At 38.8% G+C, this 72,089-nt stretch overlaps 1 long non-coding RNA gene across 1 annotated transcript; it reads left to right on the top strand.

The window, feature by feature from the left end:
* Positions 1 to 22,998: 22,998 nt before the first annotated feature.
* Positions 22,999 to 57,969, top strand: LOC123383869. Its single transcript, XR_006594177.1, has 4 exons — positions 22,999 to 23,213; positions 49,204 to 49,253; positions 49,341 to 49,427; positions 50,630 to 57,969. It is a non-coding gene; the product is annotated as an uncharacterized LOC123383869 (long non-coding RNA).
* The last annotated feature ends 14,120 nt before the right edge of the window (positions 57,970 to 72,089 follow it).

Below are 72,089 nucleotides of genomic sequence, written 5' to 3'. Positions count from 1 at the left end.
CTGGCTTCTCTACCACTGCCAAGAAAAATAACCCCAAATCTGATTAACCAAATGTTGTTTGTCTATATTTTATGTTAGGCCTTCTACCTAACATAATCTCCATACGTTGTATATAGTCAGTAGCTCTTGAATATTAGTGTTCATAAAGAGTCATTTAGGGGTGTTGGTTAAAAATTCAGATCTCTGGTTTCTAACAGAGAGATTCCTAAGGATGGAGTCTGAGAATCTGCATCTTTAAAAAAAAACTTCTCTCTATTCTGATGTAAGGAAGAGTGGTTTGCACCTGAGTAAATGTTCATTTCATTGTCCCTATTCCCATTGTTTTCGGAAGATGTTGTTGTGATGTGTACTTCACAAGCACTGGGAAGCAAATTTATGGGGTGTTACTTTTCTTCCCCCCTCACAGGTCCAGAGCTATCCTTAACAAGGAGTAGGCCAGCTACCTGTGCCCTGTGATTTTTAGGGTCAAACTCTTTTTTTCCCCAAGAAGTTACTCTTCTTCTCTTTGTTGATGTACTTTATATGCAAAAGGTAAAGCCTCCAGTGTGTATCAGACTAATAGGCTTCAATTAGAAATATCCAAGAGACAGATGCATCTATTGAAATTCACAGGGAGGTGTAAGTGAATGGGATCTTTCCTGGAGAAAGAAATGCAGTGGAAACAGGAATGTAAGGGCTCTAAGAAGGAATCTGGAAGAGGGTGGGGCTCTGCAGGGACGGGAAAAATGGCTCGGCAGCAAAGTCCATGAACACTGAAGAAACCAAATCTCTAACACCTTTGCTCTGTTTTGGTTTAGCATTCTGTACCTACCTGTAAGTTCCTAAGGTCAGTGTCTCTCTCATTTGAAATTTTCTAAACCTTTTTTTGTGTGTGTGTTTGACACCTGCAAGGAAGAAAACCAGTAGATTTTAAATGATAAAATCTCTCTCTGGCACTTGAAACTTACTTCTCTCCCTGTGACTCCACCTTGAGTCCCACACCTTGTCCTGTTGTCCTGCCTCCTAATGATTTCACCATTGACATCCTCCTGCCATTTTCTTGCTGGGCACTCTACTCCTATCCTGCCTTTCTCCCTGAGGTTTTTTTGTTTGTTTTTTTTTTTCTATTCAAATTTGTCTTTCTATCAAAAGCAAAGTTACTCTCCATTGCCTACAATATAGCATCCTCTGAACTATGTTCCTGGGGACACTTATTTCCAGAAAAAGGAAATTCCATTTGAATTTTCCTATTTAAATAAGTCTGAAGAGTAATTTCTTTCTGATTGCTTAGAGCCTTTAGAGACACTGTACTCTCCAAGGAGATGTGCTGTTTAGCACTTCCCAAGCTTATTTGACCAGCAGTATATTTTTGTGAGCATTTCTTGGTCCCTGAGGAGAACCATATATTTCTTACTATGGCACTCAGCTCTTTCAAGACCTTCTCCAGTAACTATGTGTCTGTGTTCTTTTTCACCACTTTCTTTCACACATGCCACACGTAGCATTACTGAGCTGTTCATCTCCTTTCTTTAAAATTTTTTTTAAAGTTTATTTACTTTTGAGAAGAGAGAGAGAGGGAGTGAGAGAGGGAGAATGGTGTGAGCAGGGGAGGGGGAGGGGCAGAGAGAGGAAGACACAGAATCCGAAGCAGGTTCCAGGCTCCCAGCTGTCTGTACAGAGCCTGATGTGGGGCTTGAACTCACAGACTGCAAGATCATGACCTGAACTGAAGTTGGACGCTTAACCACCTAAGCCACCCTGGAGCCCCTGAGCTGTTAATTTCCAACACTCAGGTGCCTTTTTGTGATTTTGCAGAGCCTGATTGCTCTGCCTGGGATGTCACCTGCATTTACTTATCATTCCAACCTTTACTCTTTTAATTTTTTTTTTAATTTTTTAAAATTTAACATCTTTTATTTATTTTTGAGAGACAGAGAGAGACAGAACTTAAGCAGGGGAGGAGCGGAGACAGAGGCAGACATAGAATCCAAAGCAGGCTCCAGGCTCTGAGCTGTCAGCGCAGAACCCAATTCAGGGCTCGAACCCATAGACCTTGAGATCATGACCTGAGCCGAAGTCAGATGCTTAACCGACTGAGCCCTCCAGGCACCCCCAACCTTTACTCTTTTTAACATGTCTTTATGTTTTTACTTCTTTTGAGAAAACTGTTTTCTCATCCACATCATCTTCCTCTTTTCCCTACATTACTATTACATCTGTGATATGGCTTCTTTAGAGCACACACCATAGTCTGTTTTTACATGAGTCCTTGTTCTTTCTCTAGAGTAAGCTTCCTAAAGCCAGGAACTATTCATCGTGGTCCCCCAGGAAATTTGGTCCTCAATATATGCCACATGAATGAGCGAATGTACAAGTAGATTGTCATTTCAGCCGATAATTGTTTACTGGCCCCAAATGCTGAATTAAAGTAGTTTGTTGCCTTTACACAACCTCCAAATTCTACTCGCATCCCAATTAATATGATTAGAACATAGTAGGCTTGCTTCCATATTGTTCACACTGTCCATTCAAATATCTGCTTGTTTCAGCCAGTGTTGTCTCCTGAGCAGTCCTGGAGTGCTCACTGTGTTTCTTCTGAATGTAGACACTCTTGGAAGAGTGTGATGTATTTGAGAAAAGATGAGTTTTTTTTTTAGGACTCAGAGGTGGAACGCTTATGATTATCAAGCAGCTCTCCTTTCTCTTTTATGGTTTTGTTTCCTTTTAAATTTCTATCTCAGAGAGCTGTATAAATAAAAGAGAGCTCACTCTTTTATTCTTATTTATCAAATAGTACGATACATACTAGGTACCAGATTCTAGGCGACTTAGAAGTATTAGCTCGTGTCACCTTTATAAAAATTCTACCAGGCAGATACCCTTGTTGCCCATATTTCACAGATGAGGAAACACAGCCATGAGAGGTGAAGCAAATTGCCAGGGTGCTGCTATTCAAAGTAAGAATAGAATTTGATTCCCAGCAGTCTCGCTCCCAAGGTTGGCACTCGTAAGCAGCCAGCCACGCCGCTGTGTTCTAAGTTTGCAATATTTTCCAACTTTGTGCTAAAGAATTACTGAGCATTGCTTAGGAGCACATGTCACTTTATTGAAATCATTTAAACGCTCTGTGAAAAAGCGTATTTTTTTTTTCCATTTTAGCTAGTTGGTAAAAAGGATATAAATCCTTAAAGAAACTTAAGGGCTATTTATAGGAATGGATTTATGTTTCTAAATGTAATCATATAGACTTCTGATGTCAAGAAAGTAAGCAGATTTTAAAATGAGGGCAAGTACTTCAAGTCAGTTAGAATATTTATTTAAAAAATTAAAATATAATGGGTTTGGTTATATCGGTAGGTTTTACCTGAGACGTGTGATCTTAAAGAGAGGAAGCAACGCCAGAAGCTCTTACACAAGGAAGATGGACGTGTCTGTCAGCTGGAGACAGTTTCTGTGCCCAATAAACAAAATAATCAAGGCAATGTGACTTCACAAATATGGCAAGCAAGGCGATGAGGAAGGATGGCAGAAAGTAAAACCACAGAAGGAAGGAAGAGAAATTATAAGCCTTAAGAGGGCTGAGGTCATCTGTTCCTTTACCTATTGTCTACATAGTAGTAGTAGTCTATGTCAGAGAAAAGAGTAGGAGTTCCATACATATTTCTTGAAAGAATGCTTAAAGATGGGAGAAAATGGGATAAAGGGATATAACACCAAGAAGAGAAAAGGAGAACTGAAGGGGAGAGTGTAAACTAAGTAGATACAAAAAAGGGATAATGAAAGCAGCTACGATTTCAGAGCACTAAGTATCAATGACGAGGTTTAAATTATCATCTCATTTAATTACTATCACAGTCTCTGGCGTAGATGGTGTTATCACCATGCTATTACTTATAAGAGTCAATGAGTCACCCACAAATGTCGGGCTTCAGAGTTAGTGCCCTGAAATACCGTGCTATGTATCACCTCCACGCAAGAGAAGGCAGACAACCCCACGGAGGGTAGCAATCAAATAACGGCATCTTTCTTGGATCTCATGATTGCAGTAGTTACGAATTGCTGCATTAGCACCAAATATTCATTACGTCGCAGTTGCCGTGGAATCTAGGTGTGCCTTAACTGGGCACTTCCGGTTCCGGATGTCACCTGAGGTTGCACACCAGCTGCGGGTCGGGACTGAAACCCGCCGGGGGCTCCCCTGGGCTGTAGAATCCCCTTCCCAGCTCACTCCCGTTGCGACCACAGGCCTCCTCAGAAGCCCCTTTCCCAGCTCACTCACTTGGGCCCTGGCAGCCTATAGCACCAATGTGACCATGGGGGCTCCTGCATAGGCTGCCTGAGTGTCTCCACGACTGGTGACTCAAAAAGGAGATAGAAGTACAGTGGGCCCAAGAGGAAAGCCACTGTCTTTTTGGAAGTGGGTATTCATCGCTTTTGTGTATTTTTACTGTGAGACTGAAGTCCCACGACTGGGCGAGGGGATGACCTAAGAGCCAGAATACCAAGAGGTAGGGATCGTTGGGCCTCTTTATCGTTGGCCTACTGAAATTCTGATGGGTTCGTTAGATGTTGTTCATTTTACCCAAACCATGTTTCCAATGCCTTCAGGATTCTAACAGAGCATGCCTGGAGTTAAAAGAGTTAGTGTTTATTAAAGCTAACTTAATTAATATTAAAACTTGAGTGTCAGAGACGTATTCAGTCTCGTTTTCTCCACGGTGTCTTTTTTAAGCTTTGTCACCACAGAAGAATGTAAGACCTGTCAGGTACCTCAAGGTTAAAAATAGGATAAGAAGAGTACAAAAACCTGCATGTATTTTGCATGAGGTTGATGAGTTAAAAAAAAAAAAAAAAAAAGGTTGTGTCTGTCTTTTGGTTAGTACAAAGAGGCATCGTGCACCAAATAATTTACTGCGTCATTTTTGTAAGGGAAATTTAGCATAAAATTAAAGCTGGAAACATAGTCATTTTTCATGGCGGGTTGTGAAAAAAATGGAATGGAATGAAATAATTACGGTTTCTTTCTGACAGATAAAATAATGGTTAATACCCGAATTTCATGTCGGATGAGTCCTACAGTTTGGGATTTGGGTAAAGTGTAGTAAATATCATTCCTCTCAGGGGGTCATTGATCAGTAATCATTTTTTGAGCCCCTTCTGTGTGGAAGTCACGGTGGAAATGTAAATAAGATCCCGAAGCCTCATGGTTTAGAATTCCTTCGTTCACAAATGAATTCATCAAGATGCCAGTAGAGAGAGAGACTCTGCTACGTGCATGGTATTGCCCGCTGGAGTAATAGCAGGGCAAGAAAAAGATTTTTAAAAAACCGTTCAATCTGGTTCTAGCATTGCAGGATCTCCAGCTCTTGGATTTCAGTCTGAGTCATCTTTTATATTTTAGTTTTTCAACCACAGCACGTTGCTCCTAGTGGCCATGGAGTAGACCCCTGCTGAATTATCTGTTAAGCTTCTTTCAGTTCATCAGTGCGCTGTCTTCTGAGCAGTTTCCACCATCCTTCTCCTGGAAGATGATAGCTTATTTTCAGTTCTTAGTTGAGACATGATTTCCTCTGGGAAGTCTTCTCTGACGACTTTAAGGTGGTTTCTTACTCTTCTTTTGTGCTTTTCTCTCCGGCTGGACTATTCTTGTGCCCATTTTCTTTTTAAACCCGTGAATCCCTTTCAAAGGTCAGCTGTACGAAGCAAGAAGGCATGCGTATCTTATTATTGCATCCTTACCTGTTCAGCGATATTGATTTAGTGTCTATTATATGCCAAGCACATCAGTAGGCACTGGCTATATAGCAGTGAACAAAACATAACAGCCAGTCTGGAAAACAGTATGGAGGTGCCTCAAAAAGTTAAAAATAGAACTACCCTACAATACTGACATTGCATTACAAGGTATTTACCCAAAGGATAAAAAAAAATAGTAATTCAAAGGGATCCGTGCACCCCAAGGTTTATAGCAGCATTAGCTACAGTAGCCAAATTATGGAAATAGCCCAAGTGTCCATTGACTGATGAGTAGGTAAAGAAGTGGTATATATATACAATAGAATATTCCTCAGCCATAAAAAAGAACAAAGATTTGCCATTTGCAATGGTGTGGGTGGGGCTACAGAGTATTATGCTAAGTGAAATAAGTCAGAGATGAGACACATACCATCTGATTTCATTCATAAGTGGAATTTAAGACACAAAACCAATGAGCAAAGGGAATAAAAAAGAGAGGGAGGCAAACTAAGAAACGGTCTCTTAACTCTAGAGAACAAACTGATTGTTACCAAAAGGGAGCTGGGTGGGGGAGGGGTCCAGTATGTGGTGGAGAGTAAGGAGTGCCCTTGTGATGAGCACCGGGTGTTGTATGGAAGGTGTTCAGCCACTGTTTTGTACCCCTGAAACTAACAGCACACTGTATGTTAACCAAACGGACTTTAAAAAAACCAGAAGAAAAGAAACCATAGACTCTATTGCACGGGGCTTATGTTCCGTAGAATGAGACAGATAATAAATAAATAAATGTGTAGCAAGTCAAGTAGTACCAAGTGCTGTGAAGACATATAGAGAGGGATCAGGGGATAAAGTAAGTGACTGAGGGAAGGCAGGGCTCTCTTAGATAAAGAGGTCAGGAAGGTGTCTTTGAAATGATGCTACTTGAGGTGATGTAGAGGAAGGGAGGGACGAAGCCACGGGGACAGAGTGTGCCTGGAAGAGGGACAGTGAGTGCGAAGGTCCTGAGCTGAGAGTGCATTTGATGTGCTGAAGGAGCAACAGGGAGGCTTTTGTGCTTGGAACAGGGTGACTGTGCGCAGGTGGCCGAGAGCATTGAGATGCGAGGTCAGAAAGATCTACAGGGTCACATCACCTAGGACTTGGCAGGCCAGAGTACGCCTAGCACTTAGCACGCACGATAGGTGTTTAAGGAGCACGAAGCTGATACTGTTTGACGGAGGCTGGGAGTATAAGAGCAGTGTTATCTAATCATCTATTAGTATATTATCATTAAAGTACTTGGAGTAGTGAGTTAAAAACTTGGCCGCACGAATCGCCAAGGGATCTTTTCAAAAGGCTGATTGTGGGTCCTGTGGCTGATGCGTGACATCAGGATCTCCGTGGGGGGCATCCGGATTTTTAAGGCTCCTGAGGTGAGTGCAGACAAGTATGAGAATCATCAACTTAGATCACTGGTTCTCAAAGTGTGCCCACCACCCAGCAGCATGGCAGATAATCAGAAATACAAATTCTCTGGCCCCACCTCTTACCTATTGAATCGGAAACTCTGGGGGTGAGACTAAGCAGTCTGTGTTTTAAGAAGTCCTCCAGGTGCTTCAGATGTGTGCTAATTTTGGTGGATCAGAGCCTCAAAGGAATGGGCCACATGCGGGCAGAACAGATGCTAGTTTTGTGGTTTTAATTGTGGAGGGCTGTGTTTCTGTGCTATGGGTGCACTGACCAGAATACCTAACATTTTGCCGTTCGAAAACTGTTTCTTGGGATTACACTTTCTCTCTCTCGTAGCCCTTTGTTTAAATAAGACATTCCTCGGGGTAACACATCAAGCCGTTGTTACTCATTTACTGTAAATGAGCTTATGAGAATGATTTAGCTGACAGAATGGGTCTTTTTGAATACAAGAAGGGCTGAAGTTAGAAAAGGTTTCTAGCAAAAGATGCGGATGAGACAGTGGCGCAATCTTCCTATAGTCTTAAAAATATCATTAGTAGGTTGGTAGATTTAAGAAGATTTTAACACAGTCTAAATATAATTTCCCAGCATTTCTCTAAGAATATTTGAGAAATCTTTTATTTTTTATGTTAATATGTTTATTCGTGCACCTGATTCTGTATTACCTGTGTCTGGAAACAATGATTTAGACAGTCACAAACTTGAAGTAACACGAGTATTTGTGATCAGTTAAAAGTGGAAAACTTGTTCAGATTGTTCTTTAAGGAAATCAGGCCTTGCCATTTTTCTCTGGTATCACTTTTCAGGAAATTTCCATATGGAAAATACCCTCTTTCATCCTCCTATGGAATGCTACATTTTCTTTCACACAACTCCAATATTAATATGTACATTAGAGTTTCTTTTTCCTTTCCTCTTATCTGAGAATAATGATGAGTGAGGGAAAGTGAATTATATAGCTCAGGGCCACTGCGGAGAGGCCGAATTTGAACACTATGCTAATTCTGGATTTAGTGTTCTTATCAATCCAGCAGGTTCATTCAGATTTAAGAATGCAGTATGAAAGTCTTTTGTTGTCCTGCGACACAAGTTTTCTTTTCTAGAGAAAAATCAGCTTTTTCGTAAAGGCTTAACCAGAGGCGATACCTGGTATTGTCTGCCAAGTGCAAGCAATAGATCTTTGAAGCACTGGAATAAAATTAGTACCTTGGCTGAGAACAGGAGAAAAAAATAAGCTCGAAAAATAAAGATAATACAGTTCACAAAGAGAGACTTCACATGGCGGAGGGTTTCATTCAGCTTGGGTCAGAGGACTCCAGCCCTAAGTAGCACTTGAAACGGAGCAAATGTAGATGTGGAAAGTAGGTCCTGGTGCGTCCCGTTAGTGTCCTCCTGCATCCCGCGTGTGGGTGGCTGACTAAAGCAGGGTGAGACCTGCAGACACACATCAGGGCTGTCTGGGGGATTTTTACTTTACTTTACTTTACTAATTTTATTATTTTACTTTTATTTAGTTTTGTTTTATTTTATTTTATTTTATTTTTATTTTATTACTTTATTTTATTTTATTATTTTATTTTATTTCTATTATTTTATTTTATTATTTTACTTTTATTTACTTTTATTTTATTAATTTAATTTAATTTAAATTTTATTTTATTATTTTATTTTATTTTATTATTTTATTTCTATTATTTTATTTTATTATTTTACTTTTATTTAGTTTAATTTTATTTTATTAATTTAATTTAATTTAATTTTTATTTTATTACTTTATTTTATTTTATGTTATTTTATTTTATTTTATTTCTATTATTTTATTTTATTATTTTACTTTTATTTACTTTTATTTTATTAATTTAATTTAATTTAAATTTTATTTTATTATTTTATTTTATTTTATTATTTTATTTCTATTATTTTATTTTATTATTTTACTTTTATTTAGTTTAATTTTATTTTATTAATTTAATTTAATTTAATTTTTATTTTATTACTTTATTTTATTTTATGTTATTTTATTTTATTTTATTTCTATTATTTTATTTTATTATTTTACTTTTATTTAGTTTAATTTTATTTTATTAATTTAATTTAAATTTTATTATTTTATTTTATTTTTTATTTCATTATTTTATGTTCATTTATTTGAGAGAGAGAGAGAGAGCACGTCGTCAAGGGAGAGGCAAGAAAAGAGGGAGAGAGAGAGAATCCCAAGAAGGCTCTGCACTAACAGTGCAGAGGCCTGTGCGGGGCTTGAATTCAGATGGTGAGATCATGACCTGAGGTGAAATTAAGAGTCAGCCTCTTCACCAACTAAGCCAGCAAGGCACAGCACTCTCTGTGGGTTTTTTTTTTTTTTTAATTTTTTTTTTTAATGTTTATTTATTTTTGAGACAGAGAGAGACAGAGCATGAACGGGGGAGGGGCAGAGAGAGAGGGAGACACAGAATCCGAAACAGGCTCCAGGCTCCGAGCCATCAGCCCAGAGCCTGACGCGGGGCTCGAACTCACGGACCGCGAGATCGTGACCTGGCTGAAGTCGGACGCTTAACCGACTGCGCCACCCAGGCGCCCCTCTGTGGGGTTTTTAAATGAATACATTTCTCTCCATATCATTCAACCAAGCAGTATTTTTATTTTCTTTATTTTTTTTTAATTTCAAACTAAATTTCATTTTATTTATTTATTTGTTTATTTATTTATTTATTTTTAAATGTTTGTTTATTTTTGAGACAGACAGAGACAGAATGCGAGTGGCTTAGGGGCAGAGAGAGAGGAAGACACAGAATCCGAAGCGGGCTCTAGGCTCCGAGCTGTCAGCACAGAGCCCGATGCAGGGCTCAAACCCATGAGCTGTTAGATCATGACCTGAGCTGAAGGCGGACGCTCAACCGACTGAGCCACCCAGGCACCCCTAACTAAATTTTATTTAATTATTTTATTTTATGTATTTAATTTTTCCTCGCACTATTTTTTTTCAAGAGAAATCCACACCCTTGCTGGGGAGGTGAACAATAACCTTTGCAATGTTATATTGCTCTCCTGAGAATCCTTCTGACAAAACAGTGTTTCCTTAAATGCCAAATTCCTCTCGTCTATTCCTTTTGCAGTGGAAACCAACGTTAGCCAAACTGGAAAGTCTTTTTCTTCTTCTCATCTTGTTTTCCAAGCCACCTAAAGCAGTGTCGTTTAGTGGCACACTAAACAGTTTGATGTCTTAAATCTGAACTCTACAGCTCTAAGTAGCTATCAGATGTCTTTTCTCCTTTGCATATTTGGAGGCCTTGTTAGTATATTTTAGCACTGCTAGGCATTTATTAGAAACCATCAGTGGCCTAGCATTTTTTTGTTGTTGGATCACGATGGGCACGTACAAATGTATTCATGTAACTGTCCCCAAAGCTACTGTATGGTATGCCCCAAAACCAATATAAACATAATTTTTATTTAATAAAAAATAAAATCATTGTACAACTGATTGGAACTCCAGAGTTAATAAAATGGGGGAAACTACGGTATTAATTCATATTTCAAAAGTATGTATCTGTGTTTGCTCTGAGAGATCAACCCACACATTCTCACACTTACAGAATGCACAGAATACATGTATATCTACATGCAGACCAACACATTTTTCCCACTTTTTCTTTCTTGTACATTGTGGATGAAATGCATCAGGTTTTAATGTCTGTCTCGTAGTATGCAGATATTTACTTATCAGTTTTTGATTTAACACGTATTGATTGGAGGCAGTGTTGTAGTTGCTGTGGATACAAATAAGGTCTATGCATATGGAAAAGGTCTGTGTGTCAGGGGGCCTATTTTCTAGTGGGTGAGGCAGAAAATTACCAAGTCAACAAATAAATGAGATAAGAAGAGTGGTAGGTAGAGAAACAGGATAATCCAACAGAGACTGCAAGGGAGATTGTAGAAAATGGCAGGATAGTGTCATAAGATGTTAAACAGGTTGATAGATACATGTAGGTCTACTAAATGGCAGGACTTGGGAGGTGAGCTATAAATGATGGGAAAGAACCAGTCAGGAGAAAGCTTGGTAGAAGAGGAAAGAAGTAAAGTCTGTAGGTGGGGAAGAGCTGGGCGTGTTCAAGGAAAAGAAAGAAGGTTACTTTGGAGCGTAGTGAACAAGGTGGAGAAGCCTTTGTGATACTGGTGAAGGAGGAGCCAGACTCTGAAAGGCTAGGCGGGTCAAACAGGATTGTGGGTTTTATTCTATCAGCAGCAGTGAAGGGATCTCTGTAAGGTTCTCTGTGATGGAAGATAAAGACTTGGACAAGAACGTTGAGGAGAGACATACCAAAGATGTATTTTAAAGATAGAACAAGATTAACTATTCACAGTACCCATATTGATTTACTATTCTCCTCAGATATGCTTTTCTTAAAAGTTTTTTTAATGTTTATTTATTTTTGAAAGAGAGAGCGAGTACGAGTAGGGGACGGACACAGAGAGAGGAGACACAGAATCCGAAGCAGGCTCCAGGCTCTGAACTGTCAGCACCAAGCCCGACATGGGGCTTGAACCCACGGACTGCAAGATCATGACCTGGGTTGAAGTCAGTCACCTAACTGACCGAGCTGCCCAGGCATCCCTCTCATCACATATTCTAAACATAGCCCAAAGAATGTTCCTTTTGAATGTCTACAATATTACCTTGGAACAAAGATTACTTAACCATCAAGGAAATCTTGATAAAATCAGTTATTTAATAAAGATAGTGACAAATGGACAGAAAAGTTTAAATTTGAGACCAGATATTTCAATATATGCATATTAAGTTTAGTTTCCTGTATCATGGTAGAGCTGAAATATTGCAGCAGGAAAGATAGAATTTCACACACACACACACACACCTGTGTTTTATATCCATCACATCTTAAGAAATGAAAGCATCACCACGTGGCACTTAAGCAATTTCAGGAAGTGCTGTGTTCACCTCTCCCACCTAAATTCATGTTGAAATCCTAACTCCCAAGGTGATGGTATTAGGAAATGAGATTTTTGGAAGGTGATGAGTACCCCAATAAAGAGGCTCAAGGCAGATCCCTCACCATTGAAGGCACTCGAGTCTACTGTCAGAGTATGACCATTAAACATCAGCAAATTAGACAATGTAGTTTCAATGTGTGACAGCCATTGAAAACAGCACATGTCTAACTCAGAAATGTGAGAAAAACCATACATACCTACCTTCTTTTGGGCATTGGCATCATCATCCAAAAGCTACAGTTAGGCTTATAATACAGGCTGACAATCCCTTGGGAACATTAGTTCCGACGGACAATCCAGGAAGAACTATGTGATGCCTAAATGGAGGGAACACAGCCAGATGTATTAATTTGATAGATAAAAATATGATTAAAAGAAAGAAGGAAGCATGTGCAGTGGATAAGAGTATTGGCTTTGGGCACAAACAAACCTGAGTTTTATTCATGGCTCCACAAACTAGGTCCTGTACGATTTTAAACAGGTTGCTTTACCTCTTGGAGCCTCAGTTACTTCTGTATACTGTAGGTAATAATACCCATAGGCTGTAAGGAGAAAAGGAATGAATCAACACACAGAAGGTGCTTAGTAAAGGTCAGATGAAAGGTCTCCCTGATGACCTTATTAAAATTATAATTCCTTCACCTTTCCCAGTGTTCTGGATTCTCCCATACCTTGCTCTACTTTTTCTTTTGTTATGTAACACTTTATCACCTTTTAAAGTACAATGACATTAATTCTGCTTATTGTATTGTTTGCTGTGTCTCTCCTGGCTAACATAAGCTTCTCAATAGAAGAGACCTTTGTTTGCCTTTGTTCACTGTGTATTCCAAGACTGCAGAACAATGCCTGACACATAAACACAAATGGATATATTCAAGGAACATCATGAAGTTCAGCTAATAATGAAGTAATAATCAGTGTTGACTCTTAATTCTGCTTTCCTGGATTCTCACATTCCTCTCAAGAGACAAGGCAGCTCCCTGGATAATAGAAAGAGAGCAAGGGGAAAAGTCTGAACCAGTGGTTCTTGGTCTTCACTGAACATGAGAATTGCCTAGGGGGCTTTTTAAAAATTCAGATTACCAGGCTACAGCCTTCAACAAGAGCCAGAATCGGATGAGGCCAGGATCAGGCTCTAGTATTTAATTTTTTTTTTTGTTTGGGGGCTCCTGGGTGGCTCAGTCGGTTGAGTGTCCGACTTCGGCTCAGGTCATGATCTCACGGTCTGTGGGTTCGAGCCCCGCATCGGGCTCTGTGCTGATGGCTCAGAGCCTGGACCCTGCTTTGGATTCTGTGTCTCCGTCTCTCTCTGCCCCTCCCCTGTTCATGCTCTGTCTCTCTCTGTCTCAAAATAAATAAAAACTTTAAGAAAAATAAATACAAAAATTTTTTTTGTTTGTTTTAAATTTCAGTGTGTAGACAAGTTTGAGATCCACTGATCTAAAGCCATGGCTGCTACAGTTGCTACAATTCCCAACCAAATTATGCTGGTCATTGACACTTATTATTTCCTAGTCCAGTTCCTTCTTCCTGGCAGCAAAGATTGGCAGTGATGATAAGACAATGTGAGCATGCAAAACCCCTTGACATTTTTGTAGTAATTTTTAAGCATATTGATAGAAGAAACAATAAATGCGTTCAAGATCTGCAAGATGAAAACATATAAACTCAAAATCAATCATTTTTTGAATTGAGATAAATTGGCGTATAACATCATATTAGTTGCAGGTGTGCAACATTATAATTGAGTCTTTCTATACACTGGGAAGTGATCATCATGATAAGTCTAGTTACCATACATCACCATAAACCAACCCCCCTTACCCATTTTGCCTACCCTTCAACACTTTCCCCCCGATAGCCATCAGTCAGTACCTGTGTACCCAGTCTCTGTACCTATGAGTTTTGTTTTGTTTTTTATGTTCTTCATATAAGTGAAATCATATAATACTTATCTTTCTCTAATTTATTTCACTAAGCATAATATTCTGAAGCTTCATCTATGTTGTTGCAAATGGTGGGATTTACTTTTTTATGGCTGAATAGTATGATGTATAGATAGATATCTATATATCACATCCTTTTTTATATATTCATCCATCTATGCACATTTAGCTTGTTTTCATATCTTGGCTATTGTGAATAGTGCTGCAATGAAAATTGGGGTGTGTATATCTTTTCAAATTAGTGCTTTCATTTTCTTTGGATAAATACCCAGAAGTGGTATATAGCTGGTTTATATGAGAATTCCTTCTTTTTAATGTTTACTTATTATTATTATTATTTTTTTTTTTGAGAGAGAGAGAGAGGGAGAGAGGGAGACAGCAGGGTGGGCCAGAGAGAGAGGGGCACAGAGAATCTTAAGCAGTCTTTGTGCTGTCAGCACAGATCCTAGTGTGGGGCTGGAACATATGAACCATGAGACCATGACCTGAGCCAAAGTGAAGAGTCAGATGCTTACTGAGCCACCAGGTGCCCTGGAATTCTGTCTTTAATTGTTTTGAGGAATCTTCATGCTGTTTTCCATAATGGCTGCACCAGATTACATTCCTACCAACAGTGGATGAAGGTTCCTTTTTATTTTTTATTTTTTTTAACATCTTTATTTATTTTTGAGAGACAGAGAGAGACGGAGCACAAGCAGGGGAGGGGCAGAAAGAGAGGGAGACACAGAATCTGAAGCAGGCTCCAGGCTCTGAGCCATCAGCACAGAGCCCGATGCGGGGCTTGAACCCACCAACTGTGAGATCATGATCTGAGCCGAAGTCGGATGCTTAACCAGCTGAGCCATCCAGGTGCCCCAATGAAGGTTCCTTTTTCTCCACATCCTTTCCAACCCTTGTTATTTCTTGTCTTTTTGATCAATTTTAGTTTTTTGTGTAATTAAAATTCTTTCTTGTCATTATCTCACATCTTACTAAGAGACTTGTTGATGGAACTGGAGGGTGTTTTGCCAAGTGAAAAACAAGTCAGTCAGAGAAAGACAGATATCACATGTTTTCACTCATACGTGGAAGCTGAGAAACTTAACAGAAGACCGGGGGAAAGGGAGAGAAAAAAAGTAGTTACAAACACAGAGGCAAACCATAAGAGACTCCTAAATACAGAGAACAAACTGAGAGTGGAAGTCGGGGAGCAGGGGGGCGGGAAAAATGTGAGATGGGAATTGAGGAGGGCACTGGGTGTTGTATGTAAGCGATGAATCATGGGAATCTACTCCCGAAGCCAAGAGCACACTGTATACACTGTATGTTAGCTAACTTGACAATAAATTATGTGTGTGCGTGTGTGTGTGTATACACACACACACACACACACACACACACATATATATATATATACATGAAAGAGACATGTTTAGTAGACTTGTCTTCAGATTTCTTCCAAATTAGACACTCATATCTCTGATTAAAATGACGTTGTGGTTCATCCGCATGTCATTTATCCCATTGCAGTGCTATTATGGATATGGGTGGTCTCACTGCTAGGTCAAGCAGGAGCAGTGCTTGTTCCCTTTTACCGAAAAGTCTAATTCTCCTGAGTCAGCTGTTCTGTGGGTTATTTTCACTCACACAGTCCAAAGGATGTGAAGCATTCTGTAGGGCTGCTAGCTGTCTTCCTTGTGTTGTCTCTTTGGCCACAAAGTATGAGTGAATGGTACATCGGTTCGCTTATTATATTTCTATCAAACGCACTGTAACAAAATCCATTTCTTTTGAGTGTTGCTCACAGAAATTTGGAGTATAATCTTTACCGCCGGCATTAGTCTAACTACAGATAAGGGAAATGTGATTTCCTGAAATTCATCAACTCAGTGTCAGGCTAAAAGTTCACTGAGATCCCGAGGTTTATTTATTATAGCCGCTGACTGGAAGATTTCTCTCTATAAGAATATAGTTTATTTCAAGTAATGATAGTGCATCTTAAGAATGCCCAATAGAGTTTAATGATAAAAGTGGCCCCTTGCCTACACTGCACGAGTCTCTGGCCTCCTACTAGTGTTTTATCTCTTTTCCTACTCCTCTGTTCTTCTGTTCTCTACGGAGATGACCTTTGAGGCAGTCCATGGCTGTCTGTGCTTCACAGTTTTGGACACATCTTCAACCCTCAGGACCTAACGCTATCTTTCTCCTCAGGCTTCATAAATTTATGGTATCCAGGCAAACCACTCACCCAAGATTTACTCACACATTTGGAACAACCTGTAGCTAATACCCGCTTGAATAATTCTTAATGATATTATATGTCTCCTTTGAATTCTGTTTATAATCCACTCTGGTATTTTCCCACACCCCTCCCTTTCTTACACCTCAGATGTACTTCCTAGCATTTTTTTCCTGTATCCTCATAGTCCTGAAAAATGGGAATCAAATTGAACTCCTATCTTTATCAAATATCCAGTTTCTCATCCATGTGTCATCAGATTTGCCATTTCTTCATTTGAAATACATTTCACGTTTGCCCCTGACTCTCACATCCTGTTGCTACTATCTTACTGAAAGCTATAGCTGTACCAACATGCACATACAATAGTTTCTCAACTCAAGAACTCTCGTCCCTTCCCCCACTGATGGGTGTGCCATTTAACTTCCTGCCTACTGTCCGCAAGAACACACACACTTATTAGGTCTATATGAATTTTAGATTTATCTGCCTGAAAGATTTCCTACCTAGCTTTATAAAAAAATATCTTCAATTGTAGGCTGTCTGGCCTCTGCATTTGTAGATGTTTTCCCCGTCTCTCTCTTCTTCTACATATGTACACATTTTATTTTATTAACAGGGGCACACATTTTACTCTTGGTGGTTTCAGCTCACATTCCAGTGTCTCCCTTAGTACTTTTCTTCGCTGTGTTCTGTATTGACTGTGAATAAATCTTGAAATTTGCTCCATCCAGATAGCTGTCTGAGGGCAGGAGATCCGTGTTATATTTTTTTCATTATGGAAAGTACATTCACTCACGTGAGAGAAACCACCATGCTGAAAGCCGAACTGCTTTAATATCTTTTCTTCCTCAAAAGCTTTTATTCAGCGTTTGTATTTCTTTTCTCAACCCAACTCTGAATTAGTGGGCTCTGTATCCAGACTGTTTCTTGACTTTGAAATCATCAAATTCTTGTTTCTTTGGTGTGTAAAAAATTAAAATGCTTATAAATTAGACAAATTACACTTTACTTCTGCCAGCACCTTTTATAGATGATACCAAGTGATATTATTTTCCCCTAAACTCTCAGATTATAAAAATTGATGATGAGGATATTATGGGGATTTTTAAGGAACTAAATTTTTACTCATAACTCCTGGTTATAACTTTGAAGAAATCTTTTTTAGGATACTCAAAATAATGGCATCTCGGTGCCTCAGTCTGTGCAATGAAAACAAATGTAAGTTTATCTCCTTATAAGCTCAGAGAACTAAAATAAATGTATTTCTTAGCGCTCCTCTAAAGTTATGTGGTGCCAAGACATGGGTTTATTTGAATTCATTCATCTAATTTAAAAGCTGTGCCAGGCTAAGACTTTCTAGATTGTACTGGAAAGAGTTACCATGGCTCTGAGCCAAAGGTAATTATCAGAACGTATATTTGCAAGGCACTCTTCTTGATAAACATATTGTTCCCCTTTGACTTTTCAAATGTTGAAAGAAATAATTCATTGCAGGAGGTGACGAGGGTGTAGTGTGAAAAGTTTATTTTAAAAGTTCTATAATAGGGGCGCCTGGGTGGCTCAGTCGGTTAAGCGGCCGACTTTGGCTCAGGTCATGATCTGACGGTCCGCGGGTTCGAGTCCCGCGTTGGGCTCTGTGCTGACAGCTCAGAGCCTGGAGCCTGCCTCGGATTCTGTGTCTCTCTCTGTCTCAAAAATAAATAAAAACATTCAGTGTCTAGTGCGGTGCCGGTCACTTAAGAGGCCCTCGATACGCTCTAATGAATCCGAATTCATTACAAAATGTCGGCAGCTTAATCACCTCAAGTAAAATGTACCCCGAGGTAGGAAAGAGCATCTGAATAAAACCCGTTTTTATTTGTGGATTCAAACGCATTGTTTGAGCACATTTGGAAACTAGATGCAGAAATGCATATTAAGTAAATGCGTACGCATACTTTTTTTTTTTTTTTCCAAGGGGAGCTTCCTTTTGCATGGTTATATTATTGTTTATTTGCTTCTGCATTCATGCATTAAAATGGATGCTGAAATAATAATGCTGTGTCACACCGCGTGCTGGACAAAGAATCATTTGAGTGTCGGGAATGGAACACTGCACTACAGTGAGGTAGGAGTCTCCAAAAAGGAGGTGATTGCAGATCAAGGAACTGTGTCCCAGTGGCCCTGGAGGGGTTTGCTGGACCCTTTATGATCGAGCAGTCGAGAGGAATAATGAGAAGATGAAGGGAAGTAAACCAAGAGACATAATTTATGCAAGTGTGGAGACACCTGCTAATTTGTCATTTCCCCCTCAATTGCTGTGAAACCTCCACGCAGTGCACATCCAGGGTTTGCCTTCACCGGCCCGATGGACCGTGGTTCAAGTTTAATCCCGGAGCATCCGCCGACTGTACCTGAACAGCATTCATTTTCTATGACGTCTAACAGAGAATATTCAAAGAAAATACGCTTAAAACATGAAAAGTTGCACTCGATTAAAAGTATATGTATTTATGTTGCTCCTTGGTGTGCATAAAATTTTTGACTTATTGTTTACAACTGACCTCCACTTTCACGTTTACAAGAAAATGAGCCCCGCATGTTGAAGGTGGAATTGTTCATTGTACTCCAATAAATATTGAGCAAAGCACTTGCTAGAATCTTTGGGCACGAAAAGACAAGTGAGACACAAATTCTGTCCTCTAAGAGCGATTTAGTGGGGGCTTAAAAATCACTCTTCCTATGGAATAATAGACACCAAAGTGTCGAAAGGGACCCGGCACAGGTTCTCCGGGTGGGAGAGATTGTACCCAGATGATGACCGTGGGATGCCTGCAGGGAACAACAGCCTTTAAGGCACATCTTGAAAGAGTGTTTGAGGAGTCAACACGTGTGAGAGAAAGGCACTGGCCCAGGCTAAAGCGTCTTAGTAAACACAGGACATATTTAAAACATTTTAAGTTGTGCTGTTTTGGAGAGTATGCTGCAATATAATACAGAGTTTAATGTGTTTTGAAAATGTGAAGAAATCCTTTCGCAGGTTTTACTTTTTAAAAAACTAAATTTCAGGGCACCTGGGTAGCTCAGCCAGTTGAGTGTTGGATTTCAGCTCAGGTCATGATCTGGCGGTTTGTGAGTTCAGGCCCCACATCGGGCTCACTGCTGTCGGCACAGAGCCCGCTTCAGATCCTCTGTCCCTCTCTCTCTGCCCCTCCCCTGCTTGCCCTCTCTCAAAAATAAATGAAAACATGAAAAAAATTAAATTTTGAGCTAACTGTGGACTCCTGGGAAGTACATACATAGTACAGAGTCTCGAGTACCCATTACTCAGCTTTCCCCAATAGTGACATCTTATACAACTATAGGAGAATATCAAAACCAGGAAATTGACTCTGATATATTACTATTAGCTGGAATGCAGACCTTACTCAGTTTTCTCTATTTTTTCAGCTTGTATTCATTTGTATGTGTGTGTTAGTTTTTATCCGAGGAATAATATAATTGGAGTTGGGCTTTAAGAAGATTATCTGACAACAGTATACAGACAAGACTGGAAGCCGGGAGATCAAATAAAAAATTATTACAGTAAGTACACCACAGGGATAATGAGATCCTCTAATAGATAATGCCCAGCACAGTGCCGGATGCAAGGAAACTGCTTAGTGAGTGAGTCAGATTTATATTTCTGGACTGCATTTTTTCAAGTTACGCACAAAAAAATGCAGTTCCTTTGCCATTTGACAATGTGTGTGCAATAACAGAAATCAGAGGAATAACACATAGTCAAGAACCCAGTGAGGTTCTTAGACCAGCACAGTGAGCAGCGTACCCAGAAACCCAATACAAGGAGACTAGAAAAACGGGACGATTCTCGTCTGGCAAGAGGTGGGTTAGCTCAGGTCAGAGAAAGATCAGATGGTGACTCCCAGGCCGTAAGTCTGCAATCAAGAGGGATAGATGAGGAGCAAGGATGCACGGGCTTCCTGCCCTGACTGCTCAGTGAAAGTTTCATCGTTTCCACCTGAGCCTGCTGACAGCTAGCTGTAATCTCAACATAAAAAAAAAAAAAATCTGCTTTTTCAATCCCAGGCCTTTAAAAAAATCCAATCTCCTACGAGAAAATTCAGAAGAGGGTTCTTCGCGGTTTTTAAATTGAAATAAATGCAAAGAGAATTTGCCAACACTGCGCATCTCCTCGTGCACTCAATATAAGGATCAGATAATGTTGTTTCTCTTAGGCCTCAAAATCTCCTATAAATATTTCAATATTTGCTGGGTAGACAAAATGGGAGTTTGTGGAAGTTAAAATACGTCATTTGCTGGCTGAAGGATTATGAGCAAGTTATTTAAACATTTTCTAAAACGTAACGACCTTGTCAGTAATATAAAAATGTTGGAGTCAAAGGTGTCCTTCTCTTCTAACACTCTCAAAAAAATCTCATTTTGTTAATTCCCGCATACCTTTTTATCACTGTTCAACTTTTTTCAGCATTTAGTGGTGATTGGTGACTAGCACCCAGTAAATATTCAATGCGTGCTTTCTGAATGAATTATTTGGAGATTCTTAAGTACATTAAAGCTTCTTTCAAGAATTTTAAGTAGTTTTGAGATCTTAATGGAGTGAAACTCTATTCAGCATGAAATCTTTGCCACCTGGCCTTTTTGTCCTTTATTTTTCATGTGTTTAAAAAATATGAAAGTCACTTGAACTCTTTGGGATTCAGTTTCTTATCTGTAAATACGGGAATTGAGCTTTTAAAAGTGTTTCTTTTCCTGAAAACCAATGGCATTAATTAGTGGAAAAATTATGCACTTCTCATGTAGCAGTATTTCAAATTAAATTCCACTTGGTTCCTTAACTCTGCTTGTATAAGTTGCAAACGTACTTTTAATAAAATTCACAAAATAACGCGCTTAAATTCAATTTGTCTACATATTTAATCACATTACTTGTGTAATAAGTACAAATATAACGAACTATAAAAATAATAGCTACCATTCAGTGCGTCTTTTACTAAGTTGCAAGCATTGAGGTACCACTGTTTTACTCAAGAAATCCAAGGCCACTGAGATTAACTCTCCTGTGCAAGGTCGCACATTCAATAAATGGTGTAGTCAGGATTTTCACATAGGTAGCTGGGCTTCAGGGCCGTGTAGTTCGCCACTACTCCCATTGTAGGTCACTGTGTGCCACTTCCAAGATGGAAAAGAGAAAGACTCTGAATATTATTTTCTGAGTTAGGCAGTAGAACAATAGTTGAATGTCTTCTTGGTAACCTTGAACAATAGCTTGAACTCTGAACTTCTAACAGCCTCTCCTGATCCTAGAAACTCTGCTGAACTGCAAAGCCAGCTCGCATTTGGGGACATTCCAATCAAGGGATATAGATAACTCAGGAACCAGAAATAGCCATTTACCTTAGTTCATCTGAAGAAAGAATCTTTCCGAAGTAGCCAGCTTGCTCTTTGACTACCAGAGCTATCCATTCAGTCTGTTAGTTGTTCGGAATTATCCTTCTCCTGAAACATAAGAACGTAGCTGGCAAATTATTTCAGTTATTAATCATGAGTCTTATTTCAATGGATACGAAATTTTCCAAACACTGTAAGCTCCACATTTATTTGCTGCTCAGGAAGGTCGATTTCTGCTCAGAAGTTTGAGGAAAATAGTTCAATACTTCTATATTTGTGAATCTCCTAGGAAATATGCACCTAATTTTCAGGATTTTTCAGGTATGACCTCCCTTCATAGTGTACATGTATAAAATAGAGTTACTCAACTGTATGCTTTTAAGTCATTAAATGGCTTTGTATAAACTAATCCTCAGATATCAGCATGAAAATACCAATTTTTTAAATTAAACAAAACACTTCTATTTTTGCCTCTTTTTAGCTCTTCCCTATTCTCTCCTCAAAGAATGATTGAATTATACCATATTGACCGTTAGGTTCTTGTTAATATGTGTAGTAATACAATACTGAACAGATTGTGTTGAAGTTGGAGTTTAAGCTCTTGACATGTGGGGAATTTGACAGATAGTTTAATAGTAAAACAAACAAAAAACATTTTTTTAAAGCATCTGAGTAAAGAAAACAAAACAAAGTGCCGTTACACTCATTTTCCTCCCTAGAACATTGGATCCCAAAGGCCCTACATAGAGAAATAATTCCTTGGGCTTTTAATAGGTGTTACTGTAAATAGTTTGAGGGGCTAGTTAAATAAGGTTGAACAGATTTTACTCTCACAGAACTTTTTACTGTCTTTAACATCTAATTTATTTAATGAAATGCTTTCCAAATCTAACTTGACCATTATCAAACATTTCATGGGTATGTTTCATGGAACCACAATAATATTCAGATTAGTAGTCTTCAGGAGAAGCTGGACCTTAGAATCACTTAGTGAGTTTATAAAGAATATCTGTGCCAGGAGCAATAAAGTCTGAGTCTTTGGAGGATGGGAATCTACAGTAGACAGAACAACAGCCCCCCAAAGATGTTTTCTTTGTAATCCCTAGAATTTGTCCCATGACAAAGGGGAATTTAGGTAACAGATGGAATCAGTTTTGTTAACAAGCTGACCTTCGATTATTCTGGAATATCCAGGTGGTCCCAATGCATTCACAGGGGTCTTTAAATGTGATAGAGGGAAGGAAGCAGGTGATTCAACGTGAAGGTGAAGCAGAGTGAGGAAGACTGAGGTGCAACAGGCTTTCAAGTCAGAGGAAAGGGGGCCTCAGGCCAATGAGTGCAGGCAGACGTTGGGAGTCAGAAAAAAATGAACAAGAAAATAGATTCTCCCCTAGAGCCTAGAGAAAGAAAACAGACCTACCAACCTCGTGAGGTGTGTCCAGTGAGAATCATTTTGGACCTCTCTCCAAAGCAGTAAGGTAATAAATTTATGTTGTTTTGAGTTGCTAAATTGGTAGCAATTTGTTACAGCAGTCTGAACACAGGACCCAAGCCTTGGTAATTTTTAAGAGCTATTGGGTGATTGTAATTTGCAGCCAGGTTGAGAGGCACAGATAGACAATGAGTATGTCGGCTTATTGGAATCTAAAAAATTATTTATTAAATGCTCGTTACTGGCACCCACCACCAGGGTTTCAAAATCATGTTCAAAATATTAACTTACTTAATATTCACAACTTGATAAGATTGGAATCTTAATTATGAGAAGCACAGATTTTTTTTTTTGAAGGAAGTTGTCTAATGTTACCTAATAACTATGGGGCAGGCTTCAAACTCACACAGGCTGGCTCCCATAACCTCTTTCATAGTTGATTCTAGTGTAGAGCCTCAGTAGTTCTATTTTTTTTTTTAAGTTTATTTATTTTGAGAGAGGGAGAGGGAGTGTGTGTGTGTGTGTGTGTGTGTGTGTGAGACAGCAAGTAAAGGTACAGAAAGATAGGGACAGAGAGAATACTAAGTAGGTTCCATGCTGTCAGCACAGAGTCTGATGTGGGCTTGATCTCACGAACCATGAGATCATGACCTGAGCAGACATCAAGAGTCGGAGACCTAATTGTGTGAGCCACCCAGGTACCCCTGGGTAGTCCTATTTTCAACATTAGCATTAGAATCCTTGACTATTTTGTGAGTGCCTTGTTAACAGAAAAAGTAGAAAGTTAGAAACGAAAACTGCCAGTGAGAATGAAAACATGGATGGCTAATAATGAAAAATATAAAATCATTCATTGTTTAAGAACAAATTTGGGCGGATTATAAATATTACTAACTGTAGCATTGTTGAGTGTTATTGAGAGTATTACTCCATTGGAGTAGAGTTCATCTTAATAACTCATTTGTTAAGATTCAGTTTTCTTCTGTGTAGTCTCATTAGTGAGAAGAAGTATATGTTTATAAATTCATTATAGTATAAAAATGTAATGTTAATAATAGGAAAGAACATCACTTGATTGAGTATTTAGTAGGTGGGCCATGGGTTTTCAGAACGATTCAAAAAATGTGTTACAGTCTATGTTATGTGCCCTATGGAAAACCTGCCTGTTTGCATGTCAGATGTCTTCAATTTATTGAAAAATCAATGGCCGTTTAAAACCAGCTGAAATGTCAACATACTTTGACATTTTGGTGACATACTTAGGAGAAGGACAAAGACACCAAAACAAAGCTATAAAATCCAGTGGAAGATGTATTTCTAACGTAGTCAGATTTTACGAATCGGAAAGGCAAAGATAAAGAGCAAAACCAATTGCCTTGTGATTGGGTACTTGCCATCTCTGTTCATCCACATTAAAGACGATAATACAAGTGTATGTTCAGTCTTTGAAATTTCTTCTATTCCTCTGAGGGTTGTAATGAAAAGAGCACTGAACTAAAGACAAAACACTAGCTAGTAGTGTGGCTCTGAATATAAACCATAAAACCACAGCAATTACTCCTGATCTATAAAAGGAGTATTGCACCTGTTTTTTCCCCACCTCCAAGGATTGTTAAAAATCAAATGACAATGCATGGGAAAGCACTTGGAGAATAGCAAAGCCCTATGTAAATAATTATTCCATGCAACAAGCCACAGTCAATCTTGGCTGCAGACATTCTCTATCCCTGCATCACAAATGACTCCAAAATTTTATAGCTTGAAACAACAGTTATCTCCTAGTATCTTAGGTCAGAAATCTGTCCATGGCTTAATTAAATCCCCTCCCTCATAGTCTCTCACAGGCTGCAGGCCAGGTGTGCAGTGTGGCTATAAGCATCTCCAATTTCAACTGGGGAAGCATGTGCTTCTAAGCTCATTCATATCCTTGTTGGCAGGATTCATTTCCTCATGGGTTATTGCACTGAGGGCTTTAGTTTCTTGCTCTGTGTTGGCTGAAGGTTTCCTTCAATTCCTTGGCACGTGGGCCTCTCCAATATGGTATCTCGTTTCCTCAGAGTTTGAGAGCCAAGAAAGCAATAGGAAAAATACAGCAAGGTGGAAGTTAAAGTCATCGGTCACCTAACTGTGGAAATGACATCCCATCACTTCTGCTATATTTTATTCATTAAAAGGTAGTGTTGAGGCCCATTTCATACTCAAAGGGAAGGGACAACATGATGGTGTGAGTATCAGGAAGTGGGGATCATTGAGGGTCTTCTACCTTTCACATGGATCATCCTCTATTACCTACACATACCCTGGGCTTGGTGGGATTTGAGTTACCACTGAGAACTTCTTTAAAATTTTGCTCAAATGCAGTTCAATCTTCATGGCACAACTCCATTATGATCTCTTTTTGTACATTCCTTTGAGTTTCTCCGTTATATCTGCTTACCTTACATACCATCTCCTGCTTTTTGTAATTACGATCCTACATTTCATATTATCCATTTAAAAGGACCCTACAGGCAGGAATTGTATCTTACACCTGTTTGTGTTTGCTCAGGGAGCTAAGGACAGTAAAAACTACAAAATGAGCATTCTATGCATATTTATTGAATTTTGTTGTTTTTTTTTTAATGCAAAGGTTAAAACTAGGTGTTTTTAGGTCTTTCTACTAAAGGGCTTACTTGAAGCCACCAAGAATCAATGATAACACTTTGAAATCCTCTCGCTGAAGGGATTCCTGCCAGTTTTGTTGTTGTTGTTGTTTGTTTTTCAAAGGACATCTCTGGTCTGCCTTGATTCATTGAGAGCATTAACCTCCAAACAATGGAACCATTTTAGCTCAATAGTAAGGTCCTAGATTTTCTGGCGTTTATCCATGGTCAATGCACACTTTAGTTGCGTGAATTTTTTGGTGGCTAAATATTTCTAGTTATTGAGATGTTCTAGAGCAGGCTTCATTTTAAGGCACTATTTCCCTTGAGTATGAAGTTTTAATGAGAAATTTTTCATTTGCATTAACTTACTAAACAACTTACTGTATGGGTGATTATTTTTTAGTGCTACCCTGTTGGTGTGTAAATGGAGCTATACTCCAGAGAAGTCACTTGGATAATAACGTGGATAAAAGACTATCTGGGGATCCATGAAGTTAAATTCGCACAGTAGAATCAGAGCCAACATTTCCACTCCTTTGGGGGTATTTACGAAGTGTAGCCCCACATGCCTAACGCTGTAATCTTAGAAGCTAATGGGAGATTAATTCATTTCAATTTAAAAGATTTCAAAGGTTTCACTGGCCTCTCCTCAAGAACACTTACATGGCTCGATAATCTGAAAGTGTTCCACAGGGGTTTTGGGTTAGAAAATCTACTTTTAGTTGTCTTCACTAAAGTTAATCTAAAGAAGTGTTGGAGACAGCGTATTTTAGGGCAGCTCACTATAAGATTCTCCACAGAATACTTCTCCAGCCTCTCCCACCCCCTACGTGCTCCTAGCCATTATCATTTCATCCAGGGAGAATTGCAGAAAGTCTGGACTAAATTTGGCTTCTCCTCAAAGCTCTTCCCCCATTAATAGTCCCTGTGTAGGAAACAGCCAGTATTCAAAGTTAGATTTTTGGCTAAGCAAATGGGATTTAATCTATTTGTTCAGTGGTCCATGTACTCGGAAACATCATGGGGTTTGATGCGGTGCGCTGAATGCCAAGTTATAGGAAGCAGTTAGCTTTCTTATGATATTTTGCAAAATGCACTGCATTTTGATAGAGAAAAATAGTGAACGGATTGAAAAATAAAATGGGGCACAAAGTGAGATTGGGTTTTAGTCCCGGCCACATTGAGAGATTCATTTTGTCATGGATTAAGTTATTCTTCCATTCATTTGACAAAAAGTGAGCTTTACTCCTACAAGTGAGGGTAGAATCATTTTACACAATGGTGTCAAAAGGTTCCAGCTTTCCTGGACCTTCTATTCAATAGGTAAATGGATGATGAGCACAGAATCAGGCAGACCTGCATTATGCCAGATGAAAAGTGTTAGTGAAAAAAATAAAGCTTGTAAAGCAACAGAAAGTAACAGTTAGGTGCGTGCAATCACAAAATGGCATAGGAGCACTGACCTGAAGGAAGAGAGCCAGTGTTTATGTGAGTCTTAGGGAAGTGAGAAGCTCTGAAAGAAGCAGGAAACACACAGAGATAAAGGAGGGGAAATTTTGTGGATGTGAATACCATTAAGAAAGCTCAAAAGGAGATATGGGGAGAAGGGTAAGAAATGAAATCTGACAGGTAGGGATTGGTGTCCGTATCATATTGGGACAAGTAGGCCCCTGTAAAAACTTTGAATTAGATTGTAAATAGGAGAGAAAGCCATTGGAGGGTTTTAAGCAAAGAGGTCATTTGTCTACTGTTTCAAAAGGATCCATCTGGGAATGCCTGGGTGGTTCGGTTGGTGGAGTGTCCAACTCTTGATTTCAGCTCAGGTCATGATCTTACAAACTGTGAGATGGAGCCATGTGTCGGGCTTTGTGCTGACAGGGAACCTGCTTGGGATTCTCTCTTTCCCTTTCTCTAGGCCCCTCCCCTGGGCTTGCGTGCACTCTCCCTCTCAAAAATAAATGAAGGTAGAAATATTTAACAGGATCCATCAGCCTGCTGTTGGGAGAATATACTCCAGGAGAACAGGTTTGGAGGAAAGCAAGAAGCAATAGCAAAAATACAGTTGAAATAAGAGTATTGGACCAAGGTAGTAGCAATTAGGATAGAAGAGAGATGATTGATCTAGTTCATGGTGTCAACCGATAAGATTTGCTGGTGGAGTGGCACATAGGGTGTTTGAGCAAGTGAGGGTTTAAGGAGGACCCCGATACCAAAGTTGGAAGATGAAAATGGCATTCCTGTAGATAGTAAGACGATGGGAGGAACAGACTATGGGGAAGATAGGGGGCTCAGTGTTACAGGTTTTAATTATGAGATGTATGATTAAATTAAGTAGCGCTGTTAAATTGATAGTTGAATGAGTAAGTATATGAATTCCAAACTAAAGGAAATAAATGTAGGCATCTTCAGCATTTAGATAGTGTTTAGAGTTAAGGAACTGGTTGAAATGATTCAAGGGGCAAGTATGTAAATGAAAAGGAAGCTCAAGGACTAAGCCCCGGGGCATGCTAACATTTAGAGACAAGGCAGTTAGGGAGGGCCCAGTGAAATAGGGGCAATGAGACTGTCTGTAAAAGAACTTGGGAGACTCATTGAAATCCTAATACATAGTAATTCCTGTGATTCAGTGATGAATAAAATAGTTTCTGCCCTTGAGGATTTCACAGTTTACTGGTGCTTTAAGTTATTTATAGAGAGTTGTGTAGAATGTGCTCTGGGCTCAGGAAAGACAAAGGCTGCTCTCTCTCACGTTGGGACACCAGAAATGCTTCAGAAATAAAAGGATGCTTGATCCGGCTTTGCAACAGGACATGAGCTGACCATGTAGATCCGGGAGTGGGGGGCATTCCAGGTGCAAGGAATAGCATGTTTGAAGGTCCCAAATTGGAACAAATGTGTTGGCAAGAGGGCAAGGAGGTAGCGGTCTTAGGAACAAACGCATATTGTGGAGTCACAGTGAACTGGCCTCTGGCACCTCGCGACTGTGTCATTTGGGGGAACTTAATTGCTTTCTGTGCCTCTTGGGTTCCTTATGTATAAATCCTGGTAATTTGTTCCTCCCTTGATTCCTGTGAGGAGTAGGAGTGGGCATCTTCAATATTTGCCTCTATGATTACACGACAGTAGTGCCCAGTACAGGGTAGTTTCGCTGACCTTGTTCCTGCATCAACCAAGTGCCAGAAGAGTGGCCTTGAGAGCCAAGACTGAAGGAGGTGCCTGTGTATCTTTATTTCTTGGGGGAGAATTGGAAACACTGAAACTAGGAATGTCAGGACCAGACGTTTGATTGTATAAAACAGCTGTCATAATTACCAAGGAAGACTTAGAAGAGGAGAGAAGAAGAAATGAGGAGAGGAAGTGGGGAGATAAAGGCAACGCCCAGGAAGAGGGAGATAATGTAAAAGGGATGGATGGACTGAGGGAGGGGCAGAAGGGAAGCACGGGAGAGGGGGGAAAAAAAAGAAAAAACAATGCCTCAGCGCTTACATGTGCCATCCACTAGGCTAAGAACCTTAATAGGTACACTACCAATCACTACTCACATTCCCATGAAATGGATATTATTACAACCATTTTACATCTAAGGAAACAGCCTCTCAGAGAGACTGCATCATTGGCCCAAGTTTTCCCGGGGAGTAAGCAGGGTGGAGGCTTGGAATGCAGGGATCTCCAGAAAAGCCAGGATTCAGAACCAGGCTTGTCTGACTGAACAGTAGGCAGGGACAAAGGGTGGCCGCTCACCATCAGCGAGGGCCCCAGGAGAGCCTGAAGAGTGGGTTTTGTAGGAAAAGGGGTGAATTTGTTACTGCCGAGAGACAGCCAGATCATTTCAGCTGAGGCATTGCCACACCAAAAGGTTTTCTGGCTTGCATAGACTAGGTACCTGATTTCATTCACTGAAGAAAACCGGGAGGACCGTGAGAGCTTTGGCAATTTACTAAGATGAAGCTGTTCTTGGGGCTTAAGCTGACTTCTTTATATCACATGGATCACCTGAGCTGTTAGCTCATTTGCTCTGTCAATTCTGGTCTCTGGACCCCTGGCATTTTGATTATGATTGTGAGATCCAGAATGTTTCCCTCTTCAACTTACTTAAAACTAAGAGCTCTGTGAGCCCTTGGAGTTTATTTAGAACTTAGAAATCTCTGCCTTAGTTTTATAAAAGCAAGCTCCCTCCTCCTCCCTGTGCACGTGCTCACACACACACACACACACACACACACACACACACACACAAATAGAAGCCACACTCCAAGGTAGTCCTCTCCTGGAAAAGAGGGTGCAGAAATTTAAATTCTGGGGATTAGTGGGATGCAGGGGAAGATAAGGCTTTAGCAATAAAGTGATTAATTAAAAAGGCAATTTAAAGTTTTTGATTGAAGCTGGAAATTTTGATAGAAAGCTGAATGTTTAATGCTCAGACTTCTCTCTAGAGTTGCAGACCTAAATCGCATTCTCCTGGGTGACTCCCTGGGCGAATCGTCCCCAGGGTGCTTACATGTCTCTGAAGCATTACAGTCAACGTGTCCCGAATTAAACTGGATGTAAAGTTTAAAGATTGGACTCTTCTATCTAAAAAGCTAAGTTCCAGGGGCGCCTGTGTGGCTCAGTCTGTTAAGCGTCTGACTTCGGCTTAGGTCATGATCTCACAACTTGTGGGTTTGAGCTCTGCAAGGGGCTTTGTGCTGACAGCTCAGAGCCTGGAGCCTGCTTCAGATTCTCTGTCTCCCTCTCTCTCTGCCCCTCCCCTGCTTTCTCTCTGTCTCTCTCTCTCTGTCTCTCTGAAAAAAATAAATAAAAAGCTGAGTCTTCATTCTCCCACAGTTGATTGGATGTGAATCCAGGCTGCCGTTGCCCTAGTGTATCTCACTTTCCTAGTAGATTCAGACCAGGTTAAACCTGTGTCCTCACCCTCCACCTTGAGGGTGCTTGTCCCACGGAGGGACTATGAGCGAGAGTGAGAGTCTACATGGGTGTGTGTAGTGGACCTATACATGGATCCTTTGTCTCTCACTCACGGGAAGAGCTGTCACTGTTGGAACACGAATAGGACTCTTTGTAAATCCACTTGGTTCTTTCTGTGAGCTTCTCAGTGGGAAGAAGTTGATGTGGATCTTTAAGGTTAACTAGGAAAAAAACCACAACGTTAATATGCTTGGATAGTTCTAAGCTATACGGTTTTGAGCTATTCAGTGATTTATATGCACGGTGACATAGTAAAACACGATTTGGCTCTTCATGTTTAATTGGGCATTATCACTAACAGTAATATTTGCTAGAGACCCACCAGCGTGGCCAGGAATATATTTTTTTGCCTGGGATCTTGTTGCTTCAAGGGAACCAAATGGCTTTAGGGAATTTGAGAGAGCAAAAAGTTGTGTTTTTTTTTTTTTTCCACATAATGTGAGGAGAAAATCAGGCAGATACCTAATGCACAAGTTCTTTGTTTAGATGGTGCAAACTTTGGCCCATTAAGCAAATTGATTGGATGTTCTGAGAATGAGATTGAGAGCGGGAGGGAGGTTTGTCCTTTGGGGTTTGGAAAGAAAAGTAGTGTTTCACACACCATTGTTATTTCTGAGCATGGAATGCTTGAGGGAGGGAAAAACCCTTCTGAAATTTGGCAACGGGTTCTTGAATCATTGAAATAACACTGGTGTGACAGTCTTTTTTTTTTTTTTAATTTTTTAAACTTTTTTTTGTTTTGTTTTTGAGAGAGAAACAGAGTATAAGCTGGGGAGGGGCAGAGACAGAGAGAGGGAGACAAAGAATCTGAAGCAGGCTCCAGGCTCTGAGCCATCAGCACAGAGCCTGACATGGGGCTCAGACTCATGAACCCTGAGATCATTACCTGAGCCAAAGTCAGAAGCTTAACTAACTGAGCCACCCAGGTGCCCCCCCCTCCCCCCCCCCCCCCCCCCCCCCCCGGTGTGCCAGTCCTGAGAGTGATACCTATCTGGGTCCTTGAGCAACCTGTTGAGAAGCATAATTCAGGGGCTTTGGGAAAATTTCCATGATGTGATCTGGAACTTCTGAGAATGCAGACCAGCTGTCTTTTAATGGTACCTTAAATCTGCACAAAGGCCATTGGCTCCAGTGACAAATATGAAGGAGCATGGATAGGGTTGGGGACAGGGCTTGATTTTACTGAACTTTGTAAACTCAACTGTTACTGTCTGACCAATAGTGGGGAGTGAGACTTGAAAATGAATTGATACTGCTTTGGTCAGCTATGATGATTGGCGGCTAGAATCTGGTCTTGATTTGGCTGAAAATAATAAAGAAATGGGAGTTATCTGATGTGCTGAATGTTGTAGAGCAATTCATACTTCGGCACAAAAATTCATAGTGATCAATAGCTCAGCGAAAATCTGTCCAGAAAAATAAATGACTCAGTTTAAATGTTGATAAGGTATTTAAAGACATGAGCTCTTAAGAGTGTGGTAGCACTAATTTGTTTTACCACCTGAAAAATACTGAATTGAAGTATTTCAACACCCCTCAATATTGTCCAGGTACCATCCTGAATTCTTGCCTAGTTGACCTCATATGTGAACTTCCATAAATCAGCATCTTGAGTAGAGGTGAATGGGTTATCTTACCTTATGCTCATGGCTGGGAACTCCAAGTGATATTTCTAAAGATGTTCCTTTTCAGAGGGAATACAATAAAAAAAATAAATGATGTCCTTTCCCTCCTCCTGGAGATGAGGTTGTCTTTGTCAGTTCTGTTCCACAGATGGATATGGACTACCTATTATTATGTGCATTCAGTAGGCTTGGCTGTGGGATCTAATGTAAAGAACACTGAATTTGAGTTTATATTACCTGGTTTTGTAACCTGGGCTGAGATGAATATTGGGAACGCCATCAAAAAGATGGTACTGCCAGTTGACCACTTAGCAGGAACAGGATGTTGGGAGTCTCCTGACCCCCTACCATCTCTCGGAAAGTGGGTTAGAATTGTTTTCCCGACTCCCAGAGCCTGGTCCAAAAACAAAGCCTTGAGATGGTGATGGAATGTTGAGAACACTTGCATTGTATGCATGACTGAAACCAGTTAAGGCCTCTCTTCTATAGACTTGAAAGAGTGGCAGGAAGGTGCAGGGACCTACTAGTCTTGCCGCAGCCCAAGACTCGCCTCATGCGTAAGTTCCCTTGCTTATTAAAACTGCCATCTACCGACATGGAGGGGCCTGCCTCTTTCTTCCATCTGTCCCTGCCCTCCGCATACCAGGTGCCCATTTCAGATTATACCCAGGGATCACCCAAGAGGGTTGTGAACTAACACCAACAGAGAGCCATTTAACTTCCTCTTCTATATTTATGTCAGAACACGAGTACCTATGTCACAATGATAAGAGAAACAAGATAAAATTGGGGAAAGCTGGGTAACTGTCCAAGGCTCTGTTACATATAAGACATTGTGCTCAATTTTCAAAGCGGAATTTTGCTTACTACTTGACCAGTGTATAAAATGAGGCAAAATGATTGCCCCCACAAGCCCCTCCAAATTCTGTAAGTCCTACCAAAAAAAAAAAAAAAAAAAAGAAACTTTGAAAATTCATGGAAGTGGTATTGGTGAGAACACTTGATTTAGGAGATGCAGATTCTTGAACAAATACGTGTTAAAGCTTCACCAATTGCATATGGAATCTATAATGGTAATCTAGAGAAAATACATAGAGGTGATAAATGGAGATAATAACAAGTAAGCAACTTGATAAAAAGGATTACAAAGACCTATAGAAATGGTTACATTTTGCCCTTCGTAGGGGCCTTATCTTGCTTGTGTTTTCTCAAGAGTGAGCATTTGATACTTTTTGTTGAATCAAATGAACCTTCAATTTTCAACTTAATTTTCAGAACCAGTACCTCAAACATGACCTGTAGCATGATTCAGCATGACCTGGAAGGCTTGTTAAAGTGGTGATTTCTGGGATCACCCCTCCCCCCCCCCCCATTCCCAGTTTTAGTAGGTCTGGGTGAGGTCTGCTTATTTGCATTTCTTACAAGCTTCTGGTGATACAGGGATCGCTGTTCTGAGGACCACACCTTGAGAACCAATCGATTACCTGGTCTCATTGGACACGGGAAGGAATCACCTGGAGAGCTTTTCAAAGAGTTTATAGGCCTTACCCTCAGACTTAGTATTTCTGTAGGTCTAGACTGGTACCAAGGCGTCTGTGTATTTCAAAAGCTCCCAGGACTTACTAATGACACAGGTTTGGAAAGTACTTCCTCATCAAGAGCCAAAGGCTTGTGGGGTTTTTATGATGCCACTAGGGATGTTCTGAGGTTGAAAATTCAGAATGAATCAGCAATAAAACAAAACAAAACAAAACATCTCTTTGATTAAAGGGAGAGAACAGTAAATAAAACTAGGTTTTACCTAAGGAAATGGTGGTTTGTTTGATTGCAAATCTAAGACAACTTTGCATTTGTATTTGATATAAATTCCCATCTAAAGGAGGGATGGAATTGAGTATTAGGTCCTGAAAAGCACACGGAAGCCAGTATGCTAAGATTTCACCGATAGGTTGTGGTATACATGGTATTTGATAATGATCTGCTCTTTAGCTCCTTTAAAACCTCCTAAACTTAGCACAGAAGGTATTTTATTTATTCTAAATTTATCAAAGTTATCTGCCGAACAGTCACCCAACACATGAGAAATGAGGCAGGTGAACCCTGACATAAGAACATTTTCATGATGGATTATACTCTCTTACCTGCTAAAAAGTGCCACACGTAATAATTTTTCAGGGCCCCTTAAGCCTGCGCTGTTCATATTTGTCCACATCACATGACCCACTTACATGCAAAAGTGATTTCAGCGCACAACCCATAGTTTTGCAAACTCCACATGGCAGCCTCAAGCCTCGAACTTTATCTTTTTTTTTTAATTGTTTTTTTCAACGTTTATTTATTTTTTGGGACAGAGAGAGACAGAGCATGAACGGGGGAGGGTCAGAGAGAGAGGGAGACACAGAATCGGAAACAGGCTCCAGGCTCTGAGCCATCAGCCCAGAGCCTGACGCGGGGCTCGAACTCACGGACCGCGAGATCGTGACCTGGCTGAAGTCGGACGCTTAACCGACTGCGCCACCCAGGCGCCCCACGAACTTTATCTTCTTGAATGCATCTTTGGACAATAAAACTATAAACCAGGATTTAGCTGTAAGCTCAGCAGATCATGAAAGAAAAAAAAAAAACAAGCTGACTCTTCCATAACTATTTCAGTTACGTAATCTGGAAATGACTAAATGGTGTTGATCAATACAGCAAGCAGGTGTCGCTTGAAGATAGGCCAGGACAAGCTATATTAAGTAAAAAGTTGTGTTTTTATATCATTACTTCTCTAACCACCATGAAAATTTATATTTGAGATTAAAGGTTTTGCACAAATTGAAGACTAATCCAGGGAATTCTATTATCCAAATAAAGTATATCTGTACCTTTGTTTTATTTTTCATTTCAGACTTTCAATGTGCAATGATTTTCACAGTTGCTTGAGATTTCTTCTCACGATCAATATTAAAGATTTTCAGCACTATTAAAGATGGCATTCCTTGTAAGGGCAAGGATCCAAATTTGCTATATATTTGACACACTTGTCCTTTATCTTAATTTTTTTTAAATTTGTTTATTTTTGAGAGAATGAGATTGACAGAGTGGATCAGGGAAGGGGCAGAGAGAGACGGAGTCACAGAATCTGAAGCAGGCTCCAGGCTCCGAGCTGTCAGCACAGAGCCTGGTGCACCTGACATGGTACTTGAACTCACAAACGAGGCACACCATGACCTGAGCTGAAGTCCGATTCTCCACCAACTGAGCCACCCAGGCAACCTACCATGTCCTTTAAATCATGTGGAAATGCAGAGAAATCTGGTTTATGAAGCATTAGGAGACCAAGCCTGGCAATTAGTTTTTCAAAAAATGTTTGCTTTATTTTTGTTTAACAACACTTGTTCTAAATTAGGAATTAAACACTCCTCCCAAAAGGACCACACACATCAGTACCTATATGCTATATTTATGGCCAGAGGCACAGTAATTATTTGGGCAATTCAAAGATGTAAAGGCAAACTTTTGTCTTTAAAGAACTTCCCTTTACTGGCACGCAAAACACAGAATGGGATCAGTTAGATGACAAAACGACATGAAACAAACTGCCTAGGAGTAAGTTGAGGCTTCATGGGGACATAATTCCCAAGTTCAAAAATACACGAATGTTCAATGTAGCCCAGATGAGTAAGGGGGTTATGCATCCAGAGAAGAAGCTCCTGAGAGAATCCAATCCATTTGGGTAACAGCAAGTTGTTCTTTATGGAGGGGGTATGTTGGTCAGTGGGCAGAGAGACCAGATTATGGAGGGCTTCATCTGTCTTGTACATTAAACATAGAAGCATTATCTCTTAAACCTGGATAATTTTGTTACTCACATGATAGAAAGCGCTCTGCCAAGCTTTTGCTGGTCCTTCCCAGTATCACTGTTTTCTTTGCAGAGGTAGACGGAACACACAAAAGTGTAAATGCTGCCAAGTCACGTGTGTGAAAGCAACCACTAGGTGGCAGAACTGTACTATGTTCTGTGGCCAGAACCAAAAAAAAACGCTCATCTCTTGAAAGGTTCATCCTACTTTCATCAAGGCCAAGTTGGCTCCAGACGGATGCTAGGAGACTGGGAGTGTCCAGAAGATTTGTTGGGTCTTGAAGAGCAAATTTTAAGGATCTCTTGGGAGTGCAGCCACCAGACCTGGGCTCCTTCACTCACTCCGTTAGCGATCAGTTATAGGATGCATGGAAATCTATCTTAAATAATTTCTTTGATTAAAAACATAATTAAGGCTCCTACATTAACTGGCACACACCATATTTCTCTTATAATTAGCTCATAAATAAACTTAGCAATGTGTAAAAATAAAACAAAATGTCAGTCTAATTTCTTTTCCATAAAATTTTCCTGCTGCCAACATGAAAGAAATCCATCACCATATGGTCCATCAGTGCAGCAGAAAACATGTGGTCTAATGTTACTTTATTAGCCAACTCTTGAAATTGATTTATTTCTCTAAGCTACCAACTGAATTGCCACTGTCTGTTTTTGCTTATACTCTTTGTACATCTATTTAACGGCTTTTTGCTGTTGTTGTTGTTCGTATTTTAAAGAACATAAACCAAAGTTTGAGATTTTCTATAGTAATTTCAGATTTGCCAGTTGAGAATGGGATGGTATTGAGAACAGGTTGATGATATTAAATATTTCAGTGTTTCCTCTTCAGTAAACACAGGTCTATATTTAGGCAGTTCCTATTTTCAGGCACTAATTTGTCATGGATGATCTGCATATTTGGACCATCTTTTAGTTAATGGTATATTGATTAACTTCATTCATTAAATCCATTAATGAAATTGTCAGTTTGGCTAATTGTTCCATGAACATGGGATGGTGAGTCACGATCTTACCATGGGTTTAAATTAACTGATCGAAATGGAGGTCATTAAAACAGTGAAGATGTGGCTAATATTTTGCTACTCTAAGTCCTACTCAAAACAGTTGTATATCTAAACTATACAAGTTTTCATAGGCATTTCCATCACAGAGAAAGAGTTTAGGAAATGCCAACTATTTTGTTATGTGCATACAGGCAGGCTGACCGGCGGCCTGAGACTTTCTAATGTTATGGGCAAAATAAACATGGTGATATTTAACATTGAGCTTTTTCCGTTTCGCCCATAAATCCTGTTATAAAATGCTAATTAGACTTTGAGGTTTGTAGAGTCTTGCAGACTCCATCCAATGTCGGTTATTTTGTAGTAACTATTTGCGATACACATGCCCGTGTGGGCACGTGCACAGAGACACAAGTCCCACCCATTTCCAGTATAATAATCCCAAGATCTTTATGACCAACTAGCAGTAAACAGTGCAGACCTTCAAATTACACATGACTAAAAAGAACTAGAATGCATCATTGACCTCTAAAACTGTTTGTATTACAACATTATTTATTCTGTTCTCTTGCCTACTATAGTAAGTCCCTATTTTTCAGGGTATCATTAGGTCTTTTTGGAAATGCATAATTATACAATGCTTAAGTTCCTCTCCCTTTGAGGAGGAAATAATCAAGTAAAATTATAGAGTAAAATTATAGAGCTTTAGGTCAGCATATTCTCCTATCAAATAATTTATTTGTTTTTCTCTTCCATTTCTTCTTTTTATTTTTATTTTTTATTTTTTAGCTTTCTATAATCAGAAAAAGATTTAAACTGGAATCGAAAAAACCGTATCCCAAGATTTTTTTCTACTTCCCAAGAATAGATAGAATATGCTGAAAGCTTGACAAATTATCCGAAAGCAAAATAAGTATATAAAACTTATCTTAATGCTATGTAAAAAACAAAAAAAACTTTTATGGCCATGAAACAATGCAACTTCCTGAATTCGGACTTTTTTACACACCAGAATTGTAGTCACCTGAATAAACTTAAAGGTCAATTATTTTTAATAATAAGGTGTTTCTAGTTGACCGTAGAATCTTCTTCTCCCTTCATTATCATCCATGAAGTAACTTAAATTAAACTTTGGATATTTTAGGCAAGATAGAAACCTACTAGTACATGTAGCCATCTGACTTCAAACTCCAGCAAAGGCAATGCAAAATCCCTTGTTCTAATTTTTCCAAATTGCTTTGAGAAAAACGAAATCTATGTGCTACCTGTTTCTGCATCATAAAACACAGCCTATTTGTAGGTAATACTAAGCTGCCAGTATGGTAGAATTCTGAATGAAAATCTTTGCATTTCAGCTTGCTAGGTTGAGCAAATTATTCTCCATCCAAGCATTCAACATGAGTACAACCCAGTTGCATATCTTTCTACCCATAGACAGGGTCCTGTATAAAGTACTTGGTGCCATATTCGAATGCCACATTTCTCAGCCACCTTATATAGTAGCTGCAGTTGAAACAATAGATTTAGGCTTAAAGGAGAAAACCAGTGTGGGATAAATAGGCAAGAATTTTTATAAATGTAATTGCTCTAAATGTCCTTGCAGAAGCATCTCTGCTCACCTGTTGTGTGCCTTTGTGTTTATTTTTGGAAATATTTTTAAAACTTGTCATCCTATGGAAAGTCCATCATCTACAAATACATGGGGAATGAGGCCATGGAATCAACTATCCAGTTTTAAAAAATGAGAGACTCTGGTCTCCCCTACAGTACCCAGATCCTTTCAAAGCAAATCTGAGACAACTTTACCCATTTTAACTATCAGTATTTTAGAATGTTTCCATAAACAGTGTTTTCTGAATAGCCACAAAATGATTAATACATCTAAAAAATTGCTAAGAATGACTTAATATTGTCAAATGGATAGTCACTGCTCCAAATTTTCTGATTGTTTTATAAATGGTTTTTACAATTGATCTACTCAAGTAAGGTATCGCATAAGGTCTATGTAGTCAATTGGTCAAGATTCTTCAGCATTTTTCAGTCTTGTAGTTGTTGAATAATTCTGTGGACGTGTTCTGTGTAGTTCTTCATAGCCTGTGATTTACTAATTACATTCGTCTTGTGTCATTTCAAATACTACATTGTCTCCAGTACTTTTTGCAAATGGGTAGGTAGAGGCAAATGCTTGATTTGGGTGTGAATGTTTTTGGTCAATATACTTCATATGTAATCTTATTATAAGCCTATAATGCCTATTTCTACCATTTTATATATTTTTAACAGTAATTAATGATCATGACTTGGATCCATTATTTCCTTGGGGGTTATAAAATGGAGACAGTTTAATTATCTCATTCCTTTTCTATTAGCAAGAATACCTTTACAAGGAGGAAAATTGCATCATGTTTCACCACTATGTGGTTACCCCAAAGAATGGATAAATGCTTGATAGCTTCCTATTATTGACTAGTTTTAAAAACAACATCTGCCACTGGTGGCCATTCTCTGATGGTTATTAGCAGTTCATGCATTTAAACATACTTTCTAAGTTTCAATCCATTTTAGCTTTTAATTTGTAATGATCCTTTATTATTCCTACTCTTGGGTAATGGAAACCCTTATGTTGGCTCCTGGCTTGGGCTGTGTGACATGCCTCTAGTATCCTTTGCTAGCTTCTTACTTTCTGTTGCACAAGATTTCCCTGGAAACCTTTGTCCTATTTCCTTCCCTGGACTTTAAAGCACTCAAAGCATTCCAGCCTCAAGAAAACCAATTCCTTTTTTTTTTAGTGTATTTATTAATTTTGAGACAGAGAGAAAACATGAGTGTGACAGTGAGGAAGGGGCAGAGAGAGAGAGAAAGAGAGAGAGAGAGAGAGAGAGAGAGAGAGAGAGAGAGAGAGAGAGAGAGAATCCCAAGCAGGTTGGTGCTATCAATATGGAGACTGATGTGGGGCTGGGTCCCATGAACCCAACCATGAGCTCATGACCTGAGCCAAAATGAAGAGTCTGGTGCTTACCTGACTATGCCACCCAGGTGTCCCCAAAACCAATTGCTTTTAGCGGGGAAATCATATTTAGATATCATTAAAGATCACAATCTGGAGGTGAAGGGTTATCATTGCTATTGGTTTGTCATCGCTGCTAGGATTTTTTCAGTAAACAGAGCTTAGAAATGTTAGTTTATTTTTAGAAACTAGAGTTAGGAATTTATACTAAACTAATAATTCAATGTCAGTTTAATCCCACAGAATATATCTGACCTCCTCAATCTCATGTCTCCATATCCAATGGATAAAATCCTAGATTTCCGACACTAACATAATTACTTAATTTCTTCATCCCACAGTACATGCTATGCAATAGTATAAGAGTAAAAAATACTACCCATGTCATAAAAAAATGCAATTTGTGAAAATAGTCGAAGAGCTTTTAAAACCATGTTTCTAAAACCTTCGTTTTCTGGCCTAGGGTATAACCCACTTGGGATATATGAAATGACTGTGTTTTAAAGTAACCTGGAATAGCTTTTCTCTGTGTGATAACATTACCAAATTAGTGCAGTTAGGTTATTCATTTCACTGAAAATCTAAGCTTTCTAGGATCCCTTTCCAATTTTTGTTGAATAATTACACTGAATAGTTACAGGTTCCTATTAAAGTCTGTAAAACAATGTATGTTTAAAGAAGTCTAGCTTTTGTCACGATTGTATCTTTTTCCTTCTCTCTAATGTTAATTAAATATCGATTAACCCTCAATTACAGTTAAATACATACACATTTCTATCTTTATTACATACCTAATTTTCTCCCTTTTTTTCTTTATCACAAAAACAAATCTTGGAGATCATTCATTTAATCATCTAGCAGATATTCCTTTCTTTTCTACAGCTGCATAGTATTTCACTCTGAGGACAAAGTATATAGTTCCTTCAAATAGTCCCCTATTCTTGGGCATTTGCTGTATGAGGATCCTTGTATACTGTATATGCCTCTTTAAAATTGTTGTTAGTGTAACTTTGGTCTTGATTACTGAAGTAGAATTGCTGAGTACAAAGGGTAAATGCTTACATAATTTGGCTAGATGTTGCCTCATCAAGTTACTTAAATAGCTTCTACTACTTTGCATCCCTAATAGCAGTACCTGAAAATAATGATTTCACCCAACATTGCCAACAAAGATAATGTGAAGTTGTCATATTTTCTAATCTGTAGGTGAGAAAGAAAAACTCCATTTTAATTTGCATGCAGTTAGAACGAACCAGGTTGAACATCAATGGTTAAGGGATGTTTATATTTCTTGACCTGTTAACTGTCCGTTCTTAGTCCTTGCCAATTTTTCTTCTGTATTTTTAGAAGCTCCTTTGTTCTGGTGATGCTAGTATTTTGTCTATAATAGAAATTGGACGTGTATTCTGTCAGTATGGTGTTTAATTTCCTGTATCACTGTTGTTATTTGTTTGCCAGGAAACACATTCTTTTTTTTTTTTAATTTTTATGTAGTCTGTCTCAAACCTAATGGTCTTTTCCTTTTACACAAATTATGATTTGAATCATAATTAAGATGTTTATCTAACATTAGTCATAAAGAAATTTACCCAAGTTTTTGTCTGATGTTTATATGGTTTCCCTTTTTACTATTTAAGTTACTGAATTCTTTGGAACTTATCTTAGTGAATGGTTTAAGGAATGGGTCTCCTTTATCTTTTCATGACTATAATGATAATAATTGTACTTACATAGTAAACTTACAGACAAATTTGTTTAAATTTCTGAGTTTTGTTCAGTTTTATTGAGGTATAATTGACAAAATTAGAAGACACTTATAATATACAATGTGCTAATTTGGTATATGCATACATTGTGTGAGAAGTGATTCCCCCCACCAAGTTAATTAATACGACCATCGACTGACATATTTACCTTGTGTGTATGTGTGCGATAATTTGTGCAAATATCATGAAGGTTTAAATCTGGTGTATTTACAATCCTTATTAATGCCAGTTGGAATTGTTTCTCTATTTTATTGGAGAGTATCAGGTTTTCCTGGATATTCCTTCGGATTATCTTCCAGATGAACTTTGTAAGAGACCTACCTAGCTCCCAAATACCTATTTTTATTGGGATTCTAAATTAATTCAGGGAGAACAGATAACTTGACAATGCTGTGTCTCTTGTCTAAGACCATGGCACATTTTAAATTTATTTTCTCAATATAGTTTGATTTATTTATACTTGATTTTTTTTCATATTTTAACCTCTGTTAAGTATATTCCACTCCAAATCATAGCTATTCTTAACACACAATGAAATACTTTAATGCACATGTCTGTAGTTCAAGGTGTTAAACTCTAGGGGTTTGTTGTAGCTTTCCTAAACTTGTATTATTACAGAAATAAATTTGAGCAGTTTTCTCCTACAGGTTTTTTCACGTATTGGCTAATTTTGCATGGCATGGAGAATCAAGAGACCTGGGTTTCAGAACTGGGTCATTAATTAAAACGAGAGAGGAAAGGAAAACTTAGTGGAGGAAGCCACTCACCCTCTGTGTTTCCATTTTATTATACATAAAAAAGAGGTTTTGTCCTAGGAGATGCTGGGTTTGCATGTATTGTATAGGAGTAGGCTCAGTGGCATTTGAAATTCAAGTTAATCAAATCAGGTGTTTTTGTTTTGTCTTACAGATATCAAAAAAGTTTAGTTCTATAAGATGCAGGGTTGGCTTGGTAGCCCTAGGAAGCTATCAAGGCTCAGGGTCCACCTGACTTCCTGCTCCACCAACTTCATGGTTTTCCTTAGGCTTTTGTTGTCCTATTTGTCAACTCTGCTTTCAAGATGGCTTCTCTGACCCCAAGAGTGTCTGAATTCAAGGAAAGAAGAAAGATAAAAATCATATTCAAATAGCATCAGCTTCTCGCTAAAATTGCCCTATAAGCTCTCTGCCCAGGCATTTCTGCTTCTATCTCTTGACCACAGCTGTGCCTGGTGGCCACTGCTTGTCACAAGGGGAGTTGGAGAATGAAGGAGGATATTTGTTTGTCTGATTTTCCAGCTGAGAGCAATTCCATACCATGCAGAATCAAGATTCTGTTGGCGCAGTGCTGTAAAATATCTAAAGGCACTCCAGTAGATAACAAAATAAAAATAAAGTATTTACATTATTTTTCCCCTCTCCCCATAATATTTCTTGACTAATGTACAGAAGGTCTTTTCTATAAAGAACCCTGTTTTTTACTGCATTGATCTCCTAAACTGTTAAAACTACTTTCAGTTGATGAATATTTTTAAAGGTCAGGACTGTGAGGACAGAGTAGAAACTATGGAGACTTGAAGAATTCTGTGCACACAAATGAAGGAGACCTGGAGGAAGCCAAAGTATTCAGATACTACGTGGAACAGCCTACATAGCTCGTTTGGTCACAAAGAATGCTAAATTAGCTTTTTTTTTTTTTTTTTTTTTTTTTTTTTAAGAAATAACCAGATTATGTAAAATAGTTAACAGGCATATGAAAAACAACTTATAAAACATTTTGATTAAGTACCAGCTGCCACCTACTTTTTGATAACCATTGTAACGAAGTACAGCCTGTTCACAATAAACCGTGCTAGGCAAGGAGTTGTGACAAAGGTACCCACCTGGTTAACAACCATCTATCAGGATACAGATCAGTCTGGGGCGCCCAGGTGGCTCAGTCGGTTAAGTGTCGGACTCGTGATTCCAGCTCAGGTCATGATCTCATGGTTTGTGGGTTTGAGCCCCGCGTTGAGTCCTGCACTGGCAGGGCAGAACCTGCTTTGGTTTCTCTCTCTCCCTCTCTGCCCCACTCTTGCGTTCTCTGTCTCTCTCTATAAAAATAAATAAATAAATGAATAAATAAACAAACATTAAAAAAATGAGAAAGATCAGTCCCATCACCCCAAAAGTTGGCTTATTTCCCTTTGCAGTCCGTCTCTCCCAGCCCAGGAAACTATTGACATGCTCTCTGTTACTAACTACGAGTTTGCATTTGCTAGAATTTCATACAAAAGAGATAATTCATTACAGACTATTTTGTATCTGGCTTTTTCAACCGAACTTAATAATTTTGAGAGGTATCCATGTTGTTTTGTCAGCTGTTCAATTATTGTATATTGCTTAGTAGTATTCCACTCTACAAAAATACTATAATTGGTTTTATCCACTGATTGCTGGATGTTTGTATTAATAACAGTTTTGAGTGATTACTATTAGGTTGCTATTAACATTCACAGATCTTTGGACGTAGGTTTTCTTTTTTGGGTCAATACCTGAGTGTGATTAGTAGATCACATGGTAATTGTACATCGCAATTTATAATGCTGCCGTATTTTCTAAATTGGCAGGACAAATTTACCATCCAGCAAAGGATGAAGGTTCTAGTTGGACTACATTCTCACCAGGGCATAGTATTGTCAGTCTTTCATAAGTTAGCTGTCTAATGTTCGGTGAAATTTTCTCAGTTACAAAAGCATCAAACTCACCGCTTGATTCTACAGCTCTGTATTTCAAGAGTGGATTCCTCTGGTTTCTGCCTAATTTCCCACCATGTTTCAGGATCACTTCCCCATGTATGAGGAATTCAGCTGTTAGGGATTTGGGAAGATAGTGTACTTAGATTGTCTTATTCTTCTGTTTTCTTGCCGTGAGGATTTCTTTAAATTTCCAGCTGTTCTGCCAGCACTGAAGTCTGTTCTGTGGCACCTTGAGCTGGTAAGGCTGAGGTTTTCCACACCTCCTTTCCTACCCCAGTAGCTCTGGTGGTTGGGGCCTCCCTTTTGTTCTTGTCTATGTGTAATGGCTTGAACATTTATACGCGGACCTACTCTTCTCTGAACCTTCGTTTTTCTTCCACTTGAAGTTTGTTCTTCTCTAGCTTGAGTCAGGATTTTTGAAAATATATTCTGATAACTTCAAATGTACATTGGGTACACATGCCTGGAAAAGTCTCCATAATTAGGTTTGAAACCAGTGACCAGAAGCCTGTTAACTTACAATGAATGTAACTGAAATCAAGTATTCATTTAAAAATCTAATCCAAGTTCAGGGGCCATGAAGTTTAGAATGGAATCACACAGGGGTTCCTGGGGGACTCAGTTGGTTAAGCGTCTGGCTTAGGCTCAGGTCATGATCTCGGGGTTCATAGGTTCGAGCCCCACGTCAGGCTCTGTGCTGACAGCTTGGAGCCTGGAGCCTGCTTCAGATTCTGTGTGTAGCTCTCTTCCTCTTTCCCTCCCGTGCTCGTACTTTGTCTCTCTCTCTCAAAAATAAATAAACACTAAAGAAAAAAAAAAAAAGAATGGGATCACAAAGACATGACTGGCTTTTCTTTCTTGGGTCAGGATGGTCCAAAGCAAAAGTTAAAATGTATGCAAAATGTATCAATAGTCCTTCTTTTTCTATTTCCCTTAGTGCTTTCTTTCTTTGATTTTTCCCATGCTCCTAAGGGATGCTTCTCTGTCACTGTATGTCCTGGCTCAACCCACAATGAGGTGTGCCTTGCCTCCTTGAGTTTTTCTTCCAAGTTATTTACCTGTGTCTCTCTTGGAGTACAACACCAATTGTCCAATGGAGTTCATTTCTGTTAAGTGTTTGAGAGGCGAATTTCTTCACATCCCCAGAGACATTTTCATTCTGAGAAGTAGATGTTTCATTTCAAATTTCTAATCAAAAACATTCAGATGACATAACAGAAAATACTAAAATGGCCAGTTTACATGGAAAAAATGTATTTGGAGCAAAGGACTAACTTGTAGGCAATCTCTGAATGGGAATATTCACTAATGGTTCAGTTTCCTGGAATGTTGCTGTTTTTTTTTTTTTTTTGATTTTTTATTTTTTTTTTTTTTACCTATTTTCATTTTCAAATCTAGAGATTTGTGAAAAGCTTTGTGTGTTTGGTTTTTACGATGACTAATTTCAAGAAGTAGCCCGTGGCACCGTGGAGGATTTATGGGTGGTGCGGGTAAGAGCCCAAGTAGTGGTAGACATTTTTATTTATTTGTTGGTTGGGACCAACATATGAACTGGTCTCTGGAACTTTCCTATAATCTGTTCTGCTTTCCACTACTTTCCAGGGTCTTTATGGATGAATTTGTCCTCACTGAAAACGAGTTTTCCAACAATATTTTTTTATTTGATGATTTCTCCTCGTTTCTGGAGAATCTCTTTGCCATGTCAGTGTGGGCCTTCAAAATCCTTCCCGGGTACACTGTAGCTGGGACCTCATAAGATAGAGCTGTATGCTCAACTGTACCCTTCCTTTTGTCTCTAATACTCCCTAAATTTGCCGTAACCACTTTGGCTTTGAAGACAAATTCTAGATGATCATACTTGATCGTTGTGACCCATGGTTTCTAAACGAGTTTGCAATTTTTTTTTTTTAAGTTAGATTTTTGTCTTCAAGGCCTCAAGGAAATTTTTCCTCCTTGGTTCTGAGAAATCATTTAGAATGCTCATGCTGCAATCAGTGATCTAGCTGCTGCTTTCCCTAGTTCCTCACCTGATCCAGTTGGTGAACTCTGCGTACATGGCAAATACATGGCTCTCCTATGAATCCTATTTTCTCATATACTGAAGAAAACAAGAAATCCCTTCCTGCTACATAGGATGCAGCACAAGAACTTCCCGTGTTTCTGAAGTACTTAGAGAATTACAAATCAATTTCGCATATAATCACACAGGTGTTCTTTGATACATTTAATATACATTGTTGAATCATAGGAGTAGTGAGGTAGGTACTAATTACTCTTTGTGTACAATCGCAATCTAACAAAGAGAAATTAAGCGAATTGAAGCAGTTCACAAAACCATGAGTTAACATTGAGATATGAGGTTGGAATGATTGGCTTTGAAACTTGACCCTTAACTCTGAAACTACTTGTGTATGGGAAGCCAATTGCTCTAGACAACTTCCCAGTGAGGTACTATTAACACCTTTAGTAGTTGAGGAAGTAGCTACAAAGTGAGGTTAATTTATTATTCCCTGTTGCACTGCTAAGACAGTTCAAACAACCCTAGAATGGGATGCATTAATACCTGCAGTAAAGCCTATTACTGCCCAGAATTCACGTTGCCTCTCTCCCTCTAGATACCCTAAAAGAGACAAGAGAGACAATAACAAAATCAAACGGAGGTTATCTCAATTTAAGCCTTTGAAGAAGGCAGAAAGAAAATTCGAAACATGACAAATGCATTTATTAAGAACAGAACCAAATTTCCCCAGCAAACAATGTTCTCCCAAATGTTACTGCAACTGCTTCAAAGCCTGCCAGTACCGATCACCGGAAGAAAAACAAAACAAACAGAAGACACATCCACAGTGTGTAACACAACGCTCACTTGTCTGTTTGCACTAAATATATTTGACCATTTGAGAGCCGTGGCCTGCTGAATGCAGCAAGTAGAGCATTCAGCCCCAATGTCGCTCTACCAGAAAGTGATACTTAGCCCAGAAATTGTAACTTACGAAATCCTTCATTAGTTAAGGATGTTTTCTCCTTTGTAAATATGTGCAGTCCTTGGAGGGAAAGCATATTAAGTATCCCTCATTATTCAGGCTCTGCTGGAGCTAGTTAATTCAGTCCAACTGCTGGCCAAGTAAGAGTCTGGGTAAGGAGGCAGAGGGACAGATCGTGCAGTGCATTGAAAAGACCCGGGTTTTAAGGTCAAAGTATAGCATGGATCTGTATCATTCACCTATAATCTTGGCAGCAATGGACAAATCAGGAAACCTCAGTTCATTTACCTGTAAAATGGGTATAATGGCAATCAGGAATATGTTGTTATTATTACATGAGATAGCATATGTAAAACACCTATTTATAATACTTACTGGCAATATTCCACTTTCTCCTAACGTTTCTCTGGAAGTTGTGTTGTTAGAGGGCAGGGAGTTAGATCACTTCTGATTACAGAGGGCTGGGTTCCGGAGAAGAGAGAAAGGACAAATGAAACAAGACAGTTTTGGAAGGAGGTCACCAATCCCAAAGAGAAAAAATGCAACTATATTGAATTTTATGTTCATTACAGTTCAGTCATGACTGACTGTTTGTCTGAGTCTATCTCTGTGTCTGTCTCTGATCCTTTTTCCCCCCCTCTGTACCACTCTGTTTGAAAAGAGTATATTATGGAGTGAGGATGCCTATAAAATGATATTCAAAAGTTCAATTCCTTATTTGCTACACTAAAATACATAGCTATCATAGAGATACAAGCTAGATCTATTCCTGACTGGTCACTGTAGACACAGTGTTGAGATATGGAAAGAAGAAAAAATGGATATGTGTGTGTGTATGGGGGGCAGAAACCTTTTCCTTTAAGTAATAATATGCTAGGTAACACCCACTGGTATTTTGTTACAAGCCTGGGAATGGTTGGAGGCTATGCATGTTGCAATGGTGTTGTAATTTTTCACTTGCAGTGAAATCCTTCCATCTAGCATATTTTAAATCACACCTACATGTTGTAGAGAAAAAGCCAAAAAGCATCCCTAGCACTTCCTTCATCGTTTGGCTTTAGAGAAAGCAAAGTGAGAGAAGAGTACAAGTTAACACGTGGTCAATCTATGAAATGGTCTTTTAGGTCTCACTAGTGAGTGTATTTTTACTCTACCCTTCTAGTTTTTCTTTTACTCCTCCCTCTTACATGAATAAGGAAAATCAGTCAAATTCAGGTCACAATTCCTTTAGCGATATTTATAGCTATTATTAATATGCAGGAGAGATAATGCTAGTAGGAATGAAAATACTAATACCAATCCACAGATGAGGAGAATCGAGATAATGTCAGTGAAATCTATCCAAGGCAGTAATCACTTGGACCTGTGTGTGCTAGAACAAGTTCTAGAACAGCTGACGGGTTGCTGCCTCCATTTCCCCCTTCCTTCCCTCTTTGATTCTTTGATTTCTCCTTTCCCCTAGGAAGGCAAGAAATTGAGAGGATACCTGTCTTCCCAGAGGTTTTCCTGAAGGTAACAATTCGGATGATCTTGGGAAATTGAAAGGTTAAACGGATAAAAAATGACCGTACATTTTTGTCTTTGCGCTTTTGACATTAGTACACATATGACTTCGGTGGTATATTTGACAAAACTTAGAGTGATTGCTGATGATGAGTCCCATTTAAACTGAAGACAGCCTCTAAGGTAAGTGCTATTCAGGCATCAGCACAGATTCAGAGACTTGTACAACATCCTCTCTTCAGTGAGGTTTCGTTAATTACTAATATTTTCCCTCCCTTACACGCTGTTCCATGTCAATGCTACTGTGAAGATATTGCCACAGTGATTTTGCTCTAAAATTTTAAGATAATAGTGAGTATTGGGGAAGATAACCTCCCACATGGTCTGAAGCTAACCAAAAACTTTCTCTCCATATCTATTAATGCAGTATGTGTCTCGTTCCCCAGAGAGATGGGTCACGTAAATACACTAACGATGGAACCTAAAAGGAATGTTGTAAGAGGATGGTAGAATGATAAAGTTGTGTACTTTTTCTTTTGATCTTTAGAGTGCCTTAAATGTTGATGTTGGTAGGGGAGGGAAGGGATAAAATAGGTTTTCCAACATCACCGAAAACAATACATTTTTAAATCTCTGGAATGGGGGCGCCTGGGTGGCTCAGTCGGTTGGGCGTCCGACTTCGGCTCAGGTCATGATCTCGCGGTCCGTGAGTTCGAGCCCCGCATCAGGCTCTGGGCTGACAGCTCAGAGCCTGGAGCCTATTTCGGAGTCTGTGTCTCCCTCTCTCTGACCCTCCCCTGCTCATGCTCTGTCTCTCTCTGTCTCAAAAATAAATAAATGTTAAAAAAAAATGTTAAAAAAATCTCTGGAATGTGGTGACTTTATATGAAAGTAGCTGATTGTCGTCATTCATTCAAGAACAATGAGCGTCTTCATGGGGCAGACCATGTCCTAGGGGTTGGGGTAAGGATGAATAAAACACAGGTAGCCTCTGTCCCATTAGCATACGTTGTTGGGAAACAAGCAGACAAGAACCAAGTTAACCAGTATACAGATAATATCATTTCAGATGAGAAGGAAAAACAAACAAACAAACACCGGAAGAACTACACAATGTAAAGGAAGGAGAAAGTAACTTCGGAGCCTGGAGTCTATTTTGGCTTCTGTCTTCCTCTCTCTCTAACCCTCCCCTGCTAGTGCTCTTTCTCTCTCAAAAATAAATAAACATTAAAAAGTAAAAATAAACTTAGAAAGAACTTAGTTTTCTATAACCATGTCAAGGAGCTTGTGCATGTGAGATGATTTTCTAACCAATAATATTGTTCTTAAACCAGAGATGACTTTTTTCACTGTTCTTTATGCTTTATTATTTTTCTTAATTTAAGGCCCCCGAAAAGACTTTGATGTTTCACATGTTCTTTCAGTGGACCCAACCCTTAAAATCGGCATCTTAAAATAGCTCTCTGGTCTCTACCGGTGTTAATGACTGCAATAACTGGATTATAATTTTCACAAAAGATAAGCTAGTGTTCGATGGCATGGATAAAGAATTTACAAAGAGAACTTAGAGCAGTATTGTGACTGATGAAAGACCGTGAACTGGAACTTTCTCATTAAATGGAATTCCTCTGTGACTCAGTATCCGTTGCAATGGTGTATCGTCTTGCTATGGACGCTCATTCCCTGCTCTGGGTAGAGGCCACCGATGCATTTCCCACAGGCCGCCAGAGAGCGAGTAAGTGTCCCCTTCTCTGCCAGCTTGGAATCGGCCAAATGGTTCCTACAAGTCCGAAGTTACTGGCTTGGTTTCTGGGGCTTTGTAACAAGGAAAAATTAAAGCGCTGTAGCATGAAAAGAGGAAAACACAAGACTTCTAAAAGGATATAAAAACCAGAAATGAAAACATCAGAAGCAGTGCCAAGCAGTATTTGAAGTGCCTTTTCATGATGTTTGAAGTGTCTTAATGTTAATCAGAGCATAAAAATTTTGTTTTGCTTTTTTCCTAATGGCAGGATCATGGATATATACTTTTTTCTAATACAAATAATCAGCGTAAAAAGGGAAAGAAAATGTGTAGGAATGTTGAGCCGCCTGATGGGGTAACTTCTTTGAATATTCACGTATCATGGATTTTTGATGTTGTAAACATAGACATGTATTTTTTAACAGTAAATGCAGAAGTGTTGCTGGAGCGATAGACAATATAACTGTCCCTATCCATTTCTATTCCATTTCTAGGAAAATAAAGTCAAAATAGTGTAGAAATTTCAATAAAATATTATGAAGATGTTGTAAAACCAGCCCTCAGTATTGCTAACAAAGCATGCTCCAGTCTAAAAGTCTAAGGTGAGAGGAACTCTGCCAACACAGTATTAAACATTGTGTACGTGAATGAAAACCACAGAATCTCTAGAAACTTGGTTTTAGGAAAGATAGTTTTAATTACAGACCAGGATGAGCTTTTAGACAAAAAAAAAAAAAAAATCTCCCCCAAAGCCATATATTCAGCATTTATCTTTCCGAGTTTGCATGTAGATTCCTAATTTACAAATGGAGAATCTCCTTAGCTAAGGTGACCACTTGATTTATAAGCAACATTTAATCTTCAAAACATCCATACAGATTGGAGATCAGGATTTTGATATTTGTTAGGTCAGTTTAGCTAAGGGAATTTGAAAGGAATTTGTTGACTCCAGTAAGGACAGGTCAGTGCATACCCCACCCCCACCCCCACCCTGGCCCAAGACTGTTCTTCAGCAAAATTAAGAAATTTAAAAAAGATCTACGCTCTCCATTTTTGTTTCTTGTAAGTATTTATTGGGGGCTCTTTGTTTCTGTCTATCTATGTTTGCATGGTTTATACACTGTCCAGCTCTCCACATCATTCAAACATGGTATTAGATACCATTCACGCTTTTTAAGGACAGAAAATTCATTTTGTGTTGTCAGATGGTTTTGTCAAGGATACTTGGTGAAATCATATTAAAAATGCTGTTTTGAAAAATAGTTTGGAAGATGATAAATGGAACTTCGTGCCTCAGCCCTCTGAGAACAATTTTGATAGTTTCTTGGGCTTGTTTTCTGAGGAAATCAATGGATGAGATTTACAAAAGGTCAACTGTGACCTTTCGTTTACAATCACACCAGTATTTTCAAATCTGTAGGATATTTCTACTTTGCACTGCTACTCTCATTTTAAACTCTGCATGAGTAAACATAAACTTCCATACTTCCCCTCTGGCAAAACAGTGAAGTTTCTCAAGGACTCCATTTGGATCTACCATTGCTCTGTGTCAGACCCCCACTCCCTCAAACAAGATTCTAATGACTTTAATCCCCTCTAGCAGCTCTAACTAATTGATCTCCAAATTTCACGCTGATATCCTATTCTGAGAAAATCCTTTCTTCCTATTATTTCTACTCAACCTATTTCACTACGTCTCCCCAACCTGACTGATCCACACTAGTCAGAAAATTGCTAGCACTTAGTGTCTCCAAGTCCCGCCTTTCATTTAATTGTTAAACTGCTGCAACCTGCCTTCTGTAATAGCTAAATCCAATAGAAATTTTTTTGTTCCCAAATGATATACCCAAATTGCATGCGTTCCAAAGATACTCATTTACATCTGCTTACTATTGTGGTGGTGTCCGGTGTTGGGACTTAGGTTCACAATGATGAGGAGAATTAGCCAGCCATTTATGGGAAGTAAAGAACCATTGATTAAAACAACAACAACAACAACAACAACAACAACAAAACATATGAAAGAGAGCAGAGGTTTTAGAGAACATGATGCCATCAGAGGAAGTCAGTCAAATTGGAAGATGAATGTGGGGTTGTATCTGTTGGTAAAACTAAAGATGGGGGTTAGAGTCAGATCATGAGGAATCTCAAATGCTGTACCAAAGGTTCAGACGTTGTGCAGTCTTGGGGTACCATTGGTGGATTCCAAGCAGTGAAGTGATAAAAGCACATTTGAATTTTAGAAAGACCATGCTGGTGAAAATTGGGACAATAAATTGAGATTGTGCAAGATTAGAAGCAGACACAATTGGTTAAGTTAATTCTAAGTCCTAGGAGATGAATGATGAGATTCTAAACCAGAACTTTGACAATGAGATGAAGAGAATGGAATAGATTTAATAGCTACTTGGGTTACAGAACTGACAAAATTTGACCATCAATTGCATATGGCGTGAGGTTAGAAAGAGACAACATTTGAGGAAGATTATCACAGATGAGTAATACTTGAGTGAGGCAAAGTAGCAACTTTTAAAGAAAGATGCTCAATTTGATTTGGGTCCTAATTATAAACTGCCTGAATGGCATCCAGATGAAATTGTTCAGGAGGCATATAAAATACACATAGAATGATGAGGTGATTTCCTGGTAGAGCCAAAGGTTTTTGGAGGGAGAATAATTAGTATATACGTGACAACTAAAGCTATGACCACAGAGCCAGAGAGCAGGACTTGAGTGCGAGACGAAGATAGCTGTATCAATCAGAGTAGGTGTGGTTATCCTACAGTAACACCCCCTTCAAACCTCAATCATTTACAGTAACAAAGATTGACTTCTCTTATTTGCTACCTGTCATTGGTGTGTGGGCTTTGACTCTGTTCTGATCTCTGAGACACAGCCTTTCTGAACAACTTCTGGATAGAATATCGTTTATCATTATGCAGAGGGAAAGAGAGGATGTGATGAAGTATGAATGGAGCCTTAAAACTTCTGCCTGTAATACCTAAAACTTTTGCTCATGATCAAAAAAAATCCCAAGTTCTGACTGCTGAGGGGTGAGGAAGTGAAAGTCTCTCTTGGGGAAGGAAAGTAGATAGTCGGTGAACAAAAACGATCTACGAGGATTGCCGAGTTAAAATCCAAGAGAATAGAAACATTTAAGTAACTCTTGAAAAAGGCATACCTTCGAAAAACGCTGAAAGAGATGGGCCATAATAACTAGAAAACATGCATCAAGTATCATTCCTCAAATAGAGAAGAAAAAATCTTTTTTGTATAAATGCATTAATGTTTTGAGAATTTATGTAGAAGAGGTATATTAGCTTTTCATAATCACTAAAAATTGTAGGACAGTGGGGATACAATTTGTTAAACCTTTCTTGCAGAAGGCTCATCCTGCAAGATGTGAAGTCACAGGCAAGTGGAAAGGAAAATATAAAAGAAATGCATTAATTCAGTGTTTGGATACACTGTCCTATAAAGTCAGAAATACTCTCCGAAATTCTCTTAATAGTTGAAACATTTGATTTTTTGAAAAGCTCAGGCTAGCTTTTAATTTCTCATTCTTTGTTGAGGCCTTAGATTTGGTATTACTATTTGCCCCTTTGATTGCAAGCAAAATGAAAGTGCCCAGAGATGGAGATAACTTCTTACAGCGTGTGTGTGTGTGTGTGTGTGTGTGTGTGTGTGTGTAAAATATGTTCACTTCTTCCGCATATGAGTAAAGTGCTAATCATTGGTCTATTGTGAAAAGCTGGGCAAACCTCCAGAACTGAGACCTGAATTTGCTGTTAATGAAGGAACAGTGGAACATTAGGAAGTGGAGGTGGTTCTTTCTTGTTCTGAAATTAAATGTGGAGCGGAGAATCCAGAGTTGAGATTTAGTAAATCTAAGCTCTCTGAAATATTAATTAGCCTGTGATAACTCTGCCGCATTTTAATAAATACAGTTATGAATTACTCAGTATTTTTCTTTGATGTACAAATAGGTAGCAATGGGAATCAGCAGTGACTAAAAGTATGAAGCCCCTCCTCTGGCGGAACTTAGATGGAACTGGGGGAAACGTGTTAATGAATTGTACCCTTAATAATAGAATTACGTTAGTGTTAACCCTCAGTGAGGAGAAGTATGATCTCTAAAAGATGATATGACCTAGACTGTTTTCTTTCGAGAAAGGGATGTAGAGTAGACAGTTGAGGGATGCATAGGCTTTAGCAGGTCAAGATGATATTGACTGGGTGTTAGGGAGCTTTCCAGGCAGAGGGAATAGCAATTATGGAAGCAACAAGAGTACAGTTGCCTGGAGGATTTGAAAAAGTGCAGTCTAGGAGAGAAATGTGGTGAAGATGTTGACTGACCTGAGTTGTATTTGATCTACAGATCCTGGAAGCCCTTGTAGTCCATGGTGAGATTTCATTCCAGCAACCATCAAAATCTTTTTTTTTTCCCTCAAAGCCTTTTTATAAGACAGAAAAGAAACCTACTCACATTTGTGTCTTCAACACATTGTTCTTGGGACTGTGGGCAGACACAGATTAACAGAGTGGCAAGACAGGCCATCCCCTCATTTCCTGCAGTTCAGGTCAGGGATCATGGTAACTCGGAATGAGAATGGAAAGATAGAGATGAAATCCAGAGATAACTCAAAAATAAAGTCCAATGGGATCTATGACTGATTAGATACATATGGAAAGTGCAGTTTCTAAGAGGAATGGATCAAGGATGACCGTTAATACGCAAAGGCAGTTCTATGAAAGGTTCTAGTCTTTGGGTGAGCACAACAATCGTTTGACTCAGAAGAGAGCTCTAGATCCTGTGTCTCTTTAAGGTCAAATTTTGTTATGTCCTAGGAAAAAATGATTAATTATGAAGGTCTATTGTACAATATCAGGTTACCCATTTTTAGTCTGTTTCAATACAGAGAGACTTTTGATGGAATATTCAAAATGATTGGGTCATTTGCCTTTTGGGAATACGCTCTTCAGTATTAAGCATTTTGCTACCAGTCACCTTTAAGTTTATCCATGGCATAAAGTAATGACAATGATGACGATACTTGGCATTGAGTCCTCATTGTGTGTCAGGCACCACTCTATGTGCTTCATGTATATTAATTTGTCTCCCAGCAACCCTAGGTACTATTTACCTCTATTTTAAAGAGGGAGAAAATGAGACCTAGAATTCTTCCATATTTGCCAAAGTAGACAACACTAGTAAGTAAAAGAAGCAAGATTTGAATATGCCTAGTATAATTGGGGAGTCTGAGCTCTTCAATACCGCCCTATGGGATTACACTGTAGGGAATGCTAGTGCGCAGAAGCTAAAAGAATGTGATGGGAGAAAGGCAGAGCTCAAGGGGTTGTGATTTGCGGACAAAGCACTTTCCCAAGAAGCCTGGAGCTTTGTCATAAAGGATAGTCCTAGGTCTGTGATTAGCCCTGATGTTTTCCAGAGTGAGTGGCCCCAAGTAATGCATTGGTAACGATTATCCCCCAGGAGTCCTGCAGAGTCACATCCCTTAGGAATCTCTAGACATTGGGTTGTGATATCTTAACCTGTGGAAAACGATAATCACGTTCATCTCTGTTTTGCCAAAGTTGGAAAGTAGGGCTTGATGGTGGACAGATACTGAGGGTCTACTGGGTAAACACATAAATTGTTCTTGTAAGGTATAAGTTAGTGATTTGGTGTCTTTCTTCCTAGTAAGGTTTGGAGGAAGGAGATAAATTGCGTAGGCTGAGGACTCTGTCTTTAGTTAAAAGTCTCTCAAATTACTCAGAATTCTCATCTGGTAAAAAGTAAAGAGAAGGCAGGAAGAAAAAAGAAACCCATGTTCACAAAACCTGAGGTTTGATGGGCTTGTGGCAGATTCTAAACACAGCCGCAAAGAGCTTAATGATGTCTAAAGACCTAATTCACTTTAGGGTAAAAACAGCATTTTATTATTATTTGTAGATCCGTTCCCCCTAAATTTTTCAATTAAACCTCATATTGGCTGTTGAGGTGCAAGGAAAGATGAGGTTATTCCCCTGGTTGACGAAAAAAAGCTGATGAGAGCACGCAGAGGAGAGGTGATTTGCTCATGTAGTGAACTGAATGAAGTGTACTTGAATTCTTTAATCTCGCAAAACCGTAAACGGGGTTTTAAATTCCTAGTCGACCATACTGATTCTTGAGTAAAAGATACTTCCCACTGTCATGCACTATAAGAAAGCTATTATGGTGCTCAGTTTGGTGTAACTGGTAGCTTTCACTTTGAAATGCTGCAGGCCTGTTCATTTATTGCTTTACTAACTCTACTCAATCTGCCACAGATTCCAGGGACTGTTGGACAGTGATTTCTGGGGGAATAGACAATTCTGTGAGATGGCCAGCCTTTATGTTCAGGACTGTATATTTCGAATTAATCTTTTTCAATACCAGTTTGATTTTTTATTTGAAATAGGATTGTATACTGTTAACATGAGCTAATTACTTCATTTGAGTTTGTAATAAGAACAGAAGTAAAAAATAATTCTTCATACTCACCTTGTTTAAAGATCTGGTAGTTCCTAAGAATTCTCCCATAGTTCCGATGGCACTTACTTTTATGCAACACTCTGTGACCCTCTTAAATGTTTTAATTTTCAATGAAGTCCCATAATACAGTTGGTGTACTTATTTGATCTACTTTTGGAAATAGATTTGCCTTTCTGCTGATGTAGATTTATTGCTATAACTTATTTTAAATTCAAACAGTTACAAATTCAATCATTCATTGATTTCCTATTAAAAGCTTTCTGTGGAAATTGTGTGCTGCTATGTTTCGGGTTCTAAAAGAAATGATACACTTGGAGGCTGGGAGAAGAGAAACAGAAAGACAAACAGGTAGTGAAATATTTAGATTTTCCTAAATGTAACTTTACTCAATACACAGTAAATGGTATGTTTCACTGGATGTCATGTTACACATTATAAACTTACTTTTCTGTACGTTTAAGGAATATTTCCTCTCTTCAGTCCTGCATGTGTTGGATGTAGATTTTATCTTAAAGCCAATTATAATTAATCTTTTAAACAGCAAAGTTATTTTCATATCGTTTTGAAAATGACTTAGTGATTACATCTGCAGTTGAAATAATACATGAAACATTAGAGAAAAAGTGAGAGATGAATTCTATAATAGACTTTAAAATTTGCTGATCATTAGAACTAAGGGATAGTAAGAGTAAGAGGGGAAAAAGGTGAGTTATAGGGGTAGAAATTGATACAAGGTATTGACATTGTAATGTACCATTTGCAGTGCAATTGATGCCTTGATCTAATACGTCTGGCTCGTACATCACATACTGATGTGTCAAAAACGCCTTGGATTCTGTGACCATAATATCTTACCATGGACTTCAATAGATACAGAGATACATTTGTCTTGTTACTCATTTCTAGTTTGCACATCTCCTTAAAATACATGGTTTGGAAGCCAATGAGAACATTACTCTTTTGCTTTGAAAGCAATCTTTTTGAAAATATGGGGGAAAAGGAAGGGAAAACAAAAGCAGTACCTGAGCTCTGTGAATTCTCATGGTGCTAAATGACTTTAAGAAAGAAAAGGAAGAGACGCACCTGAGTGGCTCAGTCAGTTAAGCGTCAGAATCTTCACCTTGGCTCAGGTTAGGATCTCATGGATGGTGGGCTCTGCAATGACAGCATGGAGCCTGTGATTCTCTCTCTCTCCCTTTCTCTCTGCTCTGTCCCTGCTCTCAGGCTATTTCTCTCTTTTGAAAAAGAAGAGGAAGAAGGAAGAAGAAGAAGAAAGAAGAAGAAGGAAGAAGGAAGAAGAAGAGTTTGTGAAATGAAGACGAATGTAACAAGAGAATTTTTACCTGGAAGTACTGTTTATCTCACCTATACGATGGTCTAGAAAGAAGTTTTATCATAACACCCTATTTATTTTAGTACTACTTATACACTGAGTGGATGTGAAGAGTAGATTTTTCAGAAGCTTCTAAAAGTGCATAGAGATTTAATGATGGGTTAAAAGAGCCAAATAGTGTTGGTAATTCACAAAGACTTTATCACAATTGGAAGGGGAGGAAGTCCTCATCCTCTGTACATTTGTCAACATTATAAGAGAACTTGGACACGAATCTTTGGAGCAACTTCAAAGGGGAAAGGAAACTGCTCTTTATAGTGAGGCAATTATAGACCCAAGGGATGACATGTGGCACTTGGCTACAAGGTGTGTGGTTTTGTTTTAAACCCAGCGGTCATGTTGTGGTTGTTTTCTTTTTGTAGCACAGATAGGAGAAGTCAGACTGTGTTCTGTGGGGAGGTGGTAGGTGAGGGGTGATTTCTTTCACAGCTGGGTATTTGTTCCTCAAAAAATGGTCATATCCAACACCTATAAATGTGCCCTGAAAATTGAGCACCAGATTGCATGAACACTGCTTCCAGTATTTTTTTTTTTTTTTTTAATGTAAGAGTAAGAATAGAAAAATGGAAATGTTAGAACTTTGGTATAAAGTGGCCAGAAAAATAAAGGGTGGTGGATTTGGGAAATGTTTCAGAGGAGGAGACTGAGATCAATGGTATCTGGCATAGTTGGAGTTGCCCTGGAAGTAGATGGAGATTGTCAGGCAAGTGGTTTGACAAGAAGTGCCTACCGGCTTCTGTGAGGGAGGGATGGAGGGGAGGGAAACAGAATGGGGCAGGTGGAGGATTTGAACTGTGATGCAATGCAGCTGAGCCTTCATCTGGCACAAGTGGAATTTGGATCTGAGATGACCCTTCAGATGTAGCTCAAGTTGAGCTGAGGTGTTCAGGACTTTTGGTGCAATCTGTCCCTCGGAAGAGCATATGGACTTGGGGGAAGCAGCAACTTTTCTCAGAGGGCAACTGAGCTTTTAGCTCACAGGATAATAGTCTCTTCAGCTGGGGAATGAGAGCTTGAACTTCCCTGGGACTCTTGCTGAGTCCCTTGATGGAAATGTTTACTTGACGTGAGAATAAGACATCTAGAAATGTAGAACTTAGAATTTCAGGATCTGGAAGCACTAATTTGCCAAATGTGACATCAGGGCTCTTAGTAAAACCATGGTGTCTTCTACGTCTACTTTCTTGGTTCCATGCAGTCAACTTGTTAAAGAAACAACTGTCATTGACATGGGGTGCATTCTGAGTCCTAGAAGACAGTGCCTCATATGCAATATCCTAATTCTAAGCAGGTAGCTGTACTTTCAAAAGTCCATTTCATCTGTCAGCAGCTTCTGTGTGGTATGGTATGTGATAGAAACATTATATCCCATGATACTGTTCCCATAGCCCCAGTTATTGGCTGCGCAAGTCTCATATTCAATATGGTGTATGGGATCATTCAGGGGATCAAACATTCCAGTAACCTTAAGATAATAGTGCTCATTGAAGCCTTGCTGGTCAAAGAAGCAGCTTTAGTGAAACATGGATATATCTCAGTCAAGATGATCCACTGTCCATCATGGAAAGGGTCCCTGACACTATGTTCCTGGCTGCTCTCTTGGATGGTGGCATACTGGCAATGCTGTGTAATAGTTGAATTGAATTGTCTCTCAAGAGGTGATTGTGCACATCTCTTTACATCTCAGAGTTCAGTAATATCTAATTGCTAAGTTGAAATTTAGCATGCAGGGATCGTTGTATATGTATGTCGCAGCAATAAGAGGTTGTTGTGTTTTTTTTCCTTGGATAACCAGTTGATACCAATTTACTAGCACACCACCTGAGATTCAATCTCTTGCTGAAAATTTGGATACTTGGTAGTACCTCAATCAGACACAGTGAATGAGAAACCACGCTATTGGGTCTGTGTATAACTTAGATCCCTTGTGTCAAAGCTACTCATTCTGTTCAAATACAGAACACTGGAATAGCCAATGATAGAGGCAGGCTGATACCAAATAGCTTAGTCATTCTGTATAATAATAATAACCTATCATATAATAATAACCTATTAGTGCTATTTCTGTGGCAAATGGTCTTGAGTGGCCGTGGATGTATAATACATAGATCCATCAACATACGTTCTTCTCAGACCTTCTAGTTTCTCAATCTATTTTTGTTTCTATGTCCATGACCCAAGAGACAAGTCATTTACTGCTGCTTAGGAGACTGTAACTAATCTTCTTTCAGGACATTACCCCCCATCCCCCCCCACACACAACAGATGGTCTATACTTTCCAAAGTTCTGACCATTGCAAGGATTTCCCCAATGCCTAACTTGGCTACTTGGGCTCGTGGCCTGCAGTAGCACTTACTTTTTCTGTCAAATTCACATACTGAGCTTCTGCATCCATGATCCGAGGTTGGCCTCTGTTTCCTCCATCATCTAGTCTTAAGGTATCCTTTCCTGGCATACAGTCCTAGTTGTGACCTGAGAGACAGAGATCTAGAGACACAGAGAAAGAGAACAAAATCTTTTTGTGAACAGATCCTTAGACCCTCTGAACCTACTCAAGCCCAATCCCACATGTTCCATTTCCGTATTACAAGGAGTTGTTGGCTTCACCCTATGTTGGGATAGAACACAACTCACGAGGTATTCTGGTTGCATGGACATTTGATACTCTGGCTGTATGGACGCTTGACATATCCTTGCCAAGGCCCAGAAGGACAACACAGGTTGTTTTTCAAATGTTTAACACTCTGTTGGAGGTCACATGACCATGATCAAGAATGCTGAGAGTTGATGTTGGAATTCTCCTGCTGGAGAAATCTCTAGATGGCATATTTTGTCCACCATAAATACCTTTCACACTATAGGGTCTGCCAGATCATGTGGCCTGGGAGGCAGGGATGCTTGGACTGAACGCTAGCCCTGATGTCCAATTCTATTATTTTCTTGGTCTCAAAGCAGGCAGCTTTTGTGTAATGATGTAAATGTATTAGCTCAGTATTCCCAAGTCTGGATCACACAGCTGTAGATACTACACAGGCCAGCCTTGTATTTTCATGTTGCCTTGGTGGTAAGAGATGTGATAAAAAAATTAGTCATTCATAAAGGATATATCCTGGCATGCCACAGACCATAGGACATAGAAAAAATTTGGTGACAAAATTTTTTAGTGTACCTTCTGAAACATATTTAGCATAAATGTGTTTATTGGTTTGATTAACATGTTGGCATTTTATGTGACTAGCCAAATTGAACTAGTAATTCGGCTTGATTAATATGTTGTCATTACTGGCTGCAGTAATGTAATATTCTGAAGACTATATAAATGATGTGTATTGCTTCAGACAATAGCAACTGAGTACTGCAGACTAAAGCTATCCCCAAAGGAAAACTGTTAGTATATACTGGAGTCATTCCCGTGTGTGCATAAATTGCTTCTTGATACCTATGGGGGGAAAACACGTTGAAATTAATGGTGGTTTACCTCACGTCTACCGATGTTTTCTAACAAAACACAGCACTTAGACCCAGAAACTGTAACGGGGGTTAATACGTGGTTGAGTTTGCAGTAGTCCATTGTTATTCTTCAAGATCTGCCTAGTTTGCACAAGGGCCTGCATGGAAAAGTGAATGGGGATATGATAGTGACTGTCAACACTTTATCTTTTAAATATGAAGATAATTCTCCTTGAGATATAATAGAGTGTCTTAATATCTTGGTTGAGGGTGGGGTTAGTTTCAGAGGCTTCCATGTTGCTTTCCCCTTTACAATAGCTCTTGCCTCAGAAGGCATAGAACCAATGTGGCCTTTCCGACAACTATACTATGGAGCCATTCCAGTGATACTTTGAGGGAACAAAAAAAAATTACTGTAATACAGATTAGTGGACCCAGTAGACACACTGAACCCAGTCCTACTCTGGGCCAGAGATAAATGGCCTCCACATTTCCTTAGTCTGACAGAGGTGGCCATAGGGAGTGCCCATGTTGATGCTTGAGTTTTCTGGGTAGAAATAATAACTTAGACACAGCGTCCAGGCATTACCAAAAATATGCCTAGTCCCTTTCTTCAATGTGAAGTTAACTTAGTAAATGGCCATAGCTATTTTTAGTAAAGTGCTAGAGGAAATTTTATTATTTTCTTTCTGTAGTGAGATGGAGTCCTTCCTGGGAATCTGGTCTGTCCTTTAATGAAGGGGTTCTGGATCTGAAAATTGACTCAGGTCTGTATGTCCTGCAAGAGATTGTGAGTTTTATAGGGAAGCCATCTTTAGCCTCCTGATCATTCAACCTGATTTCTGTTTGTGTTAATTAATACCTTATCTTTTCCCTAGGGTCACTGTGTTGTGTTAACCATTTTAAAGGCTTTCTGTTGAGTCAGTCTTTTGCTTTCAGTCCAGCCTTGCTGCTTATTGGGATAATTGCTCCAATGTTGTCTCTAATGGTTAAGTCCCACCATGTGGCCTCTATTATTTTGGGATTACATCCTTCCTATTGCTATCAGAGAAACCATTTTAGTAACAGCATATCCTATTGTTATCCTTGCCTTACAGAGGACAGCTACCACTGAGCTACTTAATAATGCCAGTGCCCTTATCACTAACAAATTTCTTACAGTTTGGTAAACAGAGGGTCCTCCAGATCTTCTCTGTGGAACATAGTCATTTGTTGGGTTTTCAAAGTTTTTGGTTTTTAGGTAGTAAATCTCCTCTAGCATGACCACTTCTCTTGGCCTTCTGTGAATTTTTCTATAGTCTTGCATGGCATTTTTATCATTTTTACTTGACTCAGTGCAGGGTATTGCTTTTTTCCATGATTCCAGAGTCATCTTAATAGAATGTTAGTACCTGCCTCTTTGGGCCCGTGCTAGAATTTTACATATTGAATCATGGAGAGTTTTGCAACGTTAGTAAATTCTAACTTTATGTTCAAGTGAGTGGAAGGAGCACCAGCCATTAACAAAGAGCAGTGAGACACTTTTCAAGACTGGAGAGTTCTGGAGCATGTGGGAATTCAATGTATTTTAGCTGGTAGAAATAGACTTTCCAAACTTAATCTTACATTCTCACTCCTTCCCAATAATGGATCTGACCTTGGCATAGAGACTTATGGGTTATTGGAGTTGGGAATTCAATATTCTTGAGAGCCTTTCTACTTTTCTAAGTCCTGGGTTTGATCCTCAGCATTTACTATAGCCAGGATACAGGACAGATGATACTTGTTACATTTTACCAGGGAGGTCTTCTGGGTTTCCTACTTTGCCTTGAATTAGGAATTAATCACTCTCCACCTTTTCATATTTTTCTCTAAAGCATCAGTACCACTCAGCCAGAGCCATTTTTTCTATAGTCATAATAATTAGAATCTCGCTGAAGCTCTCAAATGTCTGAAAGCATATAATCACCAAAATATTCCCTTCTATTGATTTCCTGTCCCAGTTCACCAGTGAAAAGAAACCACATGTTAGGGTCTATGTTGGATCCCTCTAACACCAGTGATGAGTAGTGTCTAGATAGTGGATAGCATGGTTCCAAAATCTCATTTTAGTGCCTATTTTCCAGCACCAATTTCATGTCATTTTCCTCGGAGACTAGACTCCAAGATACACATTACATGTAGTTAATCTACAGGGTAGTACCAATAATTCCTATAAGAGATTTGGGGAAGTAGAAGTAGGCAGAGTGAGAACTGGAAAAGTGCTGTAGTATCAGCAGAGGTGTCCTCAGAACCCACTGAAGTTCTGGAACTCTAATCCTTTAGAGGGATTCAAAATTGTTGCAAGGAGATCTCTGCACTTTCACATCAGTAGAATTATTGGTTGTTGCCTGTCTCGGGGGGAGAGTGAGCATGGATAACCTTGAGTGAAATCTCTCTCTTGTGGAGAGCTCTTCCTAAAGAAGAGGTCATGTGTGACCAACAAAAGTCAGAAATTGCTTCTGAGGGATGTGTGTGTTAGCCTTAAAAGGAAGATTTGGGTGGCATCCCATAGGATCTCCTAAAGGGTCAGAAAATTTATTCATAATAAAATTTTAGTACATTTGTGAGCATTTCATATTTTCTAAATTATAAATGAGAGCAAATGCTCTAATAATGAGCCTATAAAAATTTTAGGACTAAAATCCGAAATTGGTGTTCTATTTCTATACCTTGATATTTTCTTTAAAGGAAAATACCATGAAAGTCATTCTTATATAAGTATTCAACCTCTCATGAGTTTTTTTTTTTTTTAATATCAGGGCACAGAAATACTGAGGTAACAAAATAATACACACACAATAAGGAGCTATTAATATGGCCTAGTTAAATCTGTGCATTAATTGAAATATTTGTGAGAAAGCTTCTATCACAATTTCAAAACAACAAGTCCTAATGACAAAACAACCAATGTGAACAAGATTGCTATGAACTTGATGTTTTAAAATATTCACTTTTCACATATATAATTGATTTGGTGTTTTTACATTTAAATGTTGCACATTTTTAAGGACCTAATAGTCATATTCCTTTATCTTTGAAATAGAGATATCCTGCACAACACAGAAAACCCAGTAATATCAAAGGAAAAAAACCCCGAAGTGCCATAATAGCCCAAATATTTTAAGAGCTGATAATTAAATAGTAAATACACAAAAATTAAATTACAGGTGGAACATTTGTCTAAAGATCAAACCTTAACAATCTTCATTTAAGTGAACTCAAAAGGATCTCTTTTTTCAATATATACCACCTTCTCAATGTATCAAAAAGAACTTTCTGTCCAATAAGTTCCAATGTGCCTTTTTGATGTTCATTGAACATCACTAATTTGTTCTGCCAAGTAACATTGTTATCAAACATAACAGACGCTGCTAAGAATTTTTAATTTCTAAGGGTAAATAGAGGTCAATTTTTATACTTCAGGCAGATAGGGTTGTCCTTCAGGAATAATGCTATGGTGGATACTACAATGTCCTAAGACTGCATAAATGCATGGGTGCTCAGGGGCAATTTATTTTTAGTATTAAAACAACCTGAAAAAAAAATGGTTTTATTGTTGCTTTGAAAAGCAGGTCACATCTTTTGATGGAAAATTCCAACTAATGTTTAAAAAAATCTATTTAGAATTTTGGAGCACATGATATATCAAACTAATTTATATACTGACAACACCTGCATCCTTCTTAAGTTTCTCAATATTGAAGTAAAAACGGAACTGTTTGACTCTCTACTGTGAGGAATATTGCTGTTTGGATGTTACTATTGTCATTATATTACCTTTATTCCTTTATTCATTCAGGCCTTATATAGCCCTTCATTTAAAAACCATCCACGATCTTGACCTCATCTGACTTTGCAAATGTAGTAGCTTCATAACTTCTGTTTTCCCACCACAAAATGTTCCCCATGTTGTGGTTCATGAAAAGAAGTATACTCTTGTCTATTAGATAGTTACTGAATTGATGGATTTAGGTGTGGGTGTCACTGTGTTCTACCTGAAAGTCACAATTCCCATGCACTGGGGGTTCTGCTGTTAGTTCACACTCAATCTGGAAGTTACTCTTTCCAACAAAAGAAGTAGAATATAAAACTTTTTTTTTCTATCTCTGCTGTGTAGGCAGAACCCAGAAACAGATGGCTAGAGAACACAATGTCCTAAGATTAGAGACAGAAAAATTCAGGTCCCCCCAAATAGAAAGAAGTCGGTCCACAGAACCAAGTGATGCAGGCCAGACATTTTGTAGAGCACAACCGGGAGGCACAAAGCTACCCTAACTGTCACTTTGGTTGAAAGACAAAAAAAAAAAAAAAAAAAAAAAAAAAAAAAAAAAACCCAAAACCTAGGGTGACCTTAAAGCAGAGACTGAAGAAATTCTGCAACGCGAGGATGGAAACACATAGCACAGAATGGTGTGGCGCGAGGACAGTGTGCTCTAAGAGCAATGAAGCCCAGAGCAGAGACTAGTGTCTTACAAAATTGACAGACTGTCTGTGTTAATAGTCACGAACAAGACTCTCATCACTTCCTGATCAAGTTGGAATTGGAAATATACTGAACTCTGTTTTTGGTACAGTGTGATGTAGGGGATTACATTTTTTGTTGACTTGATAGGGTACTTAGTATAAAGTATGAATGCCGTCATTCTCAGCAAATCTGTGTGTTGCCTATATAAAGTGCTGAGGTAAAGAAAAATACCTGGATTGGACAGGCTCTCCTGACAATTTCAAGTACCCAGAGAGGACAAAGCTAGGTCAGTAGTAGTCACTGCGCCATGTTGGCATAATCATTTTCATTTTGACTGACTTCACGTTGATTTGGATGCCTCTGCTTAGGTTATGCCTTTGCCTCAAACAACCTTTTTGCCACTTGCACACGTCACTACCTAGCCTATCTTTTTAAAGCTTAGCTCAGACGTCATTTATTTCCTCCTTCATTCTTCATATCTACATTGAGTGTCTCTTATGTGATCAGAGTCAACTGATAAGAACCACAGAGGATTAAGGGAATGTAGATACAGGCAAAGATAATTGAAATAAACTAGAAGTGCAGCAATCAAAATACTAATGAGTTTTTATTCTATATGAATCAGAGGAGGACAGGAACAGAAATTAGAAAAGAGTTTTATTTTCAACAGGACACCTGATCTTGTCTTAAGAGATGGTATTAATTAATTGGAGAAGGTGGGAAAGAATAAATGAAGAGAGAATCATGAGGAAAAGGAGAGGAATTGGGAACTAACCTGATGTTTGTGGGGAAATACTAACAATTCAAACACACACACACACACACACACACACACGTTTGTGTGAGTGAGGCAGTCACTCATGAGTGAGTCAAAAAGTGGTGAGAGTAGACAGGGTTCACTGTATGTAGGTCTTGGATAGTATTACGGAATGTGAATTCTAACTAGTAAGAAACAGGAATTCATGAAAGTGTTGAAGCAAGAGGATGGCAAGGTTGAGTTATCAAAAGCAATGACTCCTGTAGCTAAAGTAGAAGAGAGTAAAAATGACCATGCTAAACAGCAGATCAAGTGGGACTCAGTTCTATACACTTACACGGGTGTGATGTTGCAGGACAGAAAGGTTAAAGGAGGAAGATGATGAGTTCAGGTTGAGCATCTTTAATTTCAATTGCCTAGCCTACAAAAAAAAAAAGAATAGAAATCTCAAGGAAGTAGATACATGCTTAGGGAATTTAAGAGGAAACATTTCTTGGGAGATAATGATTATTTAGGAGTAAGCAACTTACAGATGGAAGTCAAAATTATGTCAGATCACTGATGCAGAGTAAAAGGAATAACATTTTAAAACAAACGTGAGAGAAGTTCTTAATCTTACTTTAAAATACTTACTTTCCAGAACACCAGTAGCTTTTTGTCAGGGACAGTAACCTGCCGCAGGTCATATGGCTGGTAACAATGGAAGTGAAGTTCAAATATAGGACTTCGCACTGCCAAAATTTGTGCATTCACCTCTGTATATAGGGGCATACCAGTGTTAAAACCCAAAATTCAACTGAGTCCATTTGAAGGTCTAAGGACTTTTTCAGGTGATTCATGAATTGGGCAGTATCCCGTTCAGGAAGTAAATGGGAGATCCCAGGAGTTGTACAAAATGAAAGGCTGTTACAGGAAGGAGATGGGGCAAAAAGTTAATAGCAAAAGAAAAGAAAATAGACAAGGCCACTTTGTCTAAGGGGTAAGGGCAGAGGTTCTTAACATGCAGATTATCTCATTTCTTTGGTCACATGACAGATAACTTTTCTGATGGTTGAGGTTTCTGGTTTGGTGACTTGGCCTAAGTGGCACCATTTTGGGCCTGTGGTTTTCTTTTAGCAACACTAGAATTACAAGATAATCCAAGTAAAATTTGTAGAATATCTTTTTTTATTTGAGAGGTATTTCTTTATTTTAATTTTAATTACCTAATCTACAGCAAGTCAAATCTCAGAACTAAAGGAGAAATCTAAACCTGGTTCTGAATGCAGACCCATAATTTGTATTTAAAGCTATGTGACATTTTTTCTTAACTTAAAGTAGTCACTTGAGTGACCTTGAAAAAAATACTAGACCTTGTGCATTTCACTTTAAGAAAAATAATTGGATCACAAGAATCATGTTTGTTTAAAAGAAGTCAGCAACAGGGGTGCCTGGGTGGCTCAGTCAGTTGAGCGTCCGACTTCGGCTCAGGTCATGATCTCACAGTCCATGAGTTCCAGCACCACGGCGGGCCCTTTGCTGACAGCTCAGAGCCTGGAGCCTGCTTCTGATTCTGTGTCTCCCTCTCTCTCTGCCCCTCCCCTGCTCATGCTCTGTGTCTCTCACTCAAAAATGAATAAACGTTAAAAAAATTTTTTTAAAGAAATAAGCAACATGATGAGAAGATGCATCTAAAAAATACTTCTAAATTTGGGGGAGAGAGGTACTTTTTTTTTTAACTATAAGTTTATTAACATGTATACCTCATGTATATATGGGAGATATCCAGGAAGAATGAGTTACTCCCAGAGAAGGCCCAAGCTAATATATTAAATACCATCTTCAGGAGGAAAAAATAAATACTGGGATTGTGTTGGGTTGGAGATGTGCATGAATGGTAGGTTACTGAGAAAAGCACAGTAAACAAGGATAAGGTTTGCTATTTTTGGATTTAAATCAATGTCTTCTCCATTGATAAGATTTCTTGTGCTTCAGTAATTTTCCTCTGCCTGGCATAGAGTGGGAAATACCCTTACAAATGATTTGCTTTATAAATGTAGATTTCCCTTACAAAAGGGTAACTTCTGTATTTTCAGAGAGACAGAGGTTCTTTATGTGCTGACAGTAAGATGCTTATTACCAAAGTAGGTTTGATTTTTGTCCCTATTAAAGTTGGAAAGAATCATGGAGCAGAATGAACATATGGATTGAAAAAGATAAAAGATTTCTTAGCTATGTGCTTTATATATTTATCGATATAACTGATATCTTAAGATAAGGCTGTGTTAATGTGCATGTGTATAGATGAGCTTTAAATTTCTCAGGGATCATTTGCTAATCTATTCAAAAACTTCATATTGTCATAAGAGTATCATGACTGCCTGTAGGTAATGTTGAGGTGCCCTAAAAGAACTTGCCAACTATTTAAATACACAAACACTATACTATATATCCCATTAAGGCAATTGGTACGCTCTGTTAATTCACACCTATGTATAATCCACTAGTTCAATTTGGACATCAGAAAAGATAAAGTACTATTACCTGAAATAGAGTAATAAAAAATTTTCTAAATTAAGGCAGTACCAGTGTATTCTATACTACTCAGTCAAGATCTGAAGTGTTGAGTTTATTTAGGCCTGTGTTGAGGATCCAGGCCCTTGGGCTCTCAAGATGATAGAAATTGATAAGAGGTCAAGCAGGAGTTTCAGACAAGGCTTTATTGGGGCTTATGCTCTAATGCAAGGGAGGCAGCACGAAGGAAAGGATCCTCAGGCTGACTCCCTGAGGAGAGGTCAGGGACAGGTTTTTAAAGAAACTTAGGTGGGAAAAGAGTGATGTCTATGTCTCTGAAGGCAAGGGAAATAAAAGCAAAAATGAACTACTAGGACCTCATCGAGATAAAAAGCTTCTGCACAGCAAAAGAAACAATCAAAAAACTAAAAGGCAACCAATAGAATGGGAGAAGATATTTATAAACGACAGATCAGATAAAGGGTTAGTACCCCAAATTTATAAAGGACTTATGAAACTCAACACCTGAAAAAACAAATAATCTAGTGAGGAAATGGGCAGAAGACATGAATAGGCACTTTTCCAAAGAAGACACCCAGATGGCAAAACAGACACATGAAAAGATGTTCAACATACTCATTATCAGAGAAATACAGATCAAACCCATGTTGAGATACCAACTCACATTGGTCAGAGTGGCTAAAATTAGCAATTCGGGAAACAGCAGATGTGGGAAAGGATGTGGTGAAATAGGAACCCTCTTGCACTGTTGGTGGGAATTCAAACTGGTTCAGTCCCTCTGGAAAACAGTGTGGAGGTTCCTCAAAAATGAAACATAGAATTACCCTATGGCCCAGCAATAACACTAGTACGAATTTATCCAAAGGATACATGAGTGCTGATTCGAAGGGCACGTGCACCCCATAAATATATATATAAATATATATTTATATATACACATATATAACATACATACACACACACATATACATACATACAATGGAAGACTACTTTGTGATGAGAAGGAATGAAATCTTGCCATTTGCAACAATGTGGATGGAGCTGAAGGGTATTATTCTAAGAAAATAAGTCAGTCAGAGAAAGACCAATATCATATGATTTCACTCACAAGCAGAATTTGAGAAACTTAACAGATGCTCATAGGGGAATAGTAGGAAAAATACGATAAAAAACAGGGAGACAAACCATAAGAGTCTGTTTTATTTACTTATTTATTTAAATATAATTTATTGTCAAATTGGCTAACATACAGTGTGTAAAATGTGCTCTTGATTTTTTAGATCTAGACAAACTGAGGGTTGACGGGGGTGGGGGGAATGGGGATGGGCATTAAGGAGGTCTCTTGGTGGGAGGAGCACTGAGTGTTATATGTAAGTGATGTAGCAGATGCTCTGTCTAAATTCTTTGAGGCAATTGTGGGGAAGATAAAAGTTGCTTCTTGAGTCTTTTGGGTCTCTATTGTTTTCAACTCAAGATAATCTACATGCCATGTGGCCCATCTTGGAGTGGCCTGTCCTTGGTTCCTACAGCGTCTAAAACCATCCATAAAAATCTGAGATATATTATCTCAAATTCTGGCCCATTACACAATCACAACTATCTTTCTTTCAGCCTTTAATAAAAACTATAGCAGAAATGAGAAGGCGTTGATCTAAGTGGCACTTGATGGGAAGGTCTATGTAATTCAATAAAGAATTCTGGTTTAGTTATTAGATAGTCACTGTTTAGATAAGAGAGAATATTAGTGTCTATATGAATTACTATAAGATTTAGGTTAAATCAGTACTTACTCTGGATGAAATTATTATTGAGTTGAATTTTTGTCTCAGTATATTTATTTACTTAACTGGGAAAAGAGGTTTGCTATAATAATAAAATGTTGGTCATGATAGTTTGAATGACTTTCACTTTGTAACCCTAAAACTACAAATATCTTGTAGGAGGAAATACTTTTGTTGGAATGTTGATTTGAAATGTTTGGGT

The sequence above is a fragment of the Felis catus genome, chromosome A2 (assembly GCF_018350175.1).
Source record: "Felis catus isolate Fca126 chromosome A2, F.catus_Fca126_mat1.0, whole genome shotgun sequence".
NCBI lineage: Eukaryota > Metazoa > Chordata > Mammalia > Carnivora > Felidae > Felis > Felis catus.
Note: the sequence above shows the minus strand (reverse complement) of the source record. Positions and strands in the feature narration are given on the sequence as shown.